Genomic DNA, 72089 nt, shown 5'->3' with positions numbered 1-72089 from the left:
CTGTAGCTCCAGAAAATTCATTTCGAGTGTAGGAAGGTCAGAATCCAACAGCATCAGCAGTCTTTTGTCAGCCTTCTTATCAGAGTTTGGCCCAGGTCCCTCAATTTCAGCCAGAAAATACCTGAAATCACAGAAAAACACACAAACTCATAGTAAAGTCCAGAAATGTGAATTTTACATTAAAACTAATGAAAACATCCCTAAAAGTAGCTCGATCCTACTAAAAATTACCTAAAAATAATGTCAAAAAGCGTATAAATTATCCGCTCATCACAACACCAATATTAAATTATTGCTTGTCCCCAAGCAACTGAAAATAAAATAGGATAAAATGAAGAGAACATACTATAAATCTCAGAATATCAATGAATATTAATTCTAATTAGATGTGCGGGACTTGTAGCTTTTTGCTTCTGAACAGTTGGTGCACGAAATTGTGATCTCTACTTTTCACAACTTAAACAATCCCCGGTAATGGCTCCAAAAACTTGGTGCTCAATACCATGGTCTAAACATAATTTCACAACTTCGCACAACTAACCAGCAAGTGCACTGGGTCATCCAAGTAATAAACCTTACGCGAGTAAGGGTCGATCCCACGGAGATTGTTGGTATGAAGCAAGCTATGGTCACCTTGTAAATCTCAGTCAGGCAGATTCAAATGGTTATGGATGATTTATGAATAAAACATAAAACAAGGATAGAGATACTTATGTAATTCATTGGTGAAAATTTCAGATAAGCGCATGGAGATGCTTTGTCCCTTCTGTCTCTCTGCTTTCCTACTGTCTTCATCCAATCCTTCTTACTCCTTTCCATGGCAAGCTGTATGTTGGGCATCACCATTGTCAGTGGCTACAATCCCGTCCTCTCAGTGAAAATGTTCAACGCACCCTGTCACGGCACGGCTAATCATCTGTCGGTTCTCAATCAGGTTGGAATAGAATCCATTGATTCTTTTGCGTCTGTCACTAACGCCCAGCCTTCAGGAGTTTGAAGCTCGTCACAGTTAATCAATCATTGAATCCTACTTAGAATACCACAGACAAGGTTTAGACCTTCCGGATTCTCTTGAATGCCGCCAACAATTCTAGCTTATACCACGAAGATTCCGATTAAGGAATCCAAGAGATAAACATTCAGGCCTTGTTTGCTTGTAGAACCAGAGTGGTTGTCAGGCACGCGTTCATAAGTGAGAATGATGATGAGTGTGACATAATCATCACATTCATCATGTTCTTGGGTACGAATGAATATCTTAGAACAAGAACAAGCTGAGTTGAATAGAAGAACAATAGTAATTGTATTAATACTCGAGGTACAGCAGAGCTCCACACCTTAATCTATGGTGTGTAGAAACTCCACCGTTGAAAATACAAAAGAACAAAGTCTAGGCATGGCCGTGAGGCCAGCCCCCAAACGTGATCAAAAGATTCAAAGATCTAAAGATGATCAAAGATCCAAAGATCCAAAGATGAAAATACAATAGCAAAAGGTCCTATTTGTAGAGAACTAGTAGCCTAGGGTTTACAGAAATGAGTAAATGACATAAAAATCCACTTCCGGGCCCACTTGGTGTGTGCTTGGCCTGAGCATTGAAGCTTTCATGTGTAAAAACTTTTCTTGGAGTTAAACGCCAGCTTTTCTGCCAGTTTGGGCGTTTAACTCCCATTCTTGTGCCAATTCCGTCGTTTAACGCCGGGCAGTTTTGAGCTAATTTGGAACGCCAGTTTGGGCCATCAAATCTCGGGCAAAGTATGAACTATTATACATTGATGGAAAGCCCAGGATGTATACTTTCCAACGCCATTGAGAGCGCGCCAATTGGGCTTCTGTAGCTCCAGAAAATCCACTTCGAGTGCAGGGAGGTCAGAATCCAACAGCATCTGCAGTCTTTTTCAGTCTCTGAATCAGATTTTTGCTCAGGTCCCTCAATTCCAGCCAGAAAATACCTGAAATCACAGAAAAACACAAAAACTCATAGTAAAGTTCAGAAAAGTGAATTTTAACTAAAAACTAATAAAAATATAATAAAAACTAACAAAAACATACTAAAAACATACTAAAAACAATGCCAAAAAGCGTATAAATTATCCGCTCATCACAACACCAAACTTAAATTGTTGCTTGTCCCCAAGCAACTGAAAATCAAATAAGATAAAGAGAAGAGAATATGCAATGAATTCCAAAAATATCTATGAAGATCAGTATTAATTAGATGAGCGGGGCTTTTAGGTTTTTGCCTCTGAATAGTTTTGGCATCTCACTCTATCCTTTGAAATTCAGAATGATTGACTTTTATAGGAACTCAGAATCCAGATAGTGTTATTGATTCTCCTAGTTAAGTATGATGATTCTTGAACACAGATACTTTATGAGTCTTGGCCGTGGCCCAAAGCACTCTGTCTTCCAGTATTACCACCGGATACATACATGCCACAGACACATAATTGGGTGAACCTTTTCAGATTGTGACTCAGCTTTGCTAGAGTCCCCAATTAGAGGTGTCCAGGGTTCTTAAGCACATTCTTTTTGCCTTGGATCACAACTTTATTTATTATTTTTTTTCTTTTTCTTTTTTTTCTCTTTTTTTTTTGTATTCACTGCTTTTTCTTGCTTCAAGAATTATTTTTATAATTTTTCAGATCCTCAGTAACATGTCTCCTTTTTCATCATTCTTTCAAGAGCCAACATTCATGAACAACAAATTCAAAAGACATATGCACTGTTTAAGGATACATTCAGAAAACAAAAGTATTGCCACCACATCAAAATAATTAATCTGTTATAGAATTCAGAATTCATGCAATTCTTCTCTTTTTCAATTAAGAACATTTTTTTAAGAAAGGTGATGGATTCATAGGACATTCATAACTTTAAGGCATAGACACTAAGACATTAATGATCATAAGACACAAACATAGATAGAACATAAAGAATAATTTTCGAAAAACAGGAAAATAAAGAACAAGGAAGTTAAAGAACGGGTCCACCTCAGTAATGGCGGCTTGTTCTTCCTCTTGAAGATCTTATGGAGTGCTTGAGGTCCTCAATGTCTCTTCCTTGTCTTTGTTGCTCCTCTCTCATGATTCTTTGATCTTCTCTAATTTCATGGAGGAGGATGGAATGTTCTTGGTGCTCCACCCTTAGTTATCCCATATTGGAACTCAATTCTCCTAGGGAGGTGTTGATTTGCTCCCAATAGTTTTGTGGAGGAAAGTGCATCCCTTGAGTTATCTCAGGAATTTCATGATGAGTGGGATCTCTTGTTTGCTCTATCCTTTTCTTAGTGATGGGCTTGTCCTCATCAATGAGGGTGTCTCCCTCTATGTCAACTCCAACTGAATAACAGAGGTGACAAATGAGATGAGGAAAGGCTAACCTTGCCAAGGTAGAGGACTTGTCCGCCACCTTATAAAGTTCTTGGGCTATAACCTCATGAACTTTTACTTCTTCTACAATCACGATGCTATGAATCATGATGGCCCGGTCTATAGTAACTTCGGACGGTTGCTAGTGGGAATAATTGAGCGTTGGATAAACTCCAACCATCCCCTAGCCACGGGCTTGAGGTCATGCCTTCTCAGTTGAACCGGCTTCCCTTATGAATCTCTCTTCCATTGAGCGCCCTCTTCACAGATGTCTATGAGGACTTGGTCCAACCTTTGATCAATGTTGACCCTTCTAGTGTAAGGGTGTTCATCTCCTTGCATCATGGGCAAGTTGAATGCCAACCTTACAGTTTCCGGACTAAAATCTAAGTATTTCCCCCGAACCATTGTAAGCCAATTCTTTGGGTCCGGGTTCACACTTTGATTATGGTTCTTGGTGATCCATGCATTGGCATAGAACTCTTGAACCATTAAGATTCTGACTTGTTGAATAGGGTTGGTAAGAACTTCCCAACCTCTTCTTCGGATCTCATGTTGGATCTCCGGATATTCACTCTTTTTGAGTTTGAAAGGGACCTCGGGGATCACCTTCTTCAATGCCACAACTTCATAGAAGTGATCTTGATGCACCCTTGAGATGAATCTCTCCATCTTCCATGACTCGGAGGAGGAAGCTTTTGCCTTCCCTTTCCTCTTTCTAGAGGTTTCTCCGGCCTTAGGTTCCATAAATGGTTATGGAAAAATAAAAAGCAATGCTTTTACCACACCAAACTTAGAAGGTATGCTCGTCCTCGAGCAAAAGAAGAAAGAAGAGAGTAGAAGAAGAAGAAATGAAGGAGATGGAGATGGCTTTGTTATTCGGCCAAAGGGAGAAGTAGTGTTTAGGTTGTGTGAAAATGAGGGGGTGAAGATGGGTTTATATAGGGGTGGAGAGAGGGGTAGGTGGGGATCCTGTGGGGTCCACAGATCCTGAGGTGTCAAGGAAAAGTCATCCCTGCACTAAGTGGCGAGCAAAAATGCTCTCTATGCCAATTCTGGCGTTAAACGCCGGGCTGGTGCCCCTTTCTGGCGTTTAACGCCAGCTTCTTGCCCTTTCCTGGCGTTTAACGCCAGTCTGGTGCCCCTTTCTGGCGTTAAACGCCCAGAATGGTGCCAAACTGGGCGTTAAACGCCCATTTGCTGCCCTTACTGGCGTTTAAACGCCAGCAATGTCTTCCTCCAGGGAGTGCTATTTTTCTTTCTGTTTTTCATTCTGTGTTTGCTTTTTCAATTGATTTTGTGACTTCCCATGATCATCAACCTACAGAAAACATAAAATAACAAAGGAAAAACTAGATAAATATAACATTGGGTTGCCTCCCAACAAGCGCTTCTTTAATGTCAGTAGCTTGACAGAGGGCTCTCATGGAGCCTCACAGATGTTCAGAGCAATGTTAGAACCTCCCAACACCAAACTTAGAGTTTAAATGTGGGGGTTCAACATAAAACTTAGATGTTGGTTGTAGCTTTCCTACTGTCTTCATCCAATCCTTCTTACTCCTTTTCATGGCAAGCTGTATGTTGGGCATCACCATTGTCAGTGGCTACAATCCCGTCCTCTCAGTGAAAATGTTCAACGCACCCTGTCACGGCACGGCTAATCATCTGTCGGTTCTCAATCAGGTTGGAATAGAATCCATTGATTCTTTTGCGTCTGTCACTAATGTCCAGCCTTCAGGAGTTTGAAGCTCGTCACAGTCATTCAATCATTGAATCCTACTCAGAATACCACAGACAAGGTTTAGACCTTCCGGATTCTCTTGAATGCCGCCATCAATTCTAGCTTATACCATGAAGATTCCGATTAAGGAATCCAAGAGATAAACATTCAGGCCTTGTTTGCTTGTAGAACGGGAGTGGTTGTCAGGCACGCGTTCATAAGTGAGAATGATGATGAGTGTCATATAATCATCACATTCATCATGTTCTTAGGTACGAATGAATATCTTAGAACAAAAACAAGTTGAGTTGAATAGAAGAACAATAGTAATTGCATTAATACTCGAGGTACAGCAGAGCTCCACACCTTAATCTATGGTGTGTAGAAACTCCACCGTTGAAAATACATAAGAACAAAGTCTAGGCATGGCCGTGAGGCCAGCCCCCAAACGTGATCAAAAGATTCAAAGATCTAAAGATGATCAAAGATCCAAAGATCCAAAGATGAAAATACAATAGCAAAAGGTCCTATTTGTAGAGAACTAGTAGCCTAGGGTTTACAGAAATGAGCAAATGACATAAAAATCCACTTCCGGGCCCACTTGGTGTGTGCTTGGGCTGAGCATTGAAGCTTTCATGTGTAGAAACTTTTCTTGGAGTTAAACGCCAGCTGTTGTGCCAGTTTGGGCGTTTAACTCCCATTCTTGTGCCAGTTCTGGCGTTTAACGCCGGGCAGTTTTGAGCTGATTTGGAACGCCAGTTTGGGCCATCAAATCTCGGGCAAAGTATGGACTATTATATATTGCGGGAAAGCCCAGGATATCTAATTTCCAACGGCGTTAAGAGCGCGCCAATTGGGCTTCTATAGCTCCAGAAAATCCACTTCGAATGCAGGGAGGTCAGAATCCAACAGCATCTGCAGTCCTTTTCAGTCTCTGAATCAGATTTTTGCTCAGGTCCCTCAATTCCAGCCAGAAAATACCTGAAATCATAGAAAAACATACAAACTCATAGTAAAGTCCAGAAAAGTGAATTTTAACTAAAAACTAATAAAAATATAATAAAAACTAACTAAAACATACTAAAAACATACTAAAAACAATGCCAAAAAGCATATAAATTATCCGCTCATCAACAGTTTTGGCATCTCACTTTATCCTTTGAAGTTTAGAATGATTGGCAACTCTAGGATCTTAGAATTTCAGATAGTGTTGTTGATTCTCCTAGTTAAGTTTGTTGGAAACGTTGCTCCTCATAGCCTGAATGGGTATACTTCAAATAAGAATAACTTAAGCTATAAAGCTCCAAATGAGGTGATTTCAAAAGCATTGAAAAGTATGAATCTAGAGCTTTCCAAGATATATGGCACTGCATGGTGGATACTTAATTTCAGGAAGAAAACTGGCCCCAAAAGTACATAGACAAACATGGTACCAACCTGTAGTAAGGCCGGTTGACCTCTACATCTTCGATGGAGTATAACTCGAGCTGTGAAGCTCCAAACTATGCGCTCCCAATGGCATTGGAAAGTAGACACTCAGGGCTTTTCAACAATATATAATAGTATGGGGTGGACAATGCGTTTGAGCTCCAGAATCTGGCGTTTTTGACCACGTTGGTGTGCCAACATTGCACATCGACGCCAGCGACCCTATCCCCTTCAAAGGAGCATAACATGAGTTGTGAATGTCCAATTGCGTTGATTCCAATTGGGTTAGAAAGATAACATTCAAAGCTTTCCAACCATATATAATAGTTTATAGTAGATATGAAATTGGCAACGTTGACAAGAGAACAAAATAGCGTCCCAAGACTTGATGTGCAACAAGGGTGTTAACGTTGGAGGTAACGTTGGACATCCAATGTTACCCCCAACGTGGTAAAGAAATGAGCTTTCTGGAGATTCTGGAAAATTGTAGCAACATGCACGCGTGCTACATGCATACGCGCGGTTGGAGATTTCTGACAATCCATGCGCACGCGCAGCTGGCGCGTACGCGTGGATAGGCAACATTGGACCCCAAACGCCTCAAATGTGAAAGCCAACGTGTGCGATCTTAAATTTGAAATTATGATTTTGAAAAAGCATAATGGCACCCTCGCATCTATGGCACGTATGCGCAAGTTTAACTTTTGAGCGTTCGCGCGCACGCGTACATGATGCACACGTGTGGATGTGCATTTTGACACAAGCGCGCAGACGCGCACAGCACGCGTATGCGTGGGTAGCAGAACGTTAGCCCTCCAACATTGAGTCAAACGTCAATGACAGCAAACCAGAAACCATTTTTCAAAGGACGTTTGGCTCAATGTTTAACCAAAAACGTTGACTCCAACTTTAAAGACCAGAATGCACAATTGGCACCTCTCTTCACCTAACTGCTTCAGCCATGGCCCACATCGAATTACTTGATCCAATTGAAGATGAGAAGAGGGTTATAAATAGAAGAATTGTTGAAGATTGATAAACCCATATTTCATGGTATATCTTGTGCTCAATTGAGTGGTTTTTATCTACTCTTTATCCACTTATTCATACTATTTGCATGTTTTACATTTTCTTTCCTAATTATGTGCTTTGATTGAAAACATGTTTCTTTGGACTTATACTTGCTAATATTAATCCTCTCTTATTACCATTAGATGCCTTGATATGTGTGTTAAGTGTTTTCAGAGATTATAGGGCAGGAATGACTTAGAGGATGGAAAGGAAGCATGCAAAAGTAGAAGGAATACAATAAGTTGGAGAAACTGCTAACCTGTCCAGCCTGACCTCTTCGCACTCAAACGGCTATAACTTTAGCTACAGAGGTCCAAACGATGCGGTTCTAGTTGCGTTGGAAAGCTAACGTCCGGGGCTTCGATTTGATATATAATTTGCCCTAGCTGCCCCGACACCAGGCGATGCGAACGCATGAGTCACGCGGACGCGTGACCTGGCAGAAACGCAACCCGCGCGGCCGCGTGAGCCATGCGGCCGCGTCACTTTTCTGCGACCTGTACGGACCAGAAAGCACTGGAAGTGACTTCTGGGCTGTTTCTGACCCAATTTTTGGCCCAGAGAACACAGATTAGAGGCTATAAAGTGGGGGAATGTATCCATTCATGAGGAGGCTCTAATAATTCACTTTTGATGTTTTAGATGTAGTTTTGGAGAGAGAGGTTCTCTCCCTCTCTCTCTCTCTCTCTCTCTCTCTCTCTTAGGATTTAGGACTTCTCTTAGTTTTAGGAGCGACTCTCAATCCCAGGTTTAATATTCCTTTTACTTTATATTTTTCTTCCATTTGGAATACTCTAATGCTTTTACTTGTATCTGATTTATGTTGCCCAATTGGCTTATGAATTTTCCATGTTAAGATTTGAATATTTTATTTAATGTTATTTGAGGTATTTCAGTTTATGATTGTTTTATTTATGGATGCTTTTAATTTAATTTAGATATTTTTCCTTTTGGTTTTGGTTAAGAAATCAGTAACTCAGGAGTTATCCAACTCAACAGCATAATTGATAATTGTTATCTTGCTAATTAAATTGAACTTCAATAATCCCAATCTATTCTTAGGAATTAACTAGGAATTGAAGATCTCACTAATTAGTCACTTGACCTTCCCTTGCTCTAACAAGGGTTAACTAAGTGGAGTTACGATTCAATTTTCATTATTATTGATAAGAATAACTAAGTCTGGATTTCCAATTTCTCGTACCTTGCCAAAGGATTTGTTTTATAGTATTTATTTATTTTAATTGTCATTTAAATTATTTGCCATATCTATTCCTCATTCTCAAAACCCCAATTTTATCTTTTTCATAGCCAATAATAAGAACATACCTCCCTGCAATTCCTTGAGAAGACGACCCAAGGTTTGAATACTCGGTTATCAATTTCAAAGGGGTTTGATACTTGTGACAACCAAAACGTTTGTACGAAGGGATTTCTGTCGGTTTAGAGACTATATCTACAACGCGACTGTTTTTATGAACTTCTTTACTGGCGAAAATCCTAACGTCAAAGATTGAGGGAGCTTTTCGGGAGGCCCTGAGGGGGCTCTGGGAGTTCAGCACTCTGTTTATTTTTCTTCTGCACTTTTCCCTTTTGTTTATGTACTTTTTTTTTCTTTTACTTTCTAGCTAGGCTTTAATTTTCCGGCACTCTTCTTCTCTGTAAATTGGATTGAGCTATGACCAACTAACCCCATTTCATTGGGTTAGGGAGCTCTATTGTAATTCAATGGATCAATAGTAGTTTTCATCTTCTTCTTCTTTCTTTTCTCTTGATTTTTCGTTAGAAAGCTTTCGATCTTAATTCAATTGGATAGTTGTCTTGAGAAAGAAGCTTTCCATAATTGGAATTATTCGGATCCTTGAGAGAGGGATGAAGAATTGATGCTAGAATTGCTTTCTCACATTGGATTAGGTTGGGGGTTGGATGGATATAGTGACATGTAATCCTACCAATACTTTGATCTATGAATTTGTGTGGTATAGTCAGTGACCGAACTTCAACTCTTTCCATGAGCAATTAAATCAAGACATTGGGCAATTGTTCATGCTTAGAGAGATTGGTGAGCCAAGACATTGGGATCCGATCATCTAAGATTGCCAAGCAATGTCAATGAATGCATTGATTGAGGAATAGATGAAAATGATTTGATTCGGAGAATTCAATATCTCCTAAAACCCAATGAATTCCTCATCTATGATCTACCCATTCTATTTACATTCTGCTCTTTAAATTTCATGCTAATTCCCCATTCCCATCTAATTTCTTGCAATTTAATTTTCTATCATTTAATTTCATGCAATTTAATTTCTGTTAGTTACTTTCTTGCAATTTAAGTTTCCCGCTAATTCTACGTTCTGCAATTCTCAACCAAATCTGATTTCGCTCAACTAGCACAATTCATCAATTATAATTGATCGATATACCAATCCCTGTGGGATTCGACCCCACTCTATTGTGAGTTTTTACTTGACGACGAACCGGTACACTTACCGGTAGGAAATTTGTTGAGAGGCAAAATTCCACGTGTCAAGTTTATGGCGCCGTTACCGGGGATTGGTTTTGTATTGAAAATTATTAAATTAGAGGATAACTAAATTGACCAATTTTCTTTTCTTTTGTTAATAGTTTTTGTTTGAGTTTGTTACTGCTATTTTTTACACTTTTAGTTATTTTTCTTTGATTCATTTACTTTTTAGCACACAAACCACTAGCTGTTTGTGAAATTGTCTCACTATGGAAATTCTAATGTCTTTTGATGATTATTGTTTGAGACAGAGCTTTTTGTAAGAAAGAAGGGAGTATTGATCATATTTTGGTCAATCAAAATTCAGGAGAAACTCCACACCACCACAGAATGATTTATGTTATTATGCTCATGGTGGGTGAGAGCATCAAGAAGCTAAAACGGGGTACTTTCCAGAGCCACAAAATGGTCCATATTATGGTGAAATTGATCACTATTCAAGTTGTGGTTGGGAAGATCAAAATCAAAGGAATTTCACTCATTCATACCCCATTCATCAAGAGCCATCACCTTTTCATTATCCAACCTCACCTCCTAGTTTTACATGACCAAATTCTTCATCATTTGAGTATGCTTTAACACAAAATTCCTTCCCAGATTCATACAATTCATTTCACAATCCACAAAACTCATTCTATTACCCACAAGAGGCGTACCACTTTCAGAACATACAACCACAAAACAATTAATTTCATTCACAAACCAATCACCAACCATCACAATCTCCTATAGATAGACTTGCTGAGGTAGAACTCATCCTTGAAGAATTTAGAAGAAAGAGAGAAGATGATCAACTTACTAGGATAGAACTTCTCCTTGAAAAACTGACAAAGACGACGAAAGAGGAGAAAATAGCAAATGAGGAGTTCATTCAATGGTCTAGAGCATGGAGGAAAGAACAAGACAGTGCCTCCAGAAATATGGAAGCAAATGCACATTACTTTGGAGGAGAGCTTAGCAAGAAAGATGAGGACCAAATGGAGGTTACAAGGGAGGAATCAGAAGAACAAGAAAAAGAGGCACCCATACCAAGTGAGATTCCTATGAAGAAGGAAGAGGTTGTGATAGTATATAAGCCTAAGGCTCCATACCCACAGAGGCTACTAGGGGTGACAAAGGAATGTGCGAACTCACTCCCAGAAGATTCAATGCAACATCATGAAGAAGAAAGGGAGAAAGTTAATCAAGGGAGTCAACACTCCAATGAAACTGAGAGTTGCATAAAGGGTGAGTTCATTGAATCACCAATTCAAGAAGCTCTTGATGAAAAAGATGCTCCGATTATCCAACAATACCCAAGTCTCAAAATCAAAGATGTGAAGGCAGTACATACAAGCAATCTAATTCCTGATCTAGCAAGCAAGTTCACTCAAACCAATCACAAAAGAAAGCTTGTTGGAAAGAGGCACTCACAACAAGGGGCATCATCTGGCTCCTTTTTCCACTGGAGGTTATTCCTCTTAACAAAGTGGAAGAAGAGGAAGAAATTCATGACCAAAATGTCAAGCAAATGACATTAAAAGAGCACTTGTTGGGAGGCAACCCAACCGTAGGTAACATTCCCTTTCTTTGCTTTGTTATTTTCAATAATTTGGCATATGATTGCATTCTAAGTTTGGTGTTGCCATACAACAATTGGATTCTCAATCTTTATTAGGTACTTGCATCATTCTAAAAATGAAAGTGTCACATTAAGTTTGGTGTTGTCACTTGTTTTTCATGTTGTGTACCATGCACGCCACTTGTGAATGCAATCACAATGTCTCTGTTTCTTATGATTCTATTGTCATTTTTTAATTTTGCTTGATTAAGCATATATATTACTCATATTTCATTGTTTAAGACACTCATGACCCATCATAAACCCCACCACCACTATTTTATCTGTTTCTTGTTGATAAGCAATCATTCTAAGTTTGGTGTGGAAAGGGAAAGAATAGGAGGAAAAGGACAACACCAATGAAGATGAACTACCAAGTGGTAAAGCTTCTTTTTCCTCTTACTTATTTTCAGCACTTTAAATTGCATGATTGTCTTTTATTCTCTTTGTATGCATGTGTGATTACTCCTTGTGAATAAGTATAGTTTGTATTTGATTTGTAACCTATTGTTATGATATCATGATTATTATCTTAAATTTTACTTGCACCCAATATCTCTAAAAATGCAACAAAGAAATCATTCTTTTGAAAGAAAAATGTTGAAGAATTTTTATAAATCTTGGGGCAAGCAAAAGATTAAGAGAAGTAGAGGTTCTGATTATATGAATGTGCACTGAGGTTTCATGTTTGTGAAAACTTGATGGGAGCTCATAGACAGGACAGAAAGTTTATAGAAGTATTATGGAAATTCTCAAACATCTATTGATCAAAGAAGCAGCAACAAAAGAAAACAGAAGAAAAGAAAAACAAAGAACAAGCCCAAGACTCTGAGCATCAATTACTAAGAAGAGAAAGAAAGATATAAAAACTCAAAGGAGTCATTGTCTTAGTTACATGCTTGTGGTGAATTGTGTCAAAGAGAGAGGCCTGAGCAAGTAAATCCTAAGGGGTGCTTCATCACCTAATACCTTAACCCAACTGGGTTGGGAGTATTGATTGAAAGCTTATCATAAAGGGCTGCTTTGAGACATGACACCTAGAGTCGAGGCCAAGAGGAGTAAGTGTTGCTTCAAAGGTGACAATCTATAAAGAGACTTTCATAATATCATTTGAATGAAAATCCTAAGATCTAAGACTTCCAAATTGTAAGGACTAACGAACACTGAAATCTTTGCATAAGCATATAAATTGGATTTCACCCTACTATGACTTAATCACTTCACCCACTAAGCATCGTAAGCAATTCTTCAATACAATTCCAATTAAAGAGAATTCTTTGTGCATATTTCTTTTCTTGCTTGGGGACAAGCAAGATTTAAGTTTGGTGTTGTGATGCTAGGCCATCTTGGCTAGTTTCACAAGCCATTTTTAGTTTGTTTTAGAGTAGTTTCATACATTTCTTATGGAATAAGTGAGTATTTGGATAAGAATTTCATGCACACCTTGATTCATGCAAACTTGGTTATTTATGTGCTTTTCATAAGATTTTATGCAACTTTTTGTTTGATGATTTAATGATGCAAAGATCTTGTGAATTATAGCAAACTTTGATGCAAATGTTTGGTTGATGATAGGTGAAAAGAAAGCTAAGAAAAGGGAAGAAGAAGGCCATGAAAGGAAGCAAAGGGAAGCAACGTTGGAGCCAAAGTTGGTGCTCCAACGTTGCTGGAAACATTGCTCCTCACAGCCTGAAGAGGTATACTTTAAACCAGAATAACTTGAGCTACAAAGCTCCAAATGAGGTAATTTCAAATGCATTGGAAAGTATGAATCTAGAGATTTCCAAGCATATATGGCACTGCATGGTGGATATTTAATTTGAGGGAGAAAATTGGCCCCGAAAGTACATAGACGAACATGGTACCAACCTATAGTAAGGCCAGCTGACCTCTGCACCTTCAATGGAGAATAAGTCGAGCTGTGAAGCTTCAAACTACGTGCTCCCAATGGCATTGGAACGTAGACATTCAGGGATTTTCAAAAATATATAATAGTATGGAGTGAACAATGCATTTGAGCTCCAAAATCTGGCATTTTCGACCACATTGGTGTGCCAATGTTGCCTCCAATGTTGCATACCAACGCCAGCAACCCTGTCCCCTTCAAAGGAGCATAACTTGAGTTGTGGATGTCCAACGGATGTGATTTCAGTTGGGTTAGAAAGCTGACATTTAGAGTTTTCCAACCATATATATAATAGTTTATAGTGGGCATGAAATTGCAAATGTTGACAAGAGGACAAAGTAGCGTCCCAAGACTTGATGTGCAACAAGGGTGTCAACGTTGGACATCCAACGTTACCCCCAATGTGGTAAAGAAATGAGCTTTCTGAAGATTCTGGAAAATTGCAGTGATGCGCACGTGTGCTGCACACATACACGCGGTTGGAGATTTCTGAGAATCCACGCACACGCTCGTGTTTATGGCGCGTACGCGCAAGTTTAACTTTTGAGCATCCGCACGCACGCGTACATGACGCGCACGCGTGGATGTGCATTTTGACCCAACCGCACAGACGCGCACAGCACGCGTATGCGTAGGTAGCGAAATGTTAGCCCTCCAACATTGAGTCAAACGTCAATGACAGCAAACCAGAAACCATTTTTCAAAGGACGTTGGGCTCAATGTTTGACCAAAAACGTTGACTCTAACTTTAAAGACCAGAATGCACAATTGGCACCTCTCTTCACCTAACTGCTTTAGCCACGGCCCACATCCAATTACTTGATCCAACTGAAGATGAGAAGAGGGTTATAATAGAAGAATTGTTGAAGATTGAGGGAGCTTTTCGGGAGGCCCTGAGGGGGCTCTTGAAGTTTAGCATTCTGTTTATTTTTCTTCTGCACTTTTCCCTTTTGTTTATGTACTTTCTTTTTCTTTTAGTTTCTAGCTAGGCTTTAATTTTCCTACACTCTTCTTCTCTGTAAATTGAATTGAGCTATGACCAACTAACCCCATTTCATTGGGTTAGGGAGCTCTATTATAATTCAATGGATCAATAGTAGTTTTCATCTTCTTCTTCTTTCTTTTCTCTTGATTTTTCGTTAGAAAGCTTTCGGTCTTAATTCAATTGGATAGTTGTCTTGAGAAAGAAGCTTTCCATAATTGGAATTCTTTGGATCCTTGAGAGAGGGATGATGAATTCATGCTAGAATTGCTTTCTCACATTGGATTAGGTTGGGGGTTGGATGGATATAGTGACATGTAATCCTACCAATACTTTGATCTATGAATTTGTGTGGTATAGTCAGTGACCGAACTTCAACTCTTTCCATGAGCAATTAAATCAAGATATTGGGCAATTGTTCATGCTTAGAGAGATTGGTGAGCCAGGACATTAGGATCCGATCATCTAAGATTGCCAAGCAATGTCAATGAATGCATTGATTGAGGAACAGATGAAAATGATTTGATTTGGAAAATTCAATATCTCCTAAAACCCAATGATTTAATTTCTGTCAGTTACTTTCTTGTAATTTAAGTTTCCAGCCAATTCTACATTCTGCAATTCTCAACCAAATCTGATTTCGCTTAACTAGCACAATTCACCAATTATAATTGATCGATCTACCAATCTCTGTAGGATTCGACCTCATTCTATTGTGCGTTTTTACTTGACGACGAACCGGTGCACTTACCGGTAGAAAATTTGTTGAGAGGCAAATTTCAGCGCATCAGGTAAAATGAGCTGAAAGCTCATTAAAATGTATATATATGTTGGGCTTGGGCCCAACTTGGCCCCGGTCCAACCTGTTAGTATTTTACGTCCGTTTGGCCCAAATTTGGCCCAAAACCTTTAGGATTAGCGCTTGGTTTTTAATTCTAAATTATTTTTGTCCTTTCAAAATAATAAATTCAATTTTCAAAAGCTTATTTTTCTCAATATGCTGTATTAGTCAGACTAGAGCCGGTACTGCTAGCTTATGTGTCGGTACGCATTTTTACAAAAATATTCTGCAAAAGATATATTTTCCCACTCAGAAAAATTCATTGAATTCAAATTTCATGTTTTGATTTTCAAAATATCATTTCTTTATTTTTGAACCTATTCCAAACAGTTAAAATTATTACTTTATTAAAGCGGTTATTCCGGTTCTTACATTCTCCCCTTCTAATTAGAAATTTTGTCCCCAAAATTTAAATCGCGTGATATATCCTCCACGAAGCGTTCTACTACCAACGTTGTCAACCCAAACAAGTCATCAAAGTCTCTCGTTCACCATAGTTCTACTGTGTCGATGTTTTCTTATCGCCTTTCGCTGTATCACTCTGATTATTCGTCACTAATAACTCGAACTACTCCACCACATCAAACAGAAATTTTCTTTTAAATCAAATACCGCTTTTGTAACATTTTTCAAAACCTTCAAAACAAGTTCAATATAAACCAGTTCAATGTTAAAGCTTTTCCAAAAGACTCAAAAATCATTTATTCTTAAATCAATCACTTTAAACCACGATTTTCTTAAATTCATTAAAATCCTTAAATCATAGCTTTTCAATTTGAATCCCTTTCAATGAGTTAAATTACAAACCAAATTCACAAATTGACAAAATTATAGAACTCACTTTTTCTGTAAACCATATCATTTAATCCAAGAGTTTTAACCTACTTCCAAAACCAAATCTTTTAAACCAAAAGTTCCAAATCAAATTTGAAAATCATTCTAGGATTTAAAACTTTTTCAACAAGGTTCAAGACCATACTGGTTAGAAATTAAAAATCTGAATTAAAAAATCCAAAAGCATTTATCCTCATTCTGTAGCTGCATCAGTTAGCACTTCTCCTGCCACCAGTGTTGAGCCTCACCCATCAACTAGCAATGCTACAACCTCCACGAATTGGTTTTCTAGGACATGTTCAGCTTGTAATGCATAGGTTAGGTTAGTCATCCTAACTACCTCTCTGTTAACGTGATTGACCTCGTCCGCGAGTTGCCATTCAGATTTCCTTTCCACATCATGCAATCAATATCAAGGTGATCAGTCTCAATATCTCAAGTTCAGTGCTTTAATTATCCCAAAAGTACTCACAAACAAGCATGCTATGCATATCAAATAGATATCCTAAATAGCACAAAAGAAAAATGACCCAGAGTATACAACGAAGCACAATCGGTCCATCCCTTACGCTCATGAGGACGAACTGCTCTGATACCATAAATATAACACCCCATTACCCCAAGCCTTACCTCTAGCCATAAAGCAAAGGATAACAAAGTGCCACGATAGTTCTAAAGCTTTTAATATATAATATATATCCAAAAATTTATATAACTAGAAGCCCGATGAAGGAATAAAGCTCAAAGTCGTATAAAGCGGAATTATAAAACTTGAAGCGTTCACACACAATCATTAAATGCTTAGGCATGGACAAAACAAGACATAATAGATATGTAACCTTGTAGATAGCTACAAAATACACAAGGTAATAATTAAATTAAACAAGATATATATAAGTAGGATGTGCAAAAAAGAAGACTAGTCACAACCTACGGAGTTTAGGCCGGCTAGTCAAACTGAATACAACAGAGTTGAAGTCTAAAACAGCTTATACGACTTATCTCTCAAAATCAAGCCACTAAGTGTAACACCCTACCACACAGAGTCTTATGCTTAAGTCATAAAATTGAGATGGCAATATATTACGACCTCTAAAAGTAAAAATATATATAGTAATAGTTGAAAAGAATTTATACCGAGGAGCCTGTGAAGAAAAGAGTGAACAAAAGCATTAAACAGAAAAGCGCATCACTCGCATAAGCGACAAACAAGGTAAAAGTTAAGCGACATATACACATAAGTATAAGAGAAGAATTCCAAGGATACATATAACAAGGCTTCCGACTCGGCTCGCGAAACTAGAACTGGCCAAAGCAAATACACACACACACACACACACACACACACACACACACACACACACACACACACACACACACATATATATATATATATATATATATATATATATATTCCCAAAAGACCCAGAATAGAATTTTCAAACCTATTTCTCCAAGTCGACCTCTGTAACGACCCAGCCTCTAGCATGTCATGACCAATGCTAGCCGCCAGGTTCTACTACACGACTTTCTCTAGAGACTCTAGACCTTATATCAAATATATACATATGAGCCTATAGTGCTAATCGAGATCATGTGTCATATATATAGATATACAGAAATAGGAATTAGTTAAATAGATAATATATACATGAAGCATAGAAAATACAGAAAACATAATAATATCATACATATATGCCTAAAGGCTCATTTATTACATCATAATCCACATTAGATTATGTCATTGCTTATTCATAAAAATATTTACAGACTCCATATTTATACTAATAAGCCTCGACTCACAAGAGTCACTCTAGTCTGGGACCCATTCTAACATGTTTACATAGGTATTTACAAAATCACCTAGCCCTCAAAAAGTCTATACAGAGTGAGGGCAAGGACTACTACTACTGCTAATCTGCTATTATTATAACTACTACTGGTCATCGATCCCGAGTAGCGGAAGAAACACGGAAGTGTGGTTTGGAAGTAAAAGAAGCCGCTCTAACCCTTCGGTAATCCTACTACTGCTCACTAATCCCAAGGTTGGAAACTCAAAGAAGATTTTGCTGGTTTGCATCTTAGGAGGTGAGAACTTAAGGTTCCCAGCAGGGTACTACACAGGAATCCTAAGGCGTTCCGCAGCCTAAGTCTAAGATTTCACTCAGTTAGGTCGGTAAGTCACACAAACAAGTACAAGCACAAGTATATAGCAGAATAGTAACCAAGCACGGAATACAAGCAAAGACAAAGTACAATCACAGGTACAAGTAAGCAATCACAAACATAGAGAATGCAGTAACCAAGTATGATGCATGCCTGGTCCTATGCAGGCCATGAGCTCATGTGGCGGTTGACTACCCGCAGTCCGACGTTACCCGGCCCACGTCCGGATATGGCTACTCCACTGGGTCGGTCACGCATCGGGGCCCGAAATACAATCGCGGCACTAATAAAGAATGGCCCAAAAATATAAGGTGCTCCGAGTGAGTAGCAGTCCATATGGCGGGCGTCCCCACGTTCACATAGTCTCTGTCTAGGCGAGATGGAAGTCCGCTCTGTCAGGTACTTCTTAGCACCTTGGGGTTTACAGTTTCTTCTTCTACGGCACATCTCAACACAATTTATTTCTAGACTTCTCCTATCTTCTTTTTAAATAAAATTTGTGCTCAGTCCTTTCTTAAAATATCTCAGTCTTGTCACATATTTTTTACCATTTTGTTCATGGAATTTTTGTATATTTTCAATTTTACCCTTCCTATACATAACTTCGTTTTTTTCTAGTTTTCTTTAGACTTTTAGTGACGCTTTTACCACTAGTGTTATTACTTCACCATTTTACCCTCATATTTTTTTTTCTAATAGACTTTTTCTCCTTCATTGAGTTAATTAATTATTTTTAATTTGACTTTATGCCTAAAATTACTAATATGCCCCTAAGTACTCTAGTTTTACCGTTTAACCTGATTTACCATCAAAATGTTACTGGGTTAATCCTAATATTTTTCTATGACCAAATTATCTATAATAATTTTAACTAATGCCAATTCTACCTTTAGGGACCTAAAAGATCATTTTACCCTTTATTAATTTATTTACTTATTCCAATTATCACATTTTACTGTTTTACTTCTAACTTTTACTAAAGCTTTTATTTAGACCCAAAACTTTATTGTAATTATAATCTTGACCAATTAATTTATATACTTACTAATTTATTCTTGATGACACTAAGTTCAGAATTTTACTTATCTTTTTATTAAATTATGTTTTTAACCCTCTTTTTACCTAAAAATGACCATAACACCCTTCTTACTTTTACACCTTTGTTCCTTGGGTTAAAATCAGTTTTCTATTCTCTTTTTAACTCTTATACATGTGACTTTCATCATCATTTAGTGGCTAAATTTTCAGGGATGCAATTTTTTATTTTTATCCACTTTTAGTGACTCTTAAGGCCTGAAACTTAAACCCCAAGTGCTTCAAATAATTTCAGTGATTGCATACAATTTCCAGAGAAAAATAAGCTTCATATATCACTCAAATAACATTCCAAAAACAAAGAAGCATCGCTGAATTTCCAGAATTAAGAATCAAGCACAAAATCACCACAAAGTGGCTCATATAAACACCAAAAACAAGCACAAACATACTCTAACTAATCCTAACCCTTACCTCTTATGTAATTCAGTTAGTAAACCTTTCACACACTAGAAAACGTGCACTCATGGGCAGAAATACAGCTGGTGGTGGTGAGTTTCATTTTTGGCCTAAAGTGTCGCAAAAATGTCGAAATTCTACTGCTTTGAGCTCAAATCTTTCTAACTCCTTAGACATGATCCACAAGTGCTTCAAGAGGAGTTATTTATACATGGAGGAGAGTAAGAATTCATCATGGCTACTATTTTTAAAAAAGAAAAGAAAAGAAGAAAGAACAAGAGTTTACCTAGCCGAAATTTCGATATAAACGAAAGGATTAGCGAAAACGGGCAAGAGTTTGTGCTTGTATGATTTGACTCCTTGAAGAACACATGAAGAACAATGGAAGAAGAGTTGAAATATGGGATGGGATGCAGAGAATAGATACAAGAATTTTCTCTCTTTCTCTCTCAAGAATTCAGTCAAAAGAGTGTAAAAATGTGTAAAGTATTTTGTGAATTTTGTGGCCAATGCTTCCTTAAATAAAAAATCAAAGTCTTGCTGAATTTATAATGGTAAAAGTGACTGAAATTTTCGTTGTCAAGGGTTGGACTTCAATGAATAAGGGCATGAAAATGAGAAAGCTTGGTCAGTGCTTGCGTGTTGAGTTTATCCACAGTTAACCGCAGTTAGTTACTCGAGGTTAAAACACAGTAGAGAGGGATGAAAGGCTGAGTTTATCTTAGCCCAGAGGCAGAGAAAGAGAGACAAGTTACTTGGGTGGCAAGTAAGAAGATTTGGGGTCTCTAGGAGTCGTTTGCGGAATGCTAGTCAGAAATTTGGTTCGGAGTAAATTTTACTGTGGTAAAAAAATCAATGGCTAAGATTTATTCTTAAAGAAATAAATCATGAATATATGGCTAATATTAATCTTGGGACACAATTACCAATGTATAAATTATTTTTACCACTGGTTTCGAAGTTTTCGATTACAAGAGTTTTTCTCGGCGCACGCAAAACCGTCACTAAAAGTGAATTTCTGGCTCAAAAAGACTCTATTGAGAAAATAAACCAATGGTAATCTATTATCTATTATTCACTAGTCAAACTTGACTTAGGCGGAATTAATTACCCTCATAAACTCAATTTTCATCGTATTAATGGCCTTTTTTCTTTTTAATATTTCATTTTTTTCTCTTTTCTTTCTTTTTTTTAATTTTTGTTTTTTTACCATTGAGTCAGCCTCACTATTTTTTATTGGGCCGTGAGTCAAGATTTTGTGAAATAAATTTTAAAATAGCCAGAAAATTGTGTTTACCAAAAACCGGGTACTTACAACCTCTAGGAGGGACAAAAACATAAAATATACAAAGTGGAGATATAATAGTATCTATATGTACAACATTACCAAAAATAAACCCAAAGGATTAGGATCCATTGCTGACAGAAGCTCCTAGAATGCTTCAACAATGTGCGTCTCAACCTGCATCTGAAAACTACAACATATGTATGGGGTGAGAACCAGAGGTTCTCAGCATGGTAACGGTGCCCACATAACTAACATATAAGGTCTCGGGAAAGCTAAAGGCGATCCTAGAACTTTCAACAACAGATTATAAAACTTAAAGATTTAAAACGGAAACTATAAACAGGGTGGTTCTATAAGGTTCTTCAATTTAACTAAGACTCTTGACTATTCCCCCTTCCCCTATAATCCTCCCAAACACCAGTAAAACTACACAGACAAAGTAAAGACAAGTAGAATACAGATACGGCAGGTAGCAATTATAGCAGGTAAGCATAGATTATCAATTAGGCAATCCTAAGAAATGCAAACTCAAACAAAACATACAAATGCATATGATGAATGTCTACCCTATGGCTGATGATATCATCTGTCTGTTACATAGCCAACCCGACATATTCTGGTAGCTAACCATGGACTGAAACACCCTTTGCGGAGTAAGTGAATTTGAGATACAACCCCCTTGCTACTACCCGCTTAACCCAGAGCCAGTGGAATAACCACTACTGTGGCTACTACCTAAGCGGGTGTTTAAAAGCTCAACCTGGAGTAAGCAAGATGAACCACAATCCTTGTTACTGCCCAAGCGTCATAAACATTGGCTTGGAGCAAGCGGGACAAACCACAATCCTTGCTACCACACAGGTATCTCATTCAAGAATTCATTCAATCTCAAGTCAAACGTTAAGTACAATTCATAATCATTCCATCATTAATCATTCAAATTTATCATGTTCATTCAAAATTCTATAATTAACTCAGTAGTTTTTCATAATTTTCCTTTCTCATCTCATACCAGGAGCAAGTGGACAATGCTACTGCCTACTACTGGGTCACATATATCTCTTTAAATTACAAATCCTCATGACTCTCATCTTTCTCGTTAAATCAGGTATCCCCTTCCTCAACTTCTTCGACACCAATTCTATCTTCTCCCACTAAAAAATCCTTACTCCATAACCTAAAACCTAACTAATAGACCTTAAACAGAGTTTCTAATTTTTCCTACAACTTCGAAAATTCAGTTTTTACACATAACTTCGGATGTCCATAACTTCCTCTACGAAATTCTTTTTTTCACAAAGTTCATACCATCTTAAAGCTTTTAAAACTATCTTTAATTTGAATAAAAATTTTCTCAAATTCAATATCCAAGGCACGGGTTATGGACCGCCGAAGTTCATTAAAAATCTGCTTTTACCAAAAGAGTTCAAAACCTTTATTTTTCAAATTTCCATTTTCAAACCAAGTTTCACAACCCAAAACAACATTAAATACACTCAAAACAATTCCATAACCATTTCCTTCATTCCACAATACTTCAACACTTAATTTCACCAACTCTAACCCACACAATTATAACAAAATCAACAATACTCATAAATCATCAATAAAACATCATCATCATTTACAATCAAACTCAAACCTTATCAAAACATTCAACTCCACTATTTTACTAGTTCACTAAAGTTTAACAAGTCATCCTGGTTCAACCTAACCTACGGTCAACTAGCCTAAGTCTTCACAAGACATTATATTTTAGTTACGAGAAACCGAAACCATACCTTGGCCGATTCCTCCTAAATGCTCGAAACATTGTTTCTCAAGCTGCAAAGCTCCAACTTCTCCCTAATTGAATTTTTGGCTCCCAGGATTCAATTTCAGGCTTCCAATATCTACCAATTTAACTCCAATTTATCAAGATACACGATCTAATTCATATAATATCACAATAATTAACACTGAGCTCACTAAATCACCTATTCACAAGGGTTAGGATTTTTTTATCGTTACTCATGAGTCAAATGGACAAAATCCGGTGATTGTCCACCGCTAGAGTATCCATAAATTATCAAAATCACAAAATTTCTCAATTACCAAAATAAAAAACGAACTTAAAAGGGAAGAATTGGGTCAGAAAATGTGATTCAATTACCAAATGGATATGTAGGTTTTGTAGAGAATTTTGAGACGAACGCGTGGCTGCTGACGGCTCGTCAATCGAAGCTCCAGATCAAAAGTTATGGCGAAATGAAATTTGAGTGAGGGTTTGTGTTTCTTGGAAGTGTTCTTCCCCCATGCATGAGTGTTTCAGTGTGTTTGTTGAAGAGAGGAGAGAGAATGAGCTAAAGCTCATATAAGTATGTGAGTTATGTTGGGCCTTTGGCCTAACGCGGGCCCGATTCATTTGGTTTGGTCCGTTCGACTCAATTTTGGACCAAAATCTTTAAAATTAGTGTGAAAATTATCATTTTAATTAGTTATGCATCATTAAACTATAAAATTAAACTTTCTAATTTCTTAAATTAATAATTAATTTATTGGCTAATTATTTACTAATTTTATGGGTTTTACATCCTACCCCCTTAACAGAAATTTTCGTCCTCGAAAATTCGCTTTCAAATCTTCATATACGCTCCTCATATTCAATTAACCTCTTACCATTCTTTTTACCATTCTCCGACATCAATGTAATACCCGATTCCCAATTCAAGGCTAAGCTAAACCTGTCCATTTCATTCTTAGCTTTGTCTACCTCTTTCTCAATGACGACAAACTCTTTTACCCTCCAAGGGTTCCATCTAAATCAAATCAATCTCTAATCCTTCTCAACTATCTCAAATACTAATCAATTTCCCAATCTCTTAGTCTAATTTAGTCTGTTATAACCTAAATCACACACTCACACTTTTCATTCCTTGTTCCTACGTCAATCCTCAAATCATTCTCATATCCCAAGGCTTATTCCTCACGTCCCTACAATTCTAGAGTCACCAAAATCACGATGCTTTCGCAGTGTCACTCTGATTATAAACCACTAAGAACTTAATCATTCACTCGCTTTCACCAAACATCTTCTTGTATCCTTTTACCTTTCAAACTAAACGCCATTGTCCTTTACTCTAGCTGCACGAGTCCTAATCCCTTGGTCTTCTTCACCACCAAGTCCATTACCGCCCCTATCATCGTTTCTAGCTTGTTGTTTTAACTCGTCAGCAATAGCCTACACTACAGTAGCCCTATCGTCAATCGTATCACCTCACTCGCATCCACGAGACACCCTCTGGGTCCTGTCCACACCGAACAATTGATATTAAGGTGATCGGTCTTAATATCTCAAATCTAGTACTTTGAATCTCCAAAAGGTAATGCTCATGAACATTTATGCTATATATATCAAGCAGACATCCTAAATAGCATATGCACACAGCCAAAGTATGCTCAGAAGCATAGTCAGTTGATAAACCCATATTTTATGGTTTATCTTGTGCTCAATTGAATGGTTTTTATCAACTCTTTACCCACTTATTCATACTATTTGCATGGTTTTACATTTGCCTTCCTAATTATGTGCTTTGATTGAAAACATGTTTCTTTGGACTTATATTTGCTTATTATTAATCCTCTCTTATTACCATTAAATGCCTTGATGTGTGTGTTAAGTATTTTCAGAGATTACAAGGCAGGAATGACTCAGAGGATGGAAAGGAAGCATGCAAAAGTGGAAGGAATGCAAGAAGTTGGAGAAACTGCTAAGTTGTCCAGCCTGACCTCTTCGAACTCAAATGGCTATAACTTTAGCTACAGAGGTCCAAACGATGCGGTTCTAGTTGAGTTGGAAAGCTAACGTCTGGGGCTTCGATTTGATATATAATATGCCATAGTGGCCCTGACGCTAGGCGACGCGACCGCGTGCTCCATGCGGCCGCGTCGCAGTGACGGAAATCCAGCGTGGTTGAATTCGAGACCAGCGAATTCTGGGCTGTTTCTGACCCAGTTCTCGGCCCAGAAAACACAGATTAGAGGCTATAAAGTGGAGGAATGCATCCATTCATAATCATGCCATTCATAATTCTCTTTCTATTATTTTAGATGTAGTTTTCAGAGAGAGAGAGGTTCTCTCCTCTCTCTCTTAAGATTTAGGATTTCTCTTAGTTTTAGGAGTGACTCTCAATCCCACGTTTTTTATTTTTATCCCAATTTAATTTATGAACTCTTCCATGTTACAGATTACTCTTTTAAATTAATGTTATTTGAGATATTTCAGATTGATGATTGCTGTCTTTTATTTATATAAATAATTTGGATTTTCCTGTTGTCCAATTGGCTTATGAATATTGTTAGTTTTAGATTTTACTACTTTGAATGAATTGAAGGTATTCCAGATATTTATGATTTTAATTTAGCTTTTTACATTCTTGGCTTTGGTTAAATAATTGGTGACTCTAGAGTTATCAAACTCATTGTTAATTGAAAATTGGAATTCATCCACTTAACTTACCTTCATAGTTAGAGATTAACAAAGTGGAAGAAAAATCCAATTCTCATTAAAATTGATAAGGATAACCAGGATAGGACCTCCAGTTCCCATATCTTGCCAAGAGTTTATTTTACAGTTATTTATTTATTTTTATTGCTTTGAAAATATACCTGTGCCCACTGCCCAACTAACCTTTTACCTTGATCCAAAACCCCAAACACACTTTTTCATAACCAATAATAAGAACATACCTCCCTGCAATTCCTTGAGAAGACGACTCGAGGTTCAATACTCGGTTATCAATTTTAAAAAGGGGTTTGTTACTTGTGACAACCAAAACGTTTGTACGAAGGGATTTCTGTCGGTTTAGAGACTATATCTACAACGTGACTGTTTTTATGACATTCTTTACTAGCAAAAATCCTAACGTCAAAATGGCGCCGTTGCCGGGGAATTGCAAACGTGTGCCTTATTATTGGTTATCGTAAATATTTTAAAAAAATTTATTTCTTTTGCTTGTTTATTTATTTGTGTTTTTTTTTATTAATTACTATGAATTCTCACCCGTCTCGCTTTGAGTTTGGTTCTAACTTTGTTGAAGGAAATAGAAACCACAGCAGGAATATGCATCAAGGTCAAACCAATCAAGGATGGATAGAGCCAAGAGGATCTAATCAACCCTTCAGGCAACAACACCATCCTAGATACCATGGACAAAGACCAGGCTACAATGCATCCCAAGCTGATAGATATGGTGGACCACCTTGTAGCTACCAACAAGCCCCACCCTATGCTCAGAGATCATCCTTTCAACACAACCTCAACCCACCACACTCACAAGCCCCTTTCCACCATTCACCTCCATATGACCCTAACCCACATCCACCATACCAACCACCTTATGAACCAAATGAACCATACATAGATCCACCCCAAACCTCCATGGAGAAAGCACTTGCCAATCTAAACTCTACTATACAAGCTCTCTTCACCCAAATCAGACCACCAAACACCTTCAACAATCAACCCTCAAGCTCTAGTGCACTTCCTTGTCAACTACAGAATAATCTCTCCATTTTATCACCACCATCCATGGAAGAGCACCCACATCCATCAATCCAAGAGCAAGATGATCCCAATTACGCTATTGATATGGAACAGGAAAGAAGGAATCATCTTCGTGAATCTATATTTCATAAAGAACTAGAGGAGGCCCTACGGGTAAGGGTAGGAGAGACCCTTGAAGATGAAAGAATAGTTGAAAGAAGTTGTCATAGAAAGAAAAACATCGAGGATGAGTACGATTTTATACTTAAATACCTGGACAAAGCAGCAATTATTAAAAAGGAAGAAGTGGTTGCAGACTTAAGAGATGCTGTACCTCCATTGGAAAGTCCAGTCACAGAGCCTCCTTCCACGGTGTTTGATATTGATGTTGAGAAGAGCGTACAACCTCCAAGGCAGATCATGGTTGAAGATTTTGTAGAGGTTGATCAAGAGGTAGAAGATGTCAAAGAAGAGCACAAGGGAGTGGAGCTTGAAATTACCTTGCCAAAGTTGTTGGAAACACCTCCCCCTAAGTTGCCATCATCCTTCACAACATTCAAGTGGGTAAAATTCATATCCCATAGCTTTCTAATCCCACTTGAATATGGGCTACTGGAGACGGATGGTCAACTTAGTGCTCTTTGTGGCATTAAGAGTAAGAGGAAAATGGTCAGTGGTAAGAATTGTCCTGCAAGGTTCATCATGGTTGGAAGCTTTAAGCTTAAACGTAAAGGTTGGTATAGAGCTCAACTGAATGGGTCTAGGAAGTTGTTTGGCCGCTTTAGTGAGAATTCAGATTGCTTGCTACCCGGATGGAATCATGATAATCAACAAGAAGACGGGTGCAAAGGCAAGGTCTAGGACTCCGGAATTCAATCTAGAAATCAGCACTCTTGGGGCCTTGTCACATGCTTTAACTTACTTGAAGGCTTTCTGCGCCTAGTTTAGGATCCCGGAGGTTACTGGAAATACAAACATTGGTGGGGATTCCTGGATCAGTACAAGCACAAGCCACCATAGCAGGAATATCATCAAATGTCCAACTTAAGGACTATAACTAAAAGTGCTAGGTGGGAGACAACCCACCATGGTATAATCATTTCTTTCTCAATTTTAATTTTATTTAGTTTTGTTTGTTTTTGAATTTTATTTTGTTATATTGAACCTGGGGTTTTGCATCACATTCATATTAACATTGCATTCTGCATGTTTCAGATTATAAAAAAAAAAAATTCGCTACGTGATGCGATCGCATCAGCGACGCGTCCGCGTCGCAAGGAGATGAGAGAATAATAAATTGAACAGAAAGTTACGTAGGAGCAGCGCTGGAGGCGTGCCAGTGGCACAATTCGTCCCACGCGACCGCGTCGCTGACGCGTCCGCGTCGCAGGGGAAGACTGGCCTCCCACGCGAACGCGTCACCCACGCGGCCGCGTGACCTGAAAATCGACGTCAAAAGGGAGCATGGCCGAAAGTTGTGCTGGAGTTGGGCTGGACTCGTGCTGGAAGCCCAAGCCCTCCCACGCGTCCGCGTCATTTTTAAAAGATGGCCACTCACGCGATCGCGTCAACCACGCGATCGCGTCACCCAGAATTTTGGCAAAAAGAGTTTCAAACAGAGAGTTGCGCGACCGCGAGGCTACACTCGCGCTAATCGCACAAAACAGGCCATGCGATCGCGTGACCCATGCGTCCGCGTCACCTGACCTTCTTGCGCACCACGCGACCGCGTCACTCATGCGACCGCGTCACAAGCGGCGCACAGAATATCCAGATTAGCCAATTTTCTTATTCTTTCTTCTCTATTCCTTATTTTTCTTCTCTTTTCTTATTTCTTCCTTCTTCCTTCCTTATTTTCCTTCACCTCTATTCTATTTGCATATTTCATTCATTGCATCTTAATTTTGTGCATATTTTTATTTTATTTTCTAAAATTAATTATTTTTCTCTTGGTGTTAAAATTTTCTTATTTCACTATTGCAATTTTCTCTTGAATTAATTTGGGTGCTTCATAACTTGTTTTATTCTGATTGGGTAATATTATTTAAATCAGTGCTAATTTTTATATTACTGCTATTCCTTTTGCATTGACATGAACTTACATTGTCTTTCATTACCCACTCTCTTCCCTATGTTGCAAATTTTTTTATCTGCCATGTACTTCTATTATTTTCTCACTTGCATGTTGTAGCTACCATGTAATTGAGACCCTTATTATCTGGCATTAACACCCATATTTTATTTATTTTCTATCTTTATTTTTGGGTTACTTTTTCTTTTCCCTCTTCTTTCAGGATGGCCACCACAAAGGGAGAGGAAAATCTTCTTAATGGGAGAGACAAACAAGCCCATCTGTACAATCCTTAGAGAAAAGCAACAGTTGAAACAACCCATCCACCTGCAAATCTCAGCATGCACCGAGGACGGTGCAACCTTTAAGTGTGGGGAGGTCGATACCGATCTCCGTGGGTTAGTACTTTCTTTTCAACACCAATAATCTTATTTTCTTTATTTGTTCATTGTTGCATCTGCATATTTGATTGCATATTTATTTGATTTTGTGCATTTAGTTACTACTTGGTTAAAATAATAAATCTCTTTTTAAAGATCCTATTTTTGAAAAAAAAAATTTCACTAATTTAAATAAAAAAATTTTTTAAAAATTTTTTTTTATGTTAAACTTGTTTGGAAGTTGTATTTGGAACATGGTTTTTGAGCTAAAGAACACACAACCTGTGAGATTTTGAGCTTATTTACATGGTTACATTATTTAACCATAAATTTTTATTCCTGTGTGTTTTCTTCTCTATGATTGTAATCTATATTTTGTTCCAACCTATATGTCCATTATTTAATGTATTTACATGTTTGCATATGATTGAGGCCATTACTTGTTTTAAGCTCACTTATCCCAAATAAGCCTACCCTTTAAATCACCCTTGTCAGCCACTTTGAGCCTTTTAATCCCCTCTTGTTCTGTATTTTACCACATCACTAGCCTTAAAGCAGAAAAACAATTAAATATCCCAATTGAATCTTTGGTTAGCTTAAGATAGGGATTGTGCATCAACTAAGTGTGGGAAAATTGTGGGAACTTGGGTTAATAAGGGAATGTGTCATGTTTATAACTTATTTGAATATTGGAAATTTGGGAACCTACTCATGAAAAACCAAAATAGAAAAATAATAAAAAATCCATGTGCATTGATAAGTTATGTTTATTTCTCCAAAAAAAAATTATATATATATATATATAAAATAAATAAGGGGACAAAATTACCCCAATGTTAAGTTAATGAAAAAAGAAATCAATGCACATGTAATAAATTAAAAAGAAAAGTTTGGTACATGAGTATAGGAATCATACAAAAGTGGGAATTATAGGTAGCTAGGTATGATTTTAAAGTTATATAGAATGTATGTATGTTAGGTGAGAGCTTGGCTAGTCAAAGATTCAATTTATAGCTCACTTAGCCATATATATACCTTTACCTTTACCTTAGCCCCATTACAACCTTGAAAAAGACCTCATAATGTTTGCATTGGTACACTAAATTTTTGTTGATTGGTTAGATGAAGAACAAGGTTTAGAAAGCATGACTAGGGAAGAGTATAGTGATTTACCCTATACACTTGAGAGACTAGAGTGATATACACTACCAGTGAGGGTTCAGTGCTTAATTCTATGTTCCTTGCTTTCATGAGCTGTCTTCTTACAAGTTTACCTAATTTTTATGATTTGAATTAGTGAAATCTGATTTATGTCTGTCTTGGAGAACTTATTTATTTTTAACCAAGTAGGTAGAAACATTTTGCATGTAGTTGCATTCATATAGATAGGATTGTATTTGATACATCCTACCATTCCTCTTCATCTTTATAGCTTCTCTTGAGCTTAGCATGAGGACATGCTAGTGTTTAAGTGTGGGGAGGTTGATAAACCCATATTTCATGGTTTATCTTGTGCTCAATCGAGTGGTTTTTATCAACTCTTTACCCACTTATTCATACTATTTGCATGGTTTTACATTTGCCTTCCTAATTATGTGCTTTGATTGAAAATATGTTTCTTTGGACTTATATTTGCTTATTATTAATCTTCTCTTATTACCATTAAATGCCTTGATGTGTGTGTTAAGTATTTTCAGAGATTACAAGGCAGGAATGACTCAGAGAATGGAAAGGAAGCATGCAAAAGTGGAAGGAATGCAAGAAGTTGGAGAAACTGCTAAGCTGTCCAGCCTAACCTCTTCGCACTCAAACGGGTATAACTTTAGCTACAGAGATCCAAACGACGCGGTTCCAGTTGCGTTGTAAAGCTAACGTCCGGGGCTTCGATTTGATAGATAATATTCCATAGTGGCCCTGACGCTAGGTGACGCGACCGCGTGCTCCATGCGGCCACGTCGCAGTGACGGAAATCCAGCGTGGTTGAACTCGAGACCAGCGAATTCTGGGCTGTTTCTGACCCAGTTCTCGACCCAGAAAACACAGATTAGAGGCTATAAAGTGGAGGAATGCATCCATTCATAATCATACCATTCATAATTCTCTTTCTATTATTTTAGATGTAGTTTTCAGAGAGAGAGAGGTTCTCTCCTCTCTCTCTTAGGATTTAGGATTTTTCTTAGTTTTAGGAGTGACTCTCAATCCCAGGTTCTTTATTTTTATCCCAATTGAATTTATGAGCTCTTCCATGTTACAGATTACTCTTTTAAATTAATGTTATTTGAGATATTTCAGATTGATGATTGCTGTCTTTTATTTATATAAATAATTTGGATTTTCCTGTTGCCCAATTGGCTTATGAATATTGTTAGTTTTAGATTTTACTGCTTTGAATGAATTGAAGGTATTCCAGATATTTATGATTTTAATTTAGTTTTTTACATTCTTGGCTTTGGTTAAATAATTGGTGACTCTAGAGTTATCAAACTCATTGTTAATTGAAAATTGGAATTCATCCACTTAACTTACCTTCATAGTTAGAGGTTAACAAAGTGGAAGAAAAATCCAATTCTCATTACAATTGATAAGGATAACCAGGATAGGACCTCCAGTTCCCATATCTTGCCAAGAGTTTATTTTACAGTTATTTATTTATTTTTATTGCTTTGAAAATATACATGTGCCCACTGCCCAACTAACCTTTTACCTTGATCCAAAATCCCAAACACACTTTTTCATAACCAATAATAAGAACATACCTCCCTGCAATTCCTTGAGAAGACGACCCGAGGTTCAATACTCGGTTATCAATTTTAAAAAGGGGTTTGTTACTTGTGACAACCAAAACATTTGTACGAAGGGATTTCTGTCGGTTTAGAGACTATATCTACAACGCGACTGTTTTTATGACATTCTTTACTAGCAAAAATCCTAATGTCATAAGTCCATTCCCCAAGCTCTACGGGAACCAACTACTCTGATACCATATTGTAACACCCTACCATACAGTGTCTTATGATTAAGTCATAAAACTGAGGGAAAAAGATATTACGACCTATAAAAATAATATATATATATATATATATATATATATATATAGTAATAGTTGAAAGGAATTTATACTGAGGAGCGTTTGAAGGAAAGATTAAACAAAAGCATTAAATAGAAAAGCGCATCACTCGCGTAAGTGATAAATAAGGTAAGAGTTAAGCGACATATAGACATAAATATAAGAGAAGAATTCCAAGGATACATATAACAAGGCTTCCGACTTGGCTCGCGAAGCTAGAACTGGCCAAAGCAAATATACACATATAACTATAACTATATATATATATATAAGATTCCCAAAAGACCCAAAGCACAATTTCCAGAACCTATTTCTCTAAGTCGACCACTAGGAGGGACAAAAACATAAAATATACATAGTAGAGATATAATAGTATCTATATGTACAACTTAACCAAAACATAAACCCAAAGTACTAGGATCCTTCACTGACAGAAGCTCCTAAAATGCTTCAACGAGATGCGTCTCGACCGGCATTTGAAAATCATAACATATGTATGGGGTGAGAACCAGAGGTTCTGACGATCAGATTTTTGCTAGTAAAGAATTTTATAAAAATAGTCGCGTTGTAAGTATAGCTTCTAAACCAACAGAAAATCCTTTCGTACAAAAGTTTGTTTGTTTCAAGTAACAAACCCAATAAAATTTATAAACCGAAGTATTCAAACCTCGGGTCGTCTTCTCAAGGAATTGCAGGGAGGTGTGTTTTATTATTGGTTATGGAAAACAATGTTTTGGGTTTTGAAAAGGGTTTTGAGCAAGAGAAATGAGTTGCAGAAATTAATAAATTAATAACGAAGAAATCTCTTGGCAAGGTATGAAAACTGGAAGTCCTATCCTAGTTATCCTTATCAATGGTAATGAGAATTATACTTTTGCTCCCACTAAGTCAACCTCTAACTATGATGGTCAGTTAAGTGGACAAATTAATTTAACACCTAAAGTCCTAGTCAACTCCTTAAGGAAAGACTAGAGTTATAGGAATCTAAATTAATCAGCAAGAATAATAATTATCAATCACGATGAGTTTGACAACTCAAGAGTCACCAATTAATCAACCAAAGCCAATAGTAAAAATCTAAATTATTTATATAAAGAAAGGAAAGCAATCATAAGTCTGAAATACCTCAATGTGTATTAATTAAGAAAATCATAACATGAATGGTCCATAAGCCAATTTGGCAACATATAAAATTAACAAATAAGAGAAGTCAAAATAAAGGAATATTGAACCTGATATGAAGATGAGATAATCCTAAGGTTAAAAGAAATTCTAAGTCCTAAATCCTAAATCCTAATCCTAAGAGAGAGGAGAGAACCTCTCTCTCTAAAAACTACATCTAAATTATGAAAAGTGTATTATGATCCAATCTGAAGTATCCATGATGAATGAATGGATTCCCCCACTTTATAGCCTCTAATCTGTGCTTTTTGGGGGAAAACCTGGGTCAGAAATAGCCCAGAAATCACTCTGGTACATACAGGTCACGGGAAAGTGACGCGGAGGTGTTGTCCACGCGTTTGCGTGGATTGAAGTTCGCAGATGTGATGCGGGTGCGTCATCCACGCACTCGCGTCACCTAAATTCAATACAGCTATGACAAATTATATATCGTTGTAAAGCCCCGAATGTTAGCTTTCCAACGCAACTGAAACTGCGTCATTTGGACTTCTGTAGCTCAAGTTATGACCGTTTGAGTGCGAAGAGGTCAGGCTGACAGCTTTGGTAATTCCTTCAGTTTCTTGTATTCCTTCCACTTTTGCATGCTTCCTTTCCATCCTCTAAGCCATTCCTGCGTTATAATCTCTGAAATCACTTAACATACATATCAAGGCATCGAATGGTTATAAGTGAGGATTAAACATAGCAAAATTAGGACCAAAGAAGCATGTTTTCAATCATAGCACAGAATTAGGAAGGAAAATGTAAAACATGCAAATCATATGAATAAGTGGGTAAAGAGTTGATAAAAACCACTCAATTGAGCACAAGATAAACCATGAAATAGAGGTTTATCAGGTTCTCAGCATGGTAACAGTGCCCACATAACTAACATATAAGGTCACGGGAAAGCCAAAGGCGATCCTAGAACTTCCAACAACAGATTATAAAACTTAAAGATTTAAAACGGAAACCATAAACAGGGTGGTTTTCTAAGGTTCTTCAATTTAACTGAACTCTAACTAAAACTCTCGACTATTCCCCCTTCCTCCATAATCCTCCCAAACACCTGTAGAACTACACAAAAAACAAAACAGTCAAAGTAAACACAAGTAGAATACAGATATGGCAGGTAGCAATTATAGCAGGTAAGCATAGATTATCAATTAGGCAATCCCAAGAAATGAAAACTCTAACGAAATAGACAAATGCATATGATGAATGCCTGCCCTATGGCTGATGATATCATCTGTCGGTTATATAGCCAACCCGACATGTCCTGGTAGCTAACCATGGACTAAAACACCCATTGTGGAACAAGTGAATTTGAGCTACAACCCCCTTGCTACTACCCGCTTAATCCAAAGCCAGTGGAATAAGTAAACTTGTAAGAAGATAGCTTATGAAAGCAGGGAACATAAAATCAAGCATTGAACCCTCACTGGTAGTGTATATCACTCTAGTCTCTCTAGTGTATAGGGTAATCACTCTATTCTTCTCTAATCATGCTTTCTAAACTTTGTTCTTCATCTAACCAATCAACAAATATTTAATGTATACATACAAACATCATGAGATCTTTTTCCTAGATTGTAATGGGGCTAAGGTAAGAGGAAGGGTATATATAAGGCTAAGTGAGCTAATAATTGAACCCTTGATTAGTCTAAGATGTCACCTAACATATACATACTCTATATAATCTAGAAATCTTGCCTAGCTGCCCAATTTTCCTACTTGTGTGTTACATACTCATGCACCAATTTTATTTTTGATTTTATCCCATGTGCATTGATTCTTTAATTTTTGCATTGGGGTAATTTTTGTCCCCTTATTTAACTACTTAATAATTTTTTTTTCTTTTTTTAGTCTGAAATATAAGAATAATATATCAATGCATATGGTATTTTAATTATTTTGATTTCACAGGAGCATGCTCCTAAATTTCAAATAATTTATTCACTTTAATACCTTTTTCCTATCATCCCATGTTTCCATAAATTTTTCCACACTTAGTTGATACACAATTTCTATCTTAAGCTAACCAAGGATTCAACTTGAGATTTTTAATTTATTTTTCTGCTTAAGGCTAGTAATGTGGTTATAGAACAGAAGGGGATTAAAAGGCTCAAGGGGGCTAACAAGGGTGATGTAAAAGGTAGGCTTATTTGGGATAAGTGAGCAAAAATTCAAATAATGGCCTCAATCATATGCAAGCATGTAAATATACTAAACAATGGACATATAGACTGGAACAAAGCAAAGATTGCAATCATAGAGAAGAAAACACACAAGAATAAAATATTATGGTTAAATAATGTAACCATATAAATAAGCTCAAATCTCACAGGTTGTGTGTTCTTTGGCTCAAAAACCATGTTCCAATTACAACTTCAAACAAATTTAACATACAAATATTTGATTTAAATTAGTAAAATTTTCAAAAATAGGGTCTTAAAAGAAACTTTATTATTTTTCAACCAAGTAGTATTTAAATGCAAATAATCAACTACACATGCAATCTATTATGCAATGCAACAATGAACTAATAAAGAAAATAAGAATATTGATGTTGAAAAGAAGGTAACTAACCCCTAGAAGTCGATATCGACCTCCCCACACTTAAAGATTGCACTGTCCTTGGTGCATGCTAAGATGTGTAGGTGGATGGGGGTTGTGGTTCCTCAACTAGTGCTCTTTTAATTCCTTTCCTTGCTGATGGTTTGGAAGTAGCTTTCTCTTTTCCTTTCTTGGTGGCCATCCTAAAAAGGAAAAAAGAAAGTAACAAGTAAAGCTAGGGGTTTCAGCAAGGAAGAGAACGGGAAAGGTGGTAATCAATGCACAACAAAGAAGAATGACGTTAACACATGGTCATGACTACATGTGAAAAGTCATCAATGGAAACATAGCAAGTGCATGTGATGACAATTAAATGCAAGATGTTTATTGTCATGCTGGCAAAGGCATGAGTAGCATATATCAAGCATTCAATGTCCAAGTTAGAATACCAAGTTTTCCAAACTAACAATATGCTTGTAATAACAATTATATAAAAATTAATAAAATAGAAAAAAGAGTTTTGTGAAAAACAGGCATTAAAGTAGTAGGATAACATAAAAGTAGTGCATGATGCCATACGGACTTTTTCACAAACACATAGCATGCATGGTAAATAAGTTATTGAAAGTATTAAATTGAACATGCAAGCAACCCTTTAAAAAGTAATATATAATTGTCAAACAATTCCTTTAATCCACAAGCAAAATATAGAAAATAATGACCCAAATAAATTTCTAACACCAATGAAAATAATGCAATGAATGAAAGTATGCAAATAAATTAAATGGAAGTGAAGAGGGATGAGAAGAAGAAAGTAAGAAAAGGAAGAAGAAAGAAGAAAAGATAGAAGAAATTAGGATTAGAAAAGAAAAGATAAGATAATTGGCGCTGCTATGGATAAGCTGTACGTCGCATGTGACCCGAACGCGTGGGTCACGCGATCGCGTGGCCTGATTTGTGTGATTGGCGCGAGTGTAGCCGTGCGTTCGCGCAACTATCTGTTTTAAACTCTTATTGCCAAATTTTTTGGGTGACGCGGTCGCGTGGGGGGCGTGATCGCGTGAATGGCCATATTTTGAAAACGACGCGGACACGTGGGGAACGTGTTCGTATGGTAGGGCTTGTGCTTCTAGCATGAGTCCAGCCCCACTCCATCATAACTTTCTGCCATACACCTTATTACGTCGATTTTACAGGGCCACGCGTTCGCGTGGGTGACGCGGACGCGTGGGGAGGCTATTTTGCACATGACGCGAACGCGTCAGCGATGCGGTCACGTGGATCAATTTGTGCCAAAGGCACGCCTCTATCCACGCTCTCGCGTGACTCTCTGTAAAATCTATTTTCTTCCTTGAGTCACATATGACGCGGACGCGTCGGCAACACTGTCGCGTCGCGTGCCTTCTCCTTCTTTTTTTTAATAATGCAGTATGCAGAATGCAATGCTAATATGAATGTTATGCATTATTCCAGGTCCAATCAAAACTCAAGAACAGAAAAAGTAGACCAGAATTAAAATTGAAAAAGGGACGATCATACCATGGTGGGTTGTCTCCCACCTAGCACTTTTAGTTAAAGTCCTTAAGTTAGACATTTGGTGAGTCCTTTGTTTTGGTGGCTTGTGCTTGAACTCATCTAGGAATCTCCACCAATGTTTGTACTTCAAATAGCCTCCGGGATCCCAAACTAGGCGCAGAAAGCCTTTACGCAAGTTAAAGCAAGTGACAAGGCCCCACGAGTGTTGATTGTTGGAATGAATTCCGGGATCCCAAACCTTGCTTTTGCACCCGTCTTTGTATAGATCATCATGATTCCATCCGGGTGGCACGCGATTGAAATTCTCACTATAGCTTCCAAACAACTTCCAAAACCCATTTAATTGAGCTCTACACCAACCTTTGCGTTTAAACTTAAAGCTTCCAACCATAATGAACCTTGTAGGACAATTCTTACTACTGACCATCTTCTTCTTACTCTTAATGCCACAAAGAGCTCTAAGTTGACCATCCGTCTCCGGTAGCCCATATTCAAGTGGAATTAGAAAGCTAAGGGATATGAATTTTACCCACTTGAATGTTGTGAAGGATGATGGAAACTTAGGGGAAGGGGTTTCTAATGAACTTGCCAGCTCCACTCCTTTGTGTTCTTCTTTAACAACTACTACCTCTTTGCAAGCTTCTTCAATATCAACCTCTTCCTCTTGGTAGCTTTCTTCCAATTCAATTTCTTCTTCATTGTTCACCAAGGGCATGGGAGGTTATGCTTCTTCTTCTTTAATCTCCATGTCAAGTCCAATGGGAGAGGATTCAAATGTAGATAAGAATTCATTAATGATTGAATCCATCTCTTGATCATCCCCTTCAAAGTCTTCATCCATGATATGCTTTGGAGGTTGTACACCACCTCAACAACATTTTCAAACATCTTTGAAGGAGGCTCTATGACTTGAGTTTCCCATGGAGGTTCTGCATCTCCTAAGTCTTCAACCACTTCTTCCTTTTCAATGGCAGGCGTAGCTTCTTCCAATTGTTCTAATACAAAATCGTGTTGCTCACTGTCCACCAGAGTTTCTAACTTCTCCATCATACCACGTTCTTCAGTAGATTCTCCACATGAATCCATGGGGGTTCCATAAATGTCCGAACGTCGGGAAGGTAATTGGTTTATCGCTTGATCCAATTGGCGAAGGATTGCATGAAATTTTCCACTGTTTCCTTGAGACGATCCCTTGATTCTTGTTGCGCTCGACTATCATAAGTAGGATCATAGTGCTCTTGGATTGATGGGTATGGAGATGGTGTATATTGAGGTGGTGGTTCTTGGGAGTAATTGGGGTGAAATTGGGGTGGTTCTATATATGGTTCATACAGTTCATAGGGTGGTTGGTATGGTGGATATGGGTTAGGGTCATATGGAGGTGAATGGCGGAAAGGGGCTTGTGAGTATGGTGGTCTAAAATCATGTTGAGGAGGGGGTTCATAGGCATATGGTGGTGGTTGTTGATAATCAAAAGAGTGCTCACCATAGCCATTGTCTTGATATGCATCACAGAATGGTTGTTGGTAGTCCATTGGAGGTGATTGTTGCCATGAGGGTTGATCAAATCCTTATGGCTCCTCCCATCTTTGATTGTTCCATCCTTGGTGTATGTTGTCATTATAATTTCCTTTTCCTGCAATATAATTGTAACCAGACTCATAGCCAAAGGGGTGAGAGTTCATAGTAGTAGGAGAAAATAGAAACAAAAACTAAGAAAATATTTTGAAAAAGATATGATTTTTGAAAAAAAAGATAAGATAAGATTTTGAAAAAAGATAAGATAAGATTTTGAAAAAGATATGATTTTTTTTGAAAAAGATTTGAAATTTGAAATTTGATTTTGAAATAAGATAAGATAAGATAAAAAATTTAAAATAAAAATCTGAAATTTTTTTTTGAAAAATATTTACAATAACCAATAATAAGGCACACGTTTGCAATGCTCCGGCAACAGCGCCATTTTGACGATCGGATTTTTGCTAGTAAAGAATTTTATAAAAATAGTTGTGTTGTAAGTATAACTTCTAAACAAATAGAAAATCCTTTCGTACAAACGTTTGGGTTGTTACAAGTAACAAACCCAATAAAATTTATAAACCGAAATATTCGAACCTCGGGTCGTCTTCTCAAGGAATTGCAGGGAGGTATGTTTTATTATTGGTTATGGAAAACAGTGTTTTGGGTTTTGAAAAGGGTTTTGAGCAAGAGAAATGAGTTGCAGAAATTAATAAATTAATAACGAAGAAATCTCTTGGCAAGGTATGAAAATTGGAAGTCCTATCCTAGTTATCCTTATCAATGGTGATGAGAATTATACTTTTGCTCCCACTAAGTCAACCTCTAACTATGATGGTCAGTTAAGTGGAGAAATTAATTTAACACCTAAAGTCCTAGTCAACTCCTTAAGGAAAGACTAGAGTTATAGGAATCTAAATTAATTAGCAAGAATAATAATTATCAATCACGATGAGTTTGACAACTCAAGAGTCACCAATTAATCAACCAAAGGCAATAGTAAAAATCTAAATTATTTATATAAAGAAAGGAAAGCAATCATAAGTCTGAAATACCTCAATGTGTATTAATTAAGAAAATCATAACATGAATGGTCTATAAGCCAATTTGGCAACATATAAAATTAACAAATAAGAGAAGTCAAAATAAAGGAATATTGAACCTGATATGAAGATGAGATAATCCTAAGGTTAAAAGAAATTCTAAGTCCTAAATTCTAAATCCTAATCCTAAGAGAGAGGAGAGAACCTCTCTCTCTAAAAACTACATCTAAATTATGAAAAGTGTATTATGATCTAATCTGAAGTATCCATGATAAATGAATGGATTCTCCCACTTTATAGCCTCTAATCTGTGTTTTCTGGGCCAAAAACTGGGTCAGAAACATCCCAAAAATCACTATGGTACGTACAGGTCGTGGGAAAGTGATACGGAGGCATCGTCCACGCGTTTGCGTGGATTAAAGTTCGCAGATGCGACACGGGCGCGTCATCCACGTGTTTGCGTCACCTAACTTCGATGCAGCTATGGCAAATTATATATCGTTGTGAAGCCCCGGATGTTAGCTTTCCAATGCAACTGAAACCACATCATTTGGACCTCTTTAGCTCAAGTTATGATTGTTTGAGTGCGAAGAGGTCAGGTTGACAGCTTTGGCAATTCCTTCAGTTTCTTGTATTCCTTCCACTTTTGCATGCTTCCTTTCCATCCTCTAAACCATTCCTGCCATGTAATCTCTGAAATCCCTTAACACACATATCAAGGCATCGAATGGTAATAAGTGAGGATTAAACATAGAAAAATTAAGACCAAAGAAGCATGTTTTCAATTATAGCATAGAATCAGGAAGAAAAATGTAAAACATGCAAATCATATGAATAAGTAGGTAAAGAGTTGATAAAAACTACTCAATTGAGCAGAAGATAAACCATGAAATAGAGGTTTATCAAGTTCTCAGCACGGTAACAGTACCCATATAACTAACATATAAGGTCAGAGGAAAGCCTAAGGCGATCCTAGAACTTCCAACAACAGATTATAAAACTTAAAGATTTAAAACGGAAACCATAAACAGGGTGGTTTTCTAAGGTTCTTCAATTTAACTAAACTTTAACTAAAACTCTCGACTATTCCCCCTTCCTCCATAATCCTCCCAAACACCAGTAGAACTACACAAAAAAACAAAATAGTCAAAGTAAACACAAGTAGAATACAGATATGGCAGGTAGCAATTATAGCAGGTATGCATAGATCATCAATTAGGCAATCCCAAGAAATGAAAACTCTAACAAAACAGACAAATGCATATGATGAATGCCTGCCCTATGGCTGATGATATCATCTGTCGGTTATATCGCCAACTCGACATGTCCTGGTAGCTAACCATTGACTAAAACACCCATTGTGGAACAAGTGAATTTGAGCTACAACCCCCTTGCTACTACCCGCTTAACCCAGAGCCAGTAGAATAACCACTACTACGGCTACTACCCAGGCAGGTGTTTAAAAGCTCAACCTGGAGCAACGAGACGAACCACAATCCTTGCTACTGCCCAGGTGTCACAAACATTGACCTGGAGCAAGCGGGATAAACCACAATCCTTGCTACTGCCAAGGTATCTCAATCACTGACCTGGAGCAAGCGGGAGGAACCACAATCCTTGCTACCACCCAAGTATCTCATTCAAGAATTCATTCAATCTCAAGTCAAACATTAAGTATAATTCATAATCATTCCATCAATAATCATTCTCATTTATCATGTTCATTTAAAATTCTATAATTAACTCAGTAGTTTTTCATAATTTTCCCTTCTCCTCTCATACTGGGAGCAAGTGGACAATGCCACTGCCTTCTACCCGGTCACATATATCTCTTTAAGTTACAAATTCTTATTACTCTCATCTTCCTCATCAAATCAAGCATCCCCTTCCTCAACTTCTTCGACACTTACTCCGTAACTCAAAACCTAACTAATAGACCTTAAATAGAGTTTCTAGTTTTTCCTATAATTTCGAAAATTCAGTTTTTACACATAACTTCTGACGTCCATAACTTCCTCTACGAAATTCCATTTTTCACAAAGTTTATACCATCTTAAAGCTTTTAAAACTATCTTTAATTTGAATTAAAATTCACTCAAATTCAATATTCAAGGCTCAGGTTATAGACCGCCGAAGTTCATTAAAAATCTGCTTTTACCAAAAGACTTCAAAACCTTAATTTTTCAAATTCTTATTTTTAAACCAAGTTTCACAATTCAAAACAACAATAAATACACTCAAAACAATTCCATAACCAATTTCTTCATTCCACAACACTTCAACACTCAATTTCATCAACTCTAACCCACACAATCATAACCAAAGCAACAATACTCATAAATCATCAATAAAACATCATCATTATTTACAATCAAACTCAAACCTTATCATTACTCAATAATTCAGCAATACATTCACATATTCAACTCCACTATTTTACTAGTTCACTAAACTTTAACAAGTCATCCTAGTTCAACCTAACCTACAGTCAACTAGCCTAAGTTTTCACAAGACATTATATTTTAGTTACGAGAAATTAAAACCATACCTTGGATGATTCCTCCCTAAAGCTCGAAACACTACAATTATCCACCGTTCCTCAAGCTTCAAAGCTCCAAATCCTCCCCCAATTGAATTTTCAGCTCTCAGGATTCAATTCTAAGCTTCCAATATCCACCAATTTAACTCCAATTCAACAAGATACACAATCTAATTCATACAATATCACAATAATCAACACTAAGCTCACTAAATCACCTATTCACAAGAGTTAGGGTTTTTTAATGTTTCTCATGAGTCAAATGGACAAAATTCAGTGATTATCCACCGATAGAGCACCCCTAAACTATCAAAATCACAAAATCTCTCAATAACCAAGACCAAAAATCACAAACTGAAAAGAGAAAAATTTGATGAGAAAACGTGATTTACTTACCAAATTGATATGTGAGTTTTGTAGAGAATTCGAAGTTAAACCCGTGGCCGCTGACGGCTCGTCAATCGGAGCTCCAGATCAAAAGTTATGGAGAAATGAAATTTGAGTGAGGGTTTGTGTTTCTTGGAAGTGTTCTTCCCCCATGCATGAGTGTTTCAGCGTGTTTGCTGAAGAGAAGAGAGAGAATGAGCTAAAGCTCATATAAGCAAAGTAGTAAACTCGTAGTTTTTATCTCGACTCGAAAGATTAGTGTAGAATTGTAATTTGTAAAATCGTAAGACGAAACGTAAATATAACTCGTAAATTTAAAATATTTATAAAAAATTTAACAATTATATATATATATATATATATATATATATATATATATATATATATATATATATATATATATGAGCAATTCAATTTATCGCAAAGCATTAAAAGTAGAAAGATTAGAGTAGAACAATGAAAACTGTTTCAGCATATATAAATTATGCACATAAACTTAACATTATATGCTTTATTAAATCGTACCTGAAAATAAATATAAATATATTAACAAAATAAAAGTTCACTATAATAGATTTTTATAACATAGGAACAGTAACACAAGAAAAATCCAAAGACACGCGTAGTTGAGAAAAGTGAAAATAGAAATAGAGCAACTAGATGGCAGGAACCAGTAAGAGTTAGCGGAACCGGAGAAAAAGAGGCGTTTATTGGAATAGCATTAATGACGATGAGCGACAAGCTTCGCTGAGAGAGAGGCGAGATTAAGAGAAAATCCAAGAAATCCACAACTCAGATTTAGAGAGCCAAAAAAGGAGTAAAAACGGTGCAATACCTAGAATTTCATTCCTCTTTACCACTGATTGGCTAAGAAACCATATTCCTCTTTCAGATTGCTTCGCTAGATGCTACACGATGGTAGAGCCGCGATTCTAGCGAATCTGCGTCTTTACTCGGCGATATTACACAAATGGCTGTCTTTAAGACGAAGACTAGAATCGTGACGGGATGAAGGGTCAAAGTCGCAGAATCATCTGATTTAGCGAGTTAGTTCGCGATTCTGTCTAACTTGCATATAAGTATGTGAGTTACGTTGGACCTTGGGCCTAATGCGGGCCAGATTCGTCCGGTTTGGCCCGTTTGGCTCAATTTTAGACTAAAATCTTTAAAATTAGTGTTAAAATTCTTATTTTAATTAGCTCTACCTCATTAAACTATAAAATTAAATTTTCTAATTTTTTAAATTAATAATTAATTTATTAGCTAATTATTTACTAATTTTACAGATTTTACACTAAGGCCATAAAGTCTAAAATGAAAAGGTGAGAAAGTACTACAACAAAATAATCAAAATTCCAAAAAAGAGCATAAGATCCTCATCTCCGTCACCATCTTGCAACTCACTGAGGTGGGTTACGACCTGCATCTGAAAAACAACAACAACGTATGGTTTGATAACCTGAGGTTCTCAGTATGGTAACAATGCCCAATATATGAGATGTAGGGTTCCCAAATGCCAAAGACATTCCCAAAATTTTACATCGATACAGATATTCAAGCTTAAAATAAATAAAATAATTTAAATCATTAACCATAAACTAGGGTTATCTAAACTTAGAGGATTCTGACTAATTCCAATTGATCCGCTGTATCCCACATCCTTCACCAACCTACCATCCGCACGATCCCATCGCCGTCGCCTACATGACCTCCTCAGCACTAGACAATCACAAGTATACTCAAACAAGTAATACACAGATAATATTCATATATAACAAGTAATTCATGAATAGGAAGCAAGTAGGCATATTATACATTTAGGCAAACTGCAATTAATCAAAGCAAACAAACACATAAGAGATGCATATGATGAATGCCTGTCCTATTGGCTGTGATATCACATGTTGGTTATAGTGCCAAACCCGACACAAAATCCGGTCGGTAAGTCCCGAATTAGTCTCTCTGTTGTACATACTCAGGAGGAATTATTCTGAGGAATGAGTGCCCTGCCACCTTCTCCATTCAGAGGAAAACGTTCCGAGGGAGAGTGCCCTACCACCTTCTTCTGGATGCCGCATGATTTTGTGGGATAGTGCCCTACCACCTTACAACCAGAGAGAAAATGCATACTCATTCCATTAACCATAATCATTCATTTTCAAGTTCCAACCTCATCATCCGTCATCAATATCTCAAATTCATCATCAACCCGGCTTCCCATTAGTTCACAAGACAAATCCACCCAACTCACATACCAAGCCTAAGTCACCGTCTTCTAAAACCCGTATATAAATCCATAATCTCAAATATAAACTCATCTATACCAGTCTTAGAGCCTATTTACTAGCCAGAAGTCTTAAGGAGAAGAAAAAGAAGATTGGAAAGCTCCAGAGCCATTAAAAGTGAAGAAAAATATATTTTCAGCAAAACAGGGGTTGTGCGTACGCACGCCCCTGTGTGCGTACGCACACTCTAAATTTGGACCATTACGCATACGCATCCATGGGCCGCATATGCGGGAGTACTAGACAAAGGCCATCACCCGTGTTAGAGCATGGGGCCGCATACGCATGCACCTCAATTTCAGAAAAATGTTAAGTTGCAGAAATTTTAGTTTTAAACATCGAACTTTATGCGTTCATAACTTCCTCTACAAAACTCCATTTTCATCAAACTTTATATCATTTTAAAGCTCTTGAAATCATCTTTAATATAAAATAAAAACCAATAATTTTTTAAAACTAATGCTCAAGTTATGATCCGCCGAAGTTCAACAAAAATAGGTTTCTTACCAAAGGTGACAATTCTCTAGTTTTTCCAAAATTTCTAAAACCAAACCAAACCCGCACACACACAAAACAACCCAAGCATCACACCAAGCATTTCTCAACCCTTCCTTATTCATCCACTATCAAACTACTTAATTTCACCATTTTCCTTAGATTTCCTAGCAACAATCATCAAATCTCAATTCAATCATTAATCAACACTCATAATCATTATTCACAATTCGCACCAATCCATTTCTAACATCACAAGCACTATCTTCACAACATTACATCATTATACTCATAAATATACATCATCACACATAATAATCATCAACACTCATCATCATCATAATCATATATTGCATATTCCAATATTCCATATACTCCTCTTCATCAAACAACATAAATTCACACATAATTAAGCATACACCAACATCATTCAATCCTATATTATGGTCCACTAGCCTAAGTTTCATAAAACATTACATATTAAATAAAAGAAACTAAAACCATACCTTGGTCGATTCCCATGCAACTCCAACCACCAAGCTCAAACTCAAAGCTCCAAAACCATCAAGCTCGCTCCAACAAAAACTAAACATCAATCTAACATCATATAACATACAAAAACAACACAAGGGGTAACCCAAAATTTCAAGCTACAAGAGATTGAAGAGACTTACCCTTATCCAACGAGATTAGGAGTAACATCCAACAACATTCCAAAGCTAGATTACTCCTAAACAAACAAAACCACAAAATCTACTCAAGAGCTAGAACCAAAAATGCGAAACTGTTAGGATAGGAAAATGGAGCATGAGTTTTGATTTCATACCTACAAATCTTTACCTAAAAATGACGGATTCGGCGAGAGCTTCTCGTGACCATAAACGGCTCGTCAATCGGAGCTCCGGATCAAAAGTTATGAGTGAAACAAAATGAATGTGGATAGTGTTCTTCCCTCTTCTCCTCTCCTCTCATATCAGCGCCTCCCCTCTCTCAATTTAGGGTAAAATGAGCTGAAAGCTCATTAAAAGATGTATATATATGTTGGGCTTGGGCTCAACTTAGGCCCAGTCTAACCCGTTAGCATTTTGCCGTTTGGCCTAATTTTGGGCCAAAACCTTTAAGATTAGTGTCCGATTTTCAAATCTAAATTATTTTTTCCCTTTCAAAATAATAAATTCAATTTTTAAAATCTTATTTTTCTCAATACGCAGTACCGGCCAGACTAGAGCCGGTATTGCCGGCTTAAGTGCCGGTACGCATTTTTACAAATATATTCCGCAAAAGATATATTTTCCCTCTCAGAAAAATTTATTGAATTCAAATTTCACCTTTTTATTTTCAAAATATCATTTCTATATTTTTGAACCTATTCCAAGAATTTAGAATTATTATTTTATTAAAGCGGTTATTTCGGTTCTTACATTATTTTTCCTTGTCCTTAAAGTTTTAAAGTGCTATACTTTTACAGAGGGGTAGGTTTGTATCTGAGTTTATTATGAATAATTTTTATATATAAATAGTAATTATGTGAGTATATGTTTATTTGATATATTTGAGCTTGAAGTATAAAACAAAATAAAAAAGAATTTTGTTTTTCTTAAAAACTGTCGACAAGTTAACGTGTAGAGGCTCTATATTAAATAATTAATAAAAGAAAAATAGATTAGTAACGCCTTATCTTTAGTATGATCATAACGTACTAAAAATTGAGTCGTTACATTATGGTATCATAGCGGTCCATCTTGTAGAGTCTTTGGAGTGGGCTAACTATGCTTTACTATATACTCTGAGTGTCTGTCTTGCCTTAAGACTTGTCCTAGTGATGAAAGTTTATGTTTTACATGCATGATTGTATGTTGATTAATGCTATTAGTTTATCATTACTTACTTTGTGGTATTAAGTTTGGCTAACTTAACACTAATGATTTATGTATATAAGAACACTAACGAGCTATTATAGACAAAATAGAATGCGAATTACGAGGTTTTGGAAATGTTAGAAATTAAGTTCTAAGGGTTAGTTCCGTTTCGACGCATAATCTTTATTCATGCTTGGCGTTATCTCTTTCTTTATCAGTTGCATTGGAATTTCTAGTTCCTAGTCTTTTTCTTAGAATGTGATTGATTTATTTGCCAATCTTTTCTTATCATTCGTGCATGTCATTCCTTGGTTCTATATTTGGTTGTTGCTTAAATCTTTTGAAACATTCATCCTTCATATTGCTCATATTTCTCTTTATGAACCATGTATTCTTTGATTTGGCTTTAAACGTGTTTTCGCATGACAATGATCCTTAACTTTTTAAAAACGTCAGATGTTCTTTCTTGATTATTTTGCATCAAAACATGTACTCTAATCATGACACGTGATAGACATACTGTTTATTCATTTATTTTTTATCTCTTCCGTCCCTTATTTCAATTCTTTTTGGAGCCAGATTTGATTATCCATATTTTTCATTATTTATACACTTCTTCATAAATTCTATACCCTTTAATTTGATCTTGAATTTGTTCTGATGCAACACATAGTCCTTAATTCTTAAGTGGTTTGAAACCTTGAGAATTTGTAACAAGCTAATTGTGCGATCTGATTCTTCTGCTTTACATTCTACAACTTATGCGTATCCTACTTAGATTACATCCCTTGATCTTGTGTTTCTCTTTATGAATGATTAAATCCCTCGATAAAAGCTTCGAACTTGTTTTGGTACGATATAACATTTCTAGCAATGTTCTTCTGAAGTTCTTGTTTCGGAATCCTTTTTGGAAAAAAAAATGTTTTGATTTTTTTCTGTCTAATCTTGTCTATAACCATTCTTTAAATTCTTGATACGGCTGCCTCTGATCTTATATGCACTTTTCTACAAGAAATGAATAAATTCTTTATGTAGCAAAAAACATACTTGTTTTTAAAAGTATTATCTATTGTTTTCTTAACTTTATAGGAACCTTTTACATCAGATTTTCTTCTTTGAACATAATTTGATTCTTATCCAATATTACTCGAATTTTTATGTATATCTTTACTAAATTATGTACTCCCAAGATTCTTGAAGAGAGGTTTTTGCCTTTATTCCAACTAATCTTTATTTGACAAACTTCACATAATTTATTTTAATTTGAATTTGATTTAGCATAACACATTATTTATGCATTTATTGTTCTTTTGAAAAATATTAAACTCATATCTTTTCTTTTAAGGATGGACTAATTCCTTCTTAAGTTTTTTCGTTTCTATGGAGGAATCGTTCCCTTAAACTTTTTGAACATTACCAGTAATCTTAGTTCTCCTTCCCCAGTGATTTGCATACTTATCTAATTTAACTTGAATTTTTTTCACATTGATGCACTATTTATCCTCTTATTATTCTTATCGAAGTTCTTTGATTGGAGATTCTTTTTGAGATTGTGATCTTAATTTTTTTTTCCGACACACTTCATTGTTTCTGTATACCCTTATTTACTTGTAATTTTAAGTGTCTTCCAACTCTTACAAACATTGTCGTCGCTTGTTCTTCTCTAACTAGGTTTTGTATTCCTGCGGGTAAACTCGAAGTTGTTTTGGTATTACGTGCAATTCCTAATAAACGTTTCCTTAGCTCCTTAAAACATAACCGATAAACATAAAAGATGACACACTATAGATCAACAAGCTTGGTTACATGGATGAGATAAAGAAATTACGCTTTATCAAAGATTCTAGATGAACGTTACTAAGTTCCGGAATTTAAACTCTAACATGCATCAAATTATTTTATAAGTTTTTGCATTACATTGCATCTTTTTTCCTTCGTATAGTTTCCTTAATTTTCTTGAGATGTTTGAAAAGGATGTTAATATAAACTTTCTCCATCTTATATTAATTTTTGAAGACAAATTTTTGTAAGGTGGATAGAATGTAACATTTCGTATTTTTTAAAATCTAAATATGAATAAATTACGATTTTATCTTATTAAGTTTGAACTTTATAATTTTAGAAATTATTTTACTAAAGGTAATTAAATAGATTAGAAGATAAATTGATTTTTAAATCAATCAAGATTCTTATGTAATTTTATTATAATTGAATATTTTGTATAATTTCAGTAATTAAAAAATAAAAAAGAATTGTACAGTTTAATTTAAGTAATTTTTATTATGAATCAGTTTATGACTTATTTATTAATTTAAACTTTTTATTTTTAGAAACTAAGTTATTAAGAGTAATTAAATTTGTTTTATGAATATTTGGAGTTAAGTTAATTGATATTTTGGTACAATTTTATTATAATTGGTTATTTAGTATAATTGAAAACTAAAGTTCACGTAATGAGAAAAATAAGAAAAAGTTATATGATTTAATTTTGGTAATTGATATTTTGGGTTTAAATTGTATTTTATAAAATGTCATTAATATATTCATTTTATAATTTAAATTAGAAATAATTATTCGAACTCAATGATACGTTGATAAATAGAATTTTATATGTTTCGAAAATAATTTTTACAGTATTATATTTGAATCCTAAATTTTTATTTTATCTCGAATATTTTGAAAACTTCTTAAGTTACTCGTATATATTTTACTCTAACTCTAACCCTAAGTTTCTTATTTTATATGTATTGTTATTATCTAACACGTATACTCTATTACCAATCACTGACTTACATATATACTGCCACCCATCCTTCCCTCATTAAACCACGCTTCATCATTCTTAGCCCCTCATTCACAAAATAGCGTTCACCACACAAAATATCTATACACTGAGTCACTGAGAAGAAAAAGGATTTAAGATACAGAGAGGAAGGGACACGAAAGAGTGAGCATCAAAGGAGGGGGGAAGAAGAAGAAGAAGAAGGCAATGACAGCCAAGGGAGACATTGCTACTGTCATTGCTGTTGCAGAGGAAAGGAAAGAACGAGTGACGCGAGAGAATGGAGATAAAGGAAACGCTATCCCGTGCCGCCACGCCATGTCACAGTCACCGTTCAAACCACCACGAGAGGAAATCGCTGCTGCGTAAGGGGAGATGATGAAGGAAGTAGAACGCGTACAGGAAAAAGGAAAACACCACTACCGTTGCTGCTAAGGCTTGCTACCAAAACCCTAATTGTCACTGACAATAGCGCCGTCGTCGCAGTTTAATTGTTGTTCCGGTTTCAATTTCTCTATTCTTGAAACCGTAACACTCTCATACTTGCGCTGATTTTATTTTGTTCTTCTACCATGTACTTGTTCTAATCATGGTAGCCTATATCTTTATTTTAGCTCATCCCTTTTGCTCCCATTTTTTGCTACAATTATGTCGAGTGTTAATGCGGCTGCTACCCTGAGACTGTAAAGACCACTGCTAGTTTTGTTCGAGGGAACTGTTGCTATTGTCAAGGCTGTCAATGATAGATGATACAGCTGCTGCGTTGTTAGTGTAGTTTAGCCAGCACCTACCGTCGCGGTTTTGTCCCCGAATTCTTTCAAATTCGATTAACTGAGGTAGGGGATACTTTCAAAGTTAAACGTTTTAAATTTAGAATGCCTCTAAATTTAATTTAATAGTTGTAAATATGTTAGAGTGATTTATATTGGTTAGTTAATCTGATCACTCTGAATTGTGATTGAAATTGGGTGCAATTGTGAATTGTGATTGAATTATTAATTGTTGCGATAAATTGATTGAGATTATGATCTTTAATGAATTATTTTGGATTATTTGATGTTGAATTAGTTATCTGATATATCACAACATCTATGAAATTGACTTGTGACTGGTTAGATTTGATTTTGATGATTGTCGAAGGATTGGAACTTAAGATGCTAAAACATTTCCTTGAAAATATGAGTTTCTGAAATAATATAGTAAATTTTAAAAACGAACCAATAACTCGATAGTGATCGTAATTTTATGAGATTGAATTCTGAGTAAATTAGAACAAGTGTAGTTGCTACGGTTTAATTTTTAAAGCTTCGTATAAACTAGAAAATTAGTTGTGAATTTTCAAAGTTGGGCGGCGAAATCTGATTTTCTGCGTAACTTTTAAAAAAGTCAACAATTTTGAAAAGTTATAACTAATTCTGCGATAATCGGAATTATGTGAAACAAAGTTTGGGTTAAACTTGAGAATATATGGAGCTCGATTGGGGAATTTGAGGTATTTTTATTAAATATATAATTTATAGTGAATTTTCAAAGTGTGGTTGTTGAATCTGATATTTCTCCAGAACTTTTAAAATGGCAGCAACTTGTTTATTCTACTAGGAATTTTCCAATTTGAAATTTAAAATGAAACTAATTTTAAATGGAGATTTTATATTTTTAGTTTAATGTCAAAAAATTTCAGAGCTGTTAGAGTTGTGATTTTGAAGATATAAATTTTTAAAATATGATACATTATGCAGTAAAAACCTGGTTCTGTCTTTTAAGTCAGTAATTTTGTAAGCCTATAACTTTTCATCCAGAATGGTTATTGAGATGTAACAAAATGGTGGAGAAAACTGGTTGTGTCTAGTATATGTGAATTAAATTTTAAGGCTGTCCATATTTTAATGAGTGAGTTATGGGACGTGGAAGATGATATATTCACTGGATTTTAAAACAGAACTCTGCAGAAAATTACCGAACTTCCAAGCTACATAACTTCTTCATTAAAATTGGTATTGACCTAGAATCAATTGAAAATGAAATCCAGATAAATCTATTTAAATCATATTAAGTTTGAGCGCTATTGAATTTAATTTTAATTTTATATGAAATTTTGAATATTGCACGCTGCTAATATTTTTTGGTTTTTAACATTGCAGAGCAGTCACAGTTTTTTCTCTATTTTTGGGACTAGAGTAATTAAAAAATTATGATTTCTAGTTTGTTAGAAAGCTTAGTTTAAAACGATCATCAGAACATAAAGTCAATTCTGAGTAAATTTGATATTTTAAATAATCTTTCGAGGAAGCGATAATTGATTTATATTTGAGGCTTAGTAAAATATGAAAAATAAAACTGGTTCAGCAGTGACTTAATGAACTTGTGCTTGAAACATCTTAGTTATTCATACAATTTAAGTAAATTTTAAGTTGTAAAAAAGCTAGAATAAATTACAATGTAAGAGTTAGAAAGAGAATGTTGCCTTTATTTAATGATGAACAATAAAAAAGATTGAGATGATTGTTTACCTGCTAAAAATGAGCAGATATATTATTTGACTTTGAGAACGAGCTGAGATAATTGTTACTTATAACACCCTACCACACAAAGACTTATGCTTAAGTTATAAGACAGAGGTGGTGAGGTATTACGACCTCTAAAGTAAAATTATATATGTGTAATATAGTGAGAAAGATTTATAACTAGGAGCCTATAAAAAAAGGTTTAAGCAAAATCATCAAATTGAAAAGCGCAACACTCCCAAATGCGATAACGTAAGCAAAGCAAGGTAAAAGATAAGCTAACACAGATATATATACAGAACAGTGCCAAAATACAGATAACAAAGCTCAAGACTTGGTTCGCGAAGGTAACCGGCCCAAGTATATAAGTATACATTCATATATATATGAGAACCCAAAAAAACCAAAAATACAGAGTTACAAAACCTGTTTCTCCAAAATAACCTCCAAGAGGAGTTAATACAGTATATATATAAACAGTGGAGATAATAAGTATTTATACAAATACATATAACAAAAATAAAGCCCCGAGAGATAAGGATCTTCACTAAATCAGAAGTTTCCAGCATGCCTCAGTGAGGAGCCTCACGTCCTGCATCTGAAAATCACAAAATCCGCATGGAGTGAGAACTGGAGGCTCTCAGCATGTTAACAGTGCCCACATATCTAACATATAATATCCTGGGAAAGCCGAAGGCAATCCTAGAGCTTCCAATATATAATTAAAGCTTATAAATATAACTAAACCATGAAAATGAAATAGGAAACTAAATAAGGGTCTTCGGTCTACTTAAAACTCTCCAATCCAACTCCTCCAAACCTCCCAACCACCACAGGAATTAGTTATTACAAATACATTTATTACATACAAGAAAATCATATGTAAAAAGCATATACAGCAGGTAACTAAGTAGCAAGTAGTTATGCAATCATTTAGGCATTCCAAACCAAACACACCAAACAAACATATAGATGCATATGATGCATGCCTGTCTTAGTGGCTGATGAGTCTAATCTATCAGTTATAAAGCCAATCCGACAAGTCCTGGTAGCTAACTATTGGATTGTCCCTCTGTCGTGCATCCCCAACTCGAGTAATTCATAATCATAATAATATAACACCCACACTGGTATTTATCCACAGGGGTGAGCTCATCTGAAACATTCACAGTGTCCGGCCACACTTACGACATAGGGTCAGCATAGAATCGAGTATCAACCTGGAGCACGTGGTAGCTAGCCACTGCTTTCACCCAGGGAAATTCGTATTTGGAAGTGCATCAAATTACATTATCAATCAATAATCATATACAAATACATACTTAGCCATGATTCAATATTTAGCACAGCCATCCGGCTCATAACATAATTCATAACCAGCCATAATTTCTTTATTAAAAACAGCCATTCGGCTTATAACATAAACAACACTTCCACCATCATCATTTGCAATCCGTATAATCATCATTAATCATGATTCATCATTAATTCACCCCTTGCGTATGCGTAGGAGTGCATTTTTCTTCCTTGTGTACGCATTGCATCATCTGCGTACGCATGTATGTTGGACAGAACCAACCGTCCGCGTATGAAGCCCCATGCTCGCGTACGCAAGGGTCTCTTTTTTACCATGATGCGTATGCATTTCCTCGTCCACGTACGCATACATGCCAAATAGAAACTCCCATCCGCATATGGAGGGGTTCGCGTACGCATGCAGTGCAGATCAGTCAAAAAGCTGCTAAGTTCAGAATTTTCAACTTTGTACACCAAACTTTGATCGAGCATAACTTTCTCATTTTAAAATATTTTTCCTCCATTCTTTGAACGACATAAACATCTCGAACCAAATTTTCTTTCTAAATAAAATAAATCGGAGGTTTGGAGACCAAGTTATGCTCCGCCAAAATTGGACCAAAATCACAATTTTTACAAAACTTAACAAACCTCAATTTTTAAAACTTACAATTTCCAAACCCCTTTCAATCCAATCCAACCTTACCAATTCAACATCAACCATATACCAACTTCCTTATACAGTCCACAACTTACTAAATTTATTCACTTTAATCAATCTCAAACTCAATATTTCAAGTTCAACAACATACTAAATACATCATCAATTTCTTATGACAATTAAATATCAACTACACCATCAACATGGTACCAATAACAAGTCAATCTTACCAACCATCATGCATATTCCTAAGGCATATATGTCATACATACAAGTTTCCATCACATTCTCCAATAATCACTAACAACAAACATAATAATACAATCCACCACAACCAATCAACAACATCAACAATTCAATTCCTATCCTAGGATCGCTAGCCTAAGTTTTCAATACACATTACATTTTAGATATGAGAAACTGAAACCATACCTTGGCGGATTCCCCGATCAAACCGGGAACACTCCCAATTCACTTATCCTCAAGCTTCCAAGGCCTCAACACCTCACCAACAAAATTTCCAGCATATAGCTCTACTTCCAAGCTTCCCAAAACCTCAATCAAGCTCCAATATACATATATATACTACCTAATCCACAATATCACATTCAAACATAACAACTTAATACCCATACACAATAAATCAAGAATTCTACAAGGGTTGAGAATTCTTACCGTATCCACGGACCAAAGAGGCAAGATTAAGCATTTTTCTCAAGTTAATTGGATCGTATAACATCAAAGAGCTCAAAACATCAACACTTTTACTCAAGATTTTTGAAATCAAGGGCTGGGAAAACTGGAAGGGATTCATGATTTACCTCTTAAATAATGTTGTGGGCTTTGTAGAACTTGACGCTGCGGTCGCGTGGCCACAAACGATGCGGCGATCAGAGCTCCGAATCAAAAGTTACAAGGATTTGAATCAAAGGCAAGGGTTTGTGTTTTTTTGGAAGTGTTCTTCCCTTTTCCAAAGTGCTTCAGCATGTTTTGCTGAAGGAGGGAGGAAAGAGAGCTGTCTTTAGAGTGTTTGGGCTGAGTTGGTTTGGGCCTTGGCCCCAATACGGGCTCGGTTCGGTCCGTTCGGCTCAATCTTGGGCTGAATTCTTTAAAATTAGTGTAAAAAAATCTTTTTTTAGTTTTCTCTATCATATTAAACCCAAAAAATCACATTTTTAATTTTCTAGAATAAATTTTAATTTTTGAGTTAATTATTCATTAATTAACCAGGTTTTACATTCTGCCTACCTGGTGCATGAAATTACAATCACACTTTTGCAATTCCGTACAACTAACCAGCAAGTGCACTGGGTCGTCTAAGTAATACCTTACGTGAGTAAGGGTCGATCCCACAGAGATTGTCGGCTTGAAGCAAGCTATGGTTATCTTGTAACACTTAGTCAGGATTTCAATAATAATTCTTAGTTTTAATTGCAGAAAGTAAAAGAACACGAAATAAAGAGTACTTGTTATGCAGTAATGGAGATCAGATTGGGGTTTTAGAGATGCTCTGTCTTTTGAATCTCTGCATTCCTACTATCTTCTTCTTCACGCACACAAGGCTCCTTCCATGGCAAGCTGTATGCTAGTGGATCACCGTTGTCAATGGCTACCCGCCGTCCTCTCAGTGAAAATGGTCTATGTACATGGCTAATCATCTGTCGGTTCTCATTTGTGTTGGAATAGAATCTGTTGACCCTTTTGCACACTGTCAGTGCGCCCAACATTTATGAGTTTGAAGCTCATCATAGTCATCCCTTCCCAGATCCTACTCGAAATACCACAGACAAGGTTTAGACTTTTCGGATCTTAGGAATGCTGCCAATTTATTCTAGCTTATACCACGAAGACTCTGATCTCACAAATTTGAATGCTCTGTTGTCAGGAGAGGCAATCAAACTCATGAACCAGGAGCCCAAGAGATACCCACTCAATCTAAGGTAGAACGAAAGTGGTTATCAGGCACACGTTCATAGGTTGAGAATGGTGATGAGTGTCACGGATCATTACATTCATCATGTTGAAATGCAAATGAATATCTTAGAATAGAAACAAGCGTGATTGAATGAAAAACAGTAGTAATTGCATTGATCCATTGAGACACAGCAGAGCTCCTCACCGCCAATCATGGAGTTTAGAGACTCATGCCATAGAAGGTACAAAATTCAGATGTAAAATGTCATAAGGTACAAAATGAATCTCTAAAAGTAGTTTTTATACTAAACTAGTAACCTAGATTTACAGAAAATGGGTAAACTAAGATAGATAGTGCATAAATCCACTTTCGGGGCCCACTTGGTGTGTGTTTGGGCTGAGAATTGAAGCTTTCATGTGCATAGGTTATTGCTAGCGTTAAATGCCAGCTTTGGTGCCAGTTTGGGCGTTTAACTCCAACTTTTATGCCAGTTCTGGCGTTTAACGCCAAAAAAAGGGTAAAAAGCTGGCGTTTAAACGGCAGTTTGCACAATCAAATCTCGGACAAAGTATGGACAATTATATATTGCTGGAAAGCCCAAGATGTCTACTTTCCAAAACAATTTGGAACGTGTGAATTGGACTTCTGTAGCTCTAGAAAATCTATTCCGAGTGCAGGGAGGTCAGAATCCAACAGCATCTGCAGTCCTTTCTCAGCCTCTGAATCAGATTTTTGCTCAGGTCCCTCAATTTCAGCCATAAAATACCTGAAATCACATAAAAATATACAAACTCATAGTAAAGTCTAGAAATGTGATTTTTGCATAAAAACTAATAAAAATATACTAAAAAGTAACTAAAGCATACTAAAAACTACATGAAAATACCACCAAAAAGCGTATAAAATATCCGCTCATCACAACACCAAACTTAAACTGTTGCTTGTCCCCAAGCAACTAGATAATTAAAATAGGGTAGAAAGAAAATCAAGAGGAAATACATCTCAGAGTTTTAAGTGAAGCTCATATTCTAATTAGATGAGCGGGACTAGTAGCTTTTTGCTCCTGAACAGTTTTGGCATCTCAATTTATCCTTTGAAGTTCAGAATGATTGGCATCCATAGGAACTCAGAATTCGGATAGTGTTATTGATTCTCCTAGCTTAATATGTTGATTCTTAAATATAGCTACTTTATGAGTCTTGGCTATGACCCTAAGCATCTTGTTTTCCAGTAGTACTACAGGATACATAAATGCCACAGACACATAACTAGGTGAACCTTTCAGATTGTGACTCAGCTTTTCTAGAGTCCCCAATTAGAGGTGCTCAGAGTTCTTAGGCACACTCCTTTGCTTTGGATCACGACTTTAACCACTCAGTCTCAAGTGTTGATTTATCCGCTTAGGCCAAGATTTTCTTCCCTTAGGCCCTCCTATCCATTAATGCTCAAAGCCTTGGATCCTTTTTACCCTTGCCTTTTGGTTTAAAGGGCTATTGGATTTTTTTGCTTGCTTTTTCTTTATTTTTCGTTTTTTTGCAAGCTTTGTATTTTTCACTGCTTTTTCTTGCTTCAAGAATCAATTTTATGATTTTTCAGATTATCAATAACATTTCTCTTTCTTTTCATCATTCTTTCAAGAGCCAACAATTTTAACATTCATAAACTTCACTATAAAAATATGCACTATTTAAGCATCCATTCAGAAGACAAAAAGTGTTGCCACCACATAAAAATAACTAGAATTTTTCTTATTGAAAACTTGAAATAATTGCCTTCTTACTCTAAAGAAAATCTACTATTTTATTCATGTTTAATGATGATGAGAAGAATAAATTATATCTTACTTGGAGATAATAAAAATAAAAATAAAAATAAAGACCCTAATTACTAATAATCATGTGATTCTTAAGATAGGTTTCTAATAATAAAAGTTATCACATATTTAAGATTAGGACTTAACAACCTTTATTTTGGGAGATAGATGCTCCTTCAATCTGTGGGGTGTCTGGTCCCTCAAGGGAGAGCTTCTAGCGCTTCAGCTCCTGTAGCTCACGCCCTTGCTTTTCTTGTTCCTTAAGCAACTTGTAGAGCATGCTATTTTGATTTTGCTGTTCTTCCTTAAGTTCATCTGTAGCTTCTTGCAGCTTGGTGACAGATGCTTCTAGGTGAACCCAGTAGTCAATTTGAGAGATTTCTGGGAGGAACTCCTGTGCCATCCTCTTGATGGAGTTGTCGTGTACTTGTTATCCCTCCATTGACTTTTTAGTGATTGGATGCTCGACTGAGATGAACTCATCCATTCCCATCTTTACCCCAGCATCTTTACATAGTAGAGAGATTAAGCTTGGGTAAGCCAATTTGGCTTCAGTGGAGTTCTTATTTGCAATTGTGTAAATCTCACAAGAAATCAAATGATAAATCTCCACTTCGTTTCCCAGCATAATATAATGAATCATCACTGCTCTTTTGACAGTGACCTCAGAGCGGTTGCTAGTGGGCAGTATAGAATGCCCAATGAAGTCCAACCAGCCCCTAGCGACTGGTTTGAGATCTCCTCTCTTGAGTTGGTTTGGGACACGTTTTGAGTTGGTTATCCACTTAGTTTCAAGGAGGCATATGTCCTCTAGAACTTGGTCCAAACGCTTATCTACTCTCACCATTCTCCTATTAAAGGATTTTGGAACATCTCGTAGTTGAGACAGCTTGAAGGCCTCTCTTATTTTGTCAAGGTGAAAGTAGATAGTCTTCCCTCTGACCATAGTTTGAAAGGTATGGAAGGCAGTTCCCGTCATTCTCTATTTATCTGTTAGCTACAGATTTGAGTAGAATTTCTGAACCATGTTTCTTCCCACCTTCGTCTCAGGATTAGCTAGAATTTCCCAACCTTTGTTTCGAATCTATTCTTGGATCTCCAAATATTTATCTTCTTTTAGATCGAACTTAACTTCCGGGATCACTGACCTCAAACCCATTATTTTTTGGTAATGGTCTGCAAGTTCTTTGGTTAAGAACCACTCATGATTCCAAAGTGGTTTTGGATTATTCTCTTTCTTGCCTCTTAAAGTGGTTTGTTTTCCTTTAAGGGCCATGATCTTGGTGAGGTTTTGCTTAGTGATCACGGAAAAACACACCAAACTTAGAGGTTTACTTGTCCTCAAGCAAAAGAAAGGAAAGGAGAGGAGTAGAAGGGGAGACAGATTCGAATGGTGGAGGTATGGGGATGGCCGAATGTGTATTTAAAAGGGAGGGGTGGGTTTCAAAAATTTTGAAAAAGATATGATAGAAAGATATGATTTGTAAAAGATGAATCATGATATGAAAAAGATGAGATTTTAAAATTCAAAAGATATGGAAAAGATATAAAGAAGTTAAATCTGAATTTTTGTTGATGCATCTAAGAATTAAAAGATGATATGATGAGTTGGAAAAGATTTGGAAAGAAATTGAAAAGATAAATGAGTTTTTAAAAAAGATTTGAGAGGGATTTTGAAAGAAAATTAAAAAGAATTTATAAGATTATTAAATTTTTGAAAATTGAATTTGAGAGATGAAAATTTGTAACATGTTTATGCAGAAAATTATGAATTAAAACATGAAAATTTGAAAAAAAAAATTGAAGTGAAAACAGAGTCACCTCCCCCTAATAGTTCTGGCGTTAAACGCCCAGAATGGTATCCATTCTGGCGTTAAACGCCCAGAATGGTATCCATTCTGGCGTTTAACGCCCATTTGTTGGCCAATTTGGGCGTTTAACACCCAACCAGGTACCCTGTCTGGTGTTAAATGCCAGGAATCCTTTGTCACTAGGCATTTTTCTGAACGCCCAGGATGCTGCAACTCTGGCGTTTACCCATTCTGGCGTTTAACGCCCAAAATGCCTCTTACCAGTGTTTTCGAACTAGTGAGCTCCTTTTCATTGCTTTGTGTTCTGAATCCTTCTATAACTCTATAAACTTCTACATTTGACAATTAACCTTAAAGATAATTTATATCAAACTCTTATAATTATTATTTAAATAACAAGAACCCTTGCTAATGACTGGGTTGCCCCCAGCAAGCGCTTCTTTATTGTCTTTAGCTGGACTTTTACTGAGCTTTAGTCTAGTCTCAGTTTTGAGCATTCTTGCTCAACATTGCTTTCAAGATACTGTTTCACTCTCTGTCCATTAACAATGAACTTTTTGTCAGACGCAATATCCTGAAGCTCTACATATCCATATAGTGACACACTTGTGATCACATATGGTCCCCTCCACCGGGATTTTAATTTCCCAGGGAACAATCTGAGCCTAGAGTTAAACAGTAGAACCTTCTGTCCTGGCTCAAAAACTCTGGATGACAATTTCTTGTCATGCCACCTTTTTGCTTTCTCTTTGTAAATTTTTGCATTTTTGAAAGTATTGAGTCTGAATTCCTCTAGCTCATTCAACTGGAGCAATCTTTTCTCTCCAGCTAACTTGGCATCAAGGTTTAGGAATCTAGTTGCCGAATAGGCCTTGTGTTCCAGTTCCACTGGTAGGTGACAAGCTTTTCCATACACAAGCTGGTATAGAGAGGTCCCTATAGGATTTTTGAACGCAGTTTTGTATGCCCATAGAGCATCATCTAGACTCCTTGCCCAATTCTTTCTACGGGTACTTACAGTCCATTCCAGGATTCATTTTAGTTCTATATTTGAGACTTCAGCCTGCCCATTTGTCTGTGGATGATATGGAGTTGCCACTTTGTGGTTAATTTCATATCGGATCAGAGCAAAGTCAAGCTGTTTATTGCAGAAATGAGTTTTTCCATCACTGATTAGTATTCTAAGGACACCAAATCTGCTAAACATATACTTCTGGAAGAACTTCAGCACTGTCTTAGTATCAATAGTGGGTATGGCAATTGCCTCTACCCATTTTGATACATAATCTACTGCCACCAGAATGTAAATATTTGAGTATGATGGTGGGAAAGGCCCCATGAAGTCAATACCCCATACATCAAACAACTCAATCTCTAAGATTCCTTGCTGAGGCATGGCATAACTGTGAGGAAGATTACCAGCTCTCTGGCAACTGTCACAGTTACGTACAAACTCTCGGGGTCTCTATAGAGGGTAGCCCAGTAGAAGCCACATTGGAGGACTTTTGTGGCTGTTTGCTCACCTCCGAAATGTCCTCCATATTATGATCCATAGCAATGCCATAGGATCTTCTGTGCTTCTTCTCTAGGCACGTATTTGCGGATCATTCTATCTGTACATCTCTTAAAGAGATATGGTTCATCCCATAGGTAGTACTTTGCATCAGAAATTAATTTTTTTGTTTGCTGTCTACTGTATTCTTTAGGTATGAATCTCACAGCCTTATAGTTTGCAATGTCTGCAAACCATGGTATTTCTTGAATGGCAAAGAGTTGCTCATCCAGAAAGGTTTCAGAAATCTCAGTCAGGGGAAGAGACGCCCCTACCACTGGTTCTATTCGGGACAGGTGATCAGCTACTTGGTTCTCTGTACCTTTTCTGTCTCTTATTTCTATATCAAACTCTTGCAGAAGCAACACCCATCTTATGAGCCTGGGTTTTGAATCCTGCTTTTTGAGTAGATATTTGAGAGCAGCATGGTCAGTGTAAACAATCACTTTTGATCCTACTAAATAGGATCTAAACTTGTCAATGGCATAAACCACTACAAGCAGCTCTTTTTCTGTGGTTTTGTAATTCCTCTGTGTGTCATTTAGAACACGGCTGGCATAGTAAATGACGTGCAGAAGCTTGTTATGCCTTTGTCCTAATACTGCACCAATAGCATGGTCACTGGCATCACACATTAATTCAAATGGTAATGTCCAGTCTGGTGCAGAAATGACAGGTGTTGTGACCAACTTAGCCTTCAGAGTCTCAAACCTGCAAACACTCTGTGTCAAAGACAAATGGTGTATCAGTAGCTAGCAGATTACTCAGAGGTTTTACGATTTTGGAAAAATCCTTTATAAACCTCCTATAGAATCCTGCATGTCCCAGAAAGCTTCTGATTGCCTTAACATTGGTGGGTGGTGGTAATTTTTCAATTACCTCTACCTTAGCTTGATCCACCTCTATTCCTTTGTTCAAAATTTTATGCCCAAGGACAATTTCTTCAGTCACCATAAAGTGACATTTTTCCCAGTTTAAAACTAGGTTAGTCTCTTGGCACCTTTTCAGAACAAGTGCTAGATGATCGAGATAGGAGCTGAATGAGTCTCCAAATACTAAGAAGTCATCCATGAAGACTTCCAGAAATTTTTTCACCATATTAGAGAAAATATAGAGCATGCATCTTTGAAAGGTTGCAGGTGCATTGCACAGACCAAATGGCATCCTTCTGTAGGCAAATACTCTAGATGGACATGTGAATGCTATTTTCTCTTGATTCTGAGGATCTACAGCAATTTGGTTATAAACTGAATAGCCATCCAAAAAGCAGTAATAGTCATGACCTGCTAGTCTTTTGATGAGCGGATAATTTATACGCTTTTTGGCATTGTTTTTAGGAAGTTTTTAATAAGTTTAAGCTACTTTTAGGGATGTTTTCATTAGTTTTTATGTTAAATTCACACTTCTGGATTTTACTAGGAGTTTTTGTGTTTTTCTGTGATTTCAGGTAAATTCTGGCTGAAATTGAGGGACTTGAGCAAAACTCTGAAAACGGCTGATAAAAGGACTGCTGATGCTGTTGGAATCTGACCACCCTGGACTCAAAATGGATTTTCCGGAGCTACAGAACTCCAAATGGCGCGTTCTTAACGGCGTTGGAAAGTAGACATCCAGAGCTTTCCAGCAATACATAATAGTCCATACTTTATTCGGAAATTGACGACCTAACTTGGCGTTGAACGCTAAGTACATGCTGCTGTCTGGAGTTAAACGCCAGAAACACGTCATGATCCGGAGTTGAACGCCCAAAACACGTTATAACTTGGAGTTCAACTCCAAGAAAAGCCTCAGCTCGTGAATAGACCAAGCTCAGCCCAAACATACACCAAGTGGGCCCCGGAAGTGGATTTATGCATCAATTACTTACTTCTGTAAACCCTAGTAGCTAGTTTATTATAAATAGAACTCTTTACTATCATATTATCATCTTGGTTTTGATCCCTGGATTGTATTTTGATCCAGTGACCACGTTTTGGGGGCTGGCCATTCGGCCATGCCTGAACCTCTCTCACTTATGTATTTTCAACGGTGGAGTTTCTACACACCATAGATTAAGGGTGTGGAGCTCTGCTGTACCTCAAGTTTCAATGCAATTACTATTATTTTCTATCCAAATCAATTTTATTCTTAATCCAAGATATACGTTGCACTTCACCTTGATGAATGTGATGATCCATGACACTCATCATCATTCTCACCTATGAACGCGCGTGACTGACAACCACTTCCGTTCTACCTTAGGCCGGGCGCATATCTCTTAGATTCCCCAACAGAATCTTCGTGGTATAAGCTAGAATTGATGGCAGCATTCTTGAGAATCTGGAAAGTCTAAACCTTGTCTATGGTATTCCGAGTAGGATTCTGGGATTGAATGACTGTGACGAGCTTCAAACTCCTGAAGGCTGGGCGTGTTGACAAACGCAAAAGAATCAAGGGATTCTATTCCAACCTGATTGAGAACTGACAGATGATTAGCCGTGCCGTGACAGAGCATTTGGACCTTTTTCACTAAGAGGATGGGATGTAGCCATTGACAACGGTGATGCCCTACAAACAGCTTGCCATGGAAAGGAGTAAGAAGAATTGGATGAAAGCAGCAGGAAAGCAGAGATTCAAGAGGAGCACAGCATCTTCATACGCCTATCTGAAATTCCCACCATTGAATTACATAAGTATTTCTATCCTATTTTATTTATCTTTTAATTATCTAATCTCCCATAACCACATGGATAAGCCTGACTGAGATTTACAAGATGACCATAGCTTGCTTCATACCAACAATCTCCGTGGGATCGACCCTTACTCACGTAAGGTATTACTTGGACGACCCAGTGCACTTGCTGGTTAGTTGTGCGAAGTTGTGAACCATGGCATTGACACCAAGTTTTTGGAGCCATTACCTGGGATTGTTGAAGTGAAAAGAATGAATCACAATTTCGTCCACCAAGTTTTTGGCGCCGTTGCCGGGGATTGTTTGAGTATGGACAACTGACGGTTCATCTTGTTGCTCAGATTAGGTAATTTTTATTTTATTAAAAAAAAATTTCGAAAATCTTTTCAAAATCTTCTCCCTATTTTCGAAAATTATTCAAAAATTTTTTTAATATGCATTCTAGAGTTTTATGAAGCATGTTGAAGCCTGGCTGGCTGTAAAGCCATGTCTAAATTCTTTTGGACTGAGGCTTCAAAACCATCTTCATAGAGGCAAGCTAATTTGATTATTAGCTATATGCAAAAGCTTGGCTGGCTATTAAGCCATGTCTAATTCCTGGACTGAAGCTTTAAACTAACATTGCGAAGATTCCTGGAATTCATATTAAAAATTTTGAATTTCTTATTTTATTTTTCCTATATATTTTACGAAAAAAATCAAATAAAATACAAAAAAAATTAGAAAATCATAAAAATCAAAAATATTTTGTGTTTCTTGTTTGAGTCTTGTGTCAAGTCATAAGTTTGGTATCAATTGCATGTTCATCTTTTTCTTGCATAAAATTTTCGAAAAATTCATGCATTCATAGTGTTCATCATGATCTTCAAGTTGTTCTTGATGAACTTTCTTGTTTGATCTTCATATTTTCTTGTTTTGTGTTGTATGGTGTTTTTCATATGCATTCTTGCATTCATAGAGTCTAAACATGAAAAATTTCTAAGTTTGGTGTCTTGCATGTTTTCTTTTCTTGAAATTTTTTCAAAAATATGTTCTTGATGTTCATCATGATCTTCAAAGTGTTCTTGGTGTTCATCTTGACATTCATAGTGTTCTTGCATGCATCATGTGTTTTGATCCAAAATTTTCATGCATTGAGTATTTTTAGTGTTTTTCCCTCTCATCAAAAAAAAAATTCAAAAATAAAAAAAAATATCTTATCTTTTTAAACCTTATCTTTTTAAAATCTTTTTCAAAAATCATATCTTTTCCATTTTTTCATCATTTTCGAAAATTTCAAAAATCTTTTTCAAAATATTTTCAAAATCTTTTTCTTATCTTTACATCATATTTTCGAAAATTACATCAAAAATTAATGTTTTGATTCAAAAATTTCAAGTTTGTTACTTTCTTGTTAAGAAAGATTCAAATTTTAAGTTCTAGAATCATATCTTGTGATTTCTTGTGAGTCAAGTCATTAATTGTGATTTTAAAATTTAAATCTTTTTCAAAACTAATTTCAATCTTATCTTTTCAAAACCATATCTTTTTAAATCATATCTTTTATATCATATTTTTTTCAAAATTTTATCTTTTTCAAAAAAAAAAAATTTTAAAATATCTTTTCTAACTTCTTATCTTCTTATCTTTTCAAAATTGATTTTAATATCTTTTTTTCAACTAACTAATTAACTTTTTGTTTGTTTCTTATCTTTTTCAAAACCACCTAACTAATTTTCCCTCTCTAATTTTCGAAAATACCTCCCTCTTTTTCAAAAATTCTTTTTAATTAATTAATTGTTTCAAATTTTAGTTTTAATTTTCGAAAATTACTAACCCATTTTTCAAAATTATTTTCGAATTTCTCTCCCCCTCATCTCTTTCTATTTATTTTATTTATTTACTAACACTTCTCTTCACCTCTCTTCATCTCCAATCACTGTCTCTATCCTCACCATTGTGATTGGATTCTCCACTTTTATTCCTTTCTTCTTCTACTAACAATAAGGAACCTCTTTACTGTGACATAGAGGATTCCTCTTTCTTTTCTTGTTCTCTTCTTCCCTATATGAGCAGGAACAAGGAAAAAGGCTTGCAAAAAAAAAAAACTGGCGAAAAAAATATAGAAAGAAAGAAAGAAAAAGCCATAGCCCAGTAGAAGAGCATTTGACTGCACATCAAGAAAGCATGAGAAATTCCCTCTTCAAAAAATCCCTGAGATACCTCAGGGGATACATGTTCCTCCACATAATTATTGGAGGCAACTAAGGATAGGAACACCAAAATCACTAGGGATCATGCAACAGAAGCAAGGAAGAGACATAAAGAAGCTCAAAAAGCACCATTGGATCTTCAAAGAAGGCGCCACCCTCACTCAGGTGGACTCATTCCTTGTTCTTATTTTCTCTGCTTTTTCGGTTTTTATCCTTCATGTTTATCTATATTTTATGTCTCTACTTCATGATCATTAGTACGTAGTAACTATGCCTTAAAGATTATGAATAATTCCATGAATCCTTCACCTCTCTTAAAAGAAAATGTTTTAATTCAAAAGAACAAGAAGTACATGAATTTCAAATTTATCCTTGAATTTAGTTTAATTATATTGATGTGGTGACAATACTTTTTGTTTTCTGAATGAATGCTTAAACAGTGCATATTTTTGATCTTGTTGTTTATGAATGTTAAAATTGTTGGCTCTTAAAAGAATGATGAACAAGGAGAAATGTTATTGACAATCTGAAAAATCATGAATTTGATTCTTGAAGCAAGAAAAAGCAGTGAATGGCGAAAAAAAATAAATAAATAAATAAAATAATTGGCGAAAAAAAATATTTTGAAAAAAAAAAGACAAAAAGCAAGCAGAAAAAGCCAATAGCCCTTAAAACCAAAAGGCAAGGGTAAAAAGGATCCAAAGCAAAAGAGTGTGCTTAAGAGCTCTGGACACCACTAAATGGGGACTCTAGCAAAGCTGAGTCACAATCTGAAAAGGTTCACCCAGTTATATGTCTGTGGCATTTATGTATCCGGTGGTAATATTGGAAAACAAAGTGCTTAGGGCCACGGCCAAGACTCAAAAAGTAGCTGTGTTCAAGAATCAACATACTTAACTAGTAGAATCAATAACACTATCTGAAATTCAAAGTTCCTAGAGAAGCCAATCATTCTAAACTTCAAAGGAAAAAGTGAGATGCCAAAACTGTTCAGAAGCAAAAAGCTACAAGTCCCGCTCATCTGATTAGAACTAATATTCATTGATATTCTAAATTTATAGTATATTCTCTTCTTTTTATCCTATTTTATTTTCAGTTGCTTGGGGACAAGCAACAATTTAAGTTTGGTGTTGTGATGAGCGGATAATTTATACGCTTTTTGGCATTGTTTTTAGGAAGTTTTTAATAACTTTAAGCTACTTTTAGGGATGTTTTCATTAGTTTTTATGTTAAATTCACACTTCTGGATTTTACTAGGAGTTTGTGTGTTTTTCTGTGATTTCAGGTAAATTCTGGCTGAAATTGAGGGACTTGAGCAAAACTCTGAAAAGGGCTGACAAAAGGACTGCTGATGCTATTGGAATCTGACCTCCCTGCACTCAAAATGGATTTTCTGGAGCTACAGAACTCCAAATGGCGCGTTCTCAACGGCGTTGGAAAGTAGACATCCAGAGCTTTCCAGAAATATATAATAGTCCATACTTTATTCGGAAATTGACGAGGTAATTTGGCGTTGAACGCCAAGTACATGCTGCTGTTTGGAGTTAAACGCCAGAAACACGTCATGATCCGGAGTTGAACGCCCAAAACACGTTATAACTTGGAGTTCAACTCCAAGAAAAGCCTCAGCTCATGGATAGACCAAGCTCAGCCCAAACATACACCAAGTGGGCCCCGGAAGTGGATTTATGCATCAATTACTTACTTCTGTAAACCCTAGTGGCTAGTTTATTATAAATAGAACTCTTTACTATCATATTATCATCTTGGTTTTGATCCCTGGATTGTATTTTGATCCAGTGACCACGTTTTGGGGGCTGGCCATTCGGCCATGCCTGAACCTCTCTCACTTATGTATTTTCAACGGTGGAGTTTCTACACACCATAGATTAAGGGTGTGGAGCTCTGCTGTACCTCAAGTTTCAATGCAATTACTATTATTTTCTATCCAAATCAATTTTATTCTTAATCCAAGATATACGTTGCACTTCACCTTGATGAATGTGATGATCCATGACACTCATCATCATTCACACCTATGAACGCGCGTGACTGACAACCACTTCCGTTCTACCTTAGGCCGGGCGCATATCTCTTAGATTCCCCAACAGAATCTTCGTGGTATAAGCTAGAATTGATGGCAGCATTCTTGAGAATCCGGAAAGTCTAAACCTTGTCTATGGTATTCCGAGTAGGATTCTGGGATTGAATGACTGTGACGAGCTTCAAACTCCTGAAGGCTGGGCGTGATGACAAACGTAAAAGAATCAAGGGATTCTATTCCAACCTGATTGAGAACCGACAGATGATTAGCCGTGCCGTGACAGAGCATTTGGACCTTTTTCACTGAGAGGATGGGATGTAGCCATTGACAACGGTGATGCCCTACAAACAGCTTGCCATAGAAAGGAGTAAGAAGAATTGGATGAAAGCAGCAGGAAAGCAGAGATTCAAGAGGAGCACAGCATCTTCATATGCCTATCTGAAATTCCCACCATTGAATTACATAAGTATTTCTATCCTATTTTATTTATCTTTTAATTATCTAATCTCCCATAACCACATGGATAAGCCTGACTGAGATTTACAAGATGACCATAGCTTGCTTCATACCAACAATCTCCGTGGGATCGACCCTTACTCACGTAAGGTATTACTTGGACGACCCAGTGCACCTGCTGGTTAGTTGTGCGAAGTTGTGAACCATGGCATTGACACCAAGTTTTTGGAGCCATTACCTGGGATTGTTGAAGTGAAAAGAATGAATCACAATTTCGTCCACCATCTTTCTAGCATCTGGTCTATGAATGGTAAAGGAAAATGATCCTTTCTGGTGGCTGTATTGAGCCTTCTGTAGTCAATACACATATGCCACCCTGTAACTGTTCTAGTAGGAACCAGTTCATTATTTTCATTATGAACCACTGTCATGCCTCCTTTTTTGGGTACAACTTGGACAGGGCTCACCCAGGAGCTATCAGAAATAGAAAAAATAATCTCAGCCTCTAGTAATTTAGTGACCTCTTTCTGCACCACCTCCTTTATGGCTGGATTCAGCCGCCTTTGTGGTTGGACCACTGGCTTAGCATCATTCTCCAATAGGATCTTGTGCATGCATCTGGCTGGTGGTGCACGAAATCACAATCACACTTTTGCAATTCCGCACAACTAACCAGCAAGTGCACTGGGTCGTCCAAGTAATACCTTACGTGAGTAAGGGTTGATCCCACGGAGATTGTCGGCTTGAAGCAAGCTATGGTTATCTAGTAACTCTTAGTCAGGATATCAATAATTCTCAGATTTAATTGTAAAAAGTAAAAGATCATGAAATAAATACTTGTTTTGCAGTAATGGAGAACAGGTTGAGGTTTTGGAGATGCTATATCTTTTAAATCTCTACTTTCCTACTGTCTTTTTCTTAATGCACGCAAGGCTCCTTCCATGGCAAGCTTTATGTTGGGTTTCACCGTTGTCAATGGCTACCTCCCATCCTCTCAGTGAAAATGTTCAACGCACGCTATCACCACACGGCTAATCATCTGTCAGTTTTCGATCATGTCGGAATAGAATCCAATGATTCTTTTGCATCCGTCACTAACGCCCAACACTCGCGAGTTTGAAGCTCGTCACAGTCATTCAATCCTCGAATCCTACTCAGAATACCATAGACAAGGTTTAGACTTTCCGAATTCTCAAGAATGGCCGCCAATGGGTTCTAGCTTATACCACGAAGATTCTGCTTAAGGAATCCAAGAGATACACACTCAAATGAAGGTAGAACGGAGGTGGTTGTTAGACACACGTTCATAGGTGAGGATGGTGATGAGTGTCACGGATCATCACAATCATCAGGTTGAAGAACAAGTGGTATCTTAGAATAGAAGCAAGCGTGATTGAATGAAAAACAGTAGTAATTGCATTAATCCATCAAGACACAGCAGAGCTCTTCACCCCCAACCATGGGGCTTAGAGACTCATGCCGTAGAAGATACAATATAAAACGTGTAATGTGTCATGAGATGAAGATACAATAGCAAAAAGTCCTATTTATAGTGAACTAGTGGCCTAGGGTTTACAAGAATGAGTAAATGACGTAAAAATTCACTTCTGGGGTCCACTTGGTGTGCTTGGGCTGAGCATTGAAGCTTTCATGTGTAGAGACTTTTCCTGGAGTTAAACGCCAGCTTTTGTGCCAGTTTGGGCGTTTAACTCCAACTTTTATGCCAGTTCTGGTGTTAAACGCCGGGAATTCTGAAGCTGATTTGGAACGCCAGTTTGGGCCATCAATTCTTGAGCAAAGTATGAACTATTATATATTGTTGAAAAGCCCAGGATGTCTACTTTCCAACGCAATTTAGAGCGCGCCAATTGGACTTCTGTAGCTCCAGAAAATCTACTTCGAGTACAGGGAGGTCAGAATCCAACAACATCTGCAGTCCTTTTTCAGCTTCTGAATCAGATTTTTGCTCAGGTCCCTCAATTTCAGCCAGAAAATACCTGAAATCATAGAAAAACACACAAACTCATAGTAAAGTCCAGAAAAGTGAATTTTAATTAAAAACTAAAAAAAATATAATAAAACTATCTAAAATGTACTAAAAACATACTAAAAATAGTGCCAAAAAGCGTATAAATTATCCGCTCACCAGCTGGGCTAATTCCCTTAAGGTCACTTATGGACCACCCAAGAGCTGTCTTGTGTGTCCTTAGCACCTGAAGTAGTGCTTTCTCTTCCTGTGGCTCTATGACAGAGCTTATGATCACAGGAATAGTGCCATCCTCTCCCAGAAACGCATATTTCAGGGATGGTGGTAGTGGTTTGAGCTCGGGTTTAGGGGGCTTATCCTCTTCCTCAGGAGTTTCCAGAGGCTTTTTTGTTTTCTCTGGTTCTTTCAGATCAGGCTGAACATCTTTAAAGATGTCCTCTAGCTCTTATTCGAGACTCTCAGCCATATTGATCTCCTCTACCAGGGAGTTAATAATATCGAGGCTCATGCAGTCTTTTGAGGTGTCTGGATGTTGCATAGCTTTGACAGCATTCAACTTAAACTCATCCTCATTGACTTTCAGAGTTACCTCCCCTTTTTGAACATCAATGAGGGTTCGTCCAGTTGTTAGGAAAGGTCTTCCTAGAATGAGAGTAGCACTCTTGTGCTCCTCTATTTCCAACACTACAAAGTCAGTGGGAAAGGCGAATGGCCCAACCTTGACAATCATATCCTCAATTACACCTGATGGAAATT

General features: G+C 36.6%; 1 long non-coding RNA gene across 1 annotated transcript; it reads right to left on the bottom strand.

Annotated features, from left to right (window-relative positions):
* Positions 1–40091: 40091 nt before the first annotated feature.
* On the bottom strand, positions 40092–44058 carry LOC130960842 (uncharacterized). The gene is made up of 4 exons (XR_009079272.1): positions 43846–44058; positions 43020–43186; positions 42633–42793; positions 40092–40786 (listed from the first exon to the last, which is right to left on the bottom strand). It is a non-coding gene; the product is annotated as an uncharacterized LOC130960842 (long non-coding RNA).
* Between the last annotated feature and the right edge of the window lie 28031 nt (positions 44059–72089).

This window comes from Arachis stenosperma, chromosome 2 (genome assembly GCF_014773155.1).
Source record: "Arachis stenosperma cultivar V10309 chromosome 2, arast.V10309.gnm1.PFL2, whole genome shotgun sequence".
Taxonomy (NCBI): domain Eukaryota; kingdom Viridiplantae; phylum Streptophyta; class Magnoliopsida; order Fabales; family Fabaceae; genus Arachis; species Arachis stenosperma.
This window is presented reverse-complemented; position numbering and strand designations above follow the sequence as displayed.